We start from the raw sequence: 60,948 nt of genomic DNA on the forward strand, positions 1-60,948 counted from the left end.
CCACTGCCTATTCAGATCTTCCTCTTTTATTTATCAGCTCCTCTTAGACTTATTTTGGTTCTTCACTACCGTCTTTCTATTTTCTCCCTTCACTTTTGTACCCAGTATTAGCCCTTTACTTCAATCTCAGTTACAGGTCAGAGAAATGTTTTTAAAAAGAAGATATTGGATTAAATAAAATAATCATTATACAAATACTTAGAACAATGTCTGTGATATAGTAATGGCTCAAAACGTATTCACTTCCCTTAGAGATAATCTATTTTACTTTAAAAATTAGGCAACCAAGGCTTAGAAAGTTTGAGACCTATTTACTGTCACAGATTAAGTTAAAGGCAGAAGTAGTTCCAAACAACATTAACTTTCACTTTTCAAAAAAATTCTGGAGTAATTGATAAGTTTATAGAGAATAAGATTTTTCTATCGTTCTGCAAGTGCTTCTTTAATCTATTTTTTGACTGTCCTTGATATGCTGAAGTACAATTTTTTTTTCTATTTTAAGACATTCTCATCTGCTGTTCTGCCCTTGGATATTCCTTATAGGTTTGAAGTATACTCCAGAAGACAATTATGGATTTATCCATTGGCATTCCAACCTCATTACTGAGCCTACTTCATTTGAAATTTTCCCACACTGTATGCATGCCTAAGTATGCCCATAGTACCATGGATTCTCTATATAATTTACATCTTTCAGTCCAATGCAAAAGCTTTTGAAAATGGTTTGACTATTCTTTCCATTCACTGTAAAAATCCAAAAAACTAAGTATAGCAGCCCAAAATATAGCTATATAGTTTTCAGATAGTACTATAAGAACAAAAATACTATATTTTAAAATGTCTAGATCATTTTGTAAAAAATAACATCAGGTCTTCTAGTAGAACTCTAGCTAATTATAGAGTGGGAAATGCAGCAGGTTACTTAAAGGGTATCCCAACCAATAAGCTGGGACACTTTATACACTGTGATAACAGGCTTCCTCAGTAGGATTATTCATATTTTTATGAAGTTAAAGAGGATGTAATTGTGTGTGTGTGTATCTGTTTGACAGATCTCAAAGCAAGAGGACCTCGTACGAAATACTAAAAGGGCTTGAATTTCATCCTGAAGGGAATGGGGAGTCATTGAAAAAATTTAAACAGGGTAATGACATCATGAGGTTTTGTTGTAGGAAGAGCGCTTCAGTAGCCATAGAGGATATGGGTAGTGAGGTGTGAGGCAGCAGGTAGGAAGATGAACTGTGAAGAAAATTCAATAGCTCAGGTGACCTTAACTAAGGCAATGCCAATGATACTAAGAGAGAACAATAAAAAAAGGTAAAACTTCGTTATTATCTAGAGGTGAGAGTGAGGGACAGGAAAGAGAAAAGTTGAACATAACTCCCAGGTTTCTAACTTGGGAGGCCGGATGAATGGTGGTGTGTCTAAATAAAATGAGGGGGAGGACGCACTAGGAAAAATTGAGGACATTCACTCTGATGGCCACAATTTTTCTCAAGGAACTAAGAGGCAGGAGCATCTTCTGAGAGAAAAAAGCAGAGAGTTTATACAGAAGAGTTGTAGAGAATAGTGGAAGTTGGGAAAAGTCACTAATGAGAATGGAAAAGGAAGCTGGCCAAGTAGTCAAAGTTATTAACCAATGTAAAAGTCTTAGGAGAGGCAAGTGAGCATGCATTTGTAGTGAAATCAATCTGCACAGGTGTGTGAATTTATAACATCATTCTACACTCCTATATAATTTTCTTTTTTTCCAAACAATGATCAGCCATCTCCATACATTAGTAGAAGCATGGACTACTGGATTTATCTAGAGTTGCAGGTTTAAATATCAGATGTAGTAGAATGCAAAAGCATGAGGAGGTTAAACCACTGTGAGAACAAAGTTTTAAGTTTTCAACCATAGGGTCCAGGATGGGTAAGGAAAGGAGACCAGGAGAGAAAGGACAGAAAGGGTTTAGAAACTAGGGTGTCAAGGAAACTGGACTGCAGTTTTAATAAGAATGAGAGTATAAGAAAGCTGGAAGAACAGGAGGTACTGAGATTAAATTTTCCTAAATAGAAAATTTTTAGATCTGTGTTGTCCAATAAGGTAGTCACTAGCCACAGTGACTATTTACATTTACATTCATTAAAATTAAAAATTATGTTCCTCAGTCACACTAGCCACATTTCAAGTGCTCAATAGCTATGCATGGCCACCACATTGTCCATATTGGACAAGGCAGATAAGACATCTCCATCATATAGAAAGGTCCACTGGCGAGTGTGGCATTAGATAATGCCAGATTCTAGGAAATTTCCAGGAGTGTGAGTTGAAGACAAATAGAAACAAAAGCCATTGGAGGAGAGGTAGTAAAGGAATCAGGAAGGTGGGATATTTGATGGGTTTACCACAGAGGTGTTGAATTCAGCCTGTGGCAGGAGTTCCAATGGAGAAGATATGAGGTAGATGCTAAAGTCCTCACTGAATGTAGTGGGTGTGACCAGATAGATGAATGTGTAAACTTTGTTGGGAGCTGTAATGTGCTTCCTAGGAGTATATCCGAAACCCTTCAGGCCTATCACAGTGTCCTTTGCTTTTGAAACATGCTTGACTGACTCAATCTAGACCCAAGCCCAGAGTGACATTCCAGATCCCACCTAAACCTCTCCTGAACCATTCCCCTGGTTCAAAAATCACCTCCGTTGAAACTATATCAAGTTGCTTCAGCCGACTCAATACTATGGGATGAAAAAGGAACCTGCTGAGTTAACTCTATACAGTCAGGTTAACTAAACAGCTGAAAATAATGCATCTATGGGCATAGCTATAGCTTCAATGCAAGATTTAACAAACACTCTCTGTACGAGAATATACGACAAAAGTAATCATTTTGAAGAACATGGGTAGTTTGTGTATGTCTGTTGTGTTTATTAAATACATTTGTTATAATCTAGGACTTACACTTAAGATTTTTTATGATCAAGAGGGATGGCTATCAATGAAGCTAGTTATATTAGCTTTTCATGGCTAAAAATATCACACAAAACAATTTCCAGTGTCATCAGAGCTAGGTGCCACCAGCCTTCCCTTTTCTTAAGAGTTGACAGCTATGAGCTACAAACCCACAGTAATCCTGCCCTACTAACATCAATTCATGAGTCAGCACAAGTTCTCTGGTCCTCTCATTCCTCTGTCCCTCACCCCAGAGATTACTGTAATACCAGAATGGGGGTAAGGTCTACCATTTTTCGAAGGTCATTAACACCTTGTTTGGATGAGTAAATGAGCAATCCTCTCTATTACTTAGTAATTATAAGTAATTTTTATAAGCTAAAATAGGCCCAGTCCCTCTTTTCTCCTGTCACCATTGCTAATTCCTCTTAACTTTTCCCATTCTTATTAATATCTGCAATTTTACTCTCACTTGTTTTTAAGAACTAGGAAGAAACTGGGTGCTACTGTTCTGTTTCTTATTTTTCAATAGGCTATACATTTTTAGTCTGTTGATTCTGCTAGGTTATATAGTTATTTGTATGTAATGGGCTCTTCCACAGCAATATGCAGCAGCAAATTCCTTTTGATAAGCCATAGCAAGCTTAACTGAGTCATGACGTATGCCGTCAAATAGCTTCCAAATTAGGCAAACAGTACTTTTCCTAAGGTAGCATATGTTTCACCCAGTTTCAACAATGACTATAGGGCCTCACATGACCAAAGAAATTGCTTGCTTCATTTGTGAAAAGTTACAGGAGGGTATGGAGTTAATATTTGATTGAGCTAACTGAATTTTAAAGAGGTATATGTTCTAGCAGGCTTTCTTCCTCCTTAGATCTAGTGAAACGTGTTTTTTAAAAATCTTAGCATTGAATTAACAGGTCAATTTTTTAAGTTTGTTTTTTCATTCTATAGTTTAATTACTCCCTAATGAGAATCCCAAATCAATTCTTTTTAAATTTTCATTTTATTTTAAATGTCATATAATAAGTAATATTAATAGAAATGACTGTCAAGATAGTATTTCTGATTCTCTCCCATTGACTTAGCAGCCTGAAGCCATTCCAAACTCTGACATTACTTTTAATGTTTTCAGGACAGATGCTGTTAGGGCTTTCAGCACAAGTAGTAGATAATCAGCAGACATTTAGTTAACTTGTGAAGCTTCATCTGAATATCCTTCAGTTACCCAGGGGATCTGGGTGATATTATAACTCCAATGTCAGCCTGAAGAGTAACATCAGTAATGGGCATCATACCTACGTCCCTCCCCAATGCAGCAATAAGGCAAGGCAAAGAAGACTGTAAACCATTGATCTGAACTATATAAATGGGCTGAACATAAAATTGTGTTGTTATATTCATCCCCAAAGCAAAATTTACCTAACATATAATACAAGTAGTCCCATTCAATTGCATCAAAGGACTTCTTGGCATCTAATAAAATTGTTGCTATTGGTTCCAGTTTTCTCTTTGTACTCCAAATAAGTTGCATTAGCCTACGCAGATCATCTGATACTTATCTCCAGACATAAAGTCTTCTTGGATAAGGGCCTATTAGATTTGTGATTACTTTAGTCATGTAGCAAGTGTTCTGGTGTCTATTATTTTATGCCTAATATCCTTTTATCCTTGTATAAAAGAATATTTTTCATAATACTGTTAAGGGGGTAACATGCCATCTTCAGTATAAAGCCATATGGATATGCAATAGGATAAAGAACTGTAGGTTGCCTTGATTCTAAGCCACAGATAATGTTCGATGCTTTAAAAATTCAGTACAAACCATTTAAATGCATTACCTTTATTCATAGTCTATTTCTGAAACTAGGGGCTGTTCAGTGTGCTGATGGCAGAGAGAAGTTAATGTGTTGGTAAGCAACCTAAATTTTATAAAGCTATTTTGAAAGTAACTCAATGCCACAGAAAGTAGTATCAATTACTCCTTGCTTTTCAATTGACATCGCAAGGCTGCTCCAAATTCCTTTTCTTCAGTTCAGCATCTGCAAAGAAAAGGAAGGCACAGAATACCTCTATGGGAGATTTCTGGGTATTGCAATCACAAGAGGTACTTCTTTAAAACACAGCCTGAAATATTTCAAAATTGGATTTTTTCCCCAAGTATTAATTAACTCATTCATGCCCTGAGAATACAGAATTGCACACAAGGGGAAAGCTGAGCAGTGGAGAATAAGGGTAAAGTCAGTTGATAATCTTGAGGGTTCCTATAACCTATATCTTGTGAGATAGCATAGAGTAGTGAGAAGGACGTGGCCTTTGGAACCAGTTTTAATCTTGGTTCCATTCTTTACTTACCAGAGTAGCTTGGCAAGCTAGGAGCAACACTAAACTTGGGTTTTCTCAGTCACAAAATGTGGTCATGATGCTCAGCCCTGGAGTTGTTTTAAAGTTCAGAAAAGGTAACACATATATATAAAGAACTTAGTCAAATATTTAACACTCAATAAATGTCAGATGTTTCATTATAGTTATTGATAATAAAATAAGCTATATGTATATCTATGTTTGCATTTTTCAGTAATCATAGAAAGGTCTAATCCAACAGCACATTGAGTATTCAGATTAGGCTTCATGGCATTATGCTGGGAAAATAATGACATTCAACAAAGTGCACTGTGAAAATTTACTTTGTGATTAATCTACACAGAATAAATGCACTTTTTAAACCTATAGTATCTGAAGACAGGATTTCAAACTGAAAAAACAAACCAATAAGCACACACTAAAAATACACACACACATAATAAAAGTCCTTTCCATTATTATTAATCTTCTGTACTAACTCAGTATATTTGATTGAGTCCAAGAGATCCAGCTTTTCTTCAAATATATTGGTTAGATATAAAGGAAACAAAATGGTTAATACAATGAAGGTACAGAAATAACACTCTTCCTAGGACTTCCCAGTTAAAGGAGCCCAGTTTTATATGCTTGCAAAAAAAAAAAATAGTAAATGAGCCAAGAGTCTCTAGTTTAAATGTACAGAATGTAATAATTCAAAAGGATTCAGCTTCAGCAGAATTTTGTATTTCTATAGTCAGTTTTGTTTTTTTAAAAAAACTAATTTCTAAATAGATAGAATCTTTTGAAATATGCTACATAATTTTTCTTAATAGTTGGAAAAATATGTTTGGCGTCTGAGTAAAGCAATTTCTAGAGAAAACACATGATCAAAACCTGAGGCTAAAACCCTAAGTACATATACAGAAATGTACACAATATTCCCAGGATATGGATAAACAAGGAGAGCCACTTAGTAAATGGTACTGGGTTTTGGTAATAGTATAATCCACTCTCATTAGGCATCTCCCTTTTGTGCATTAATATGTGACATCATAGTCTCAGATAACATTTCATAACGCAATGAAATAAAAAGCCCCTCCAGATTGCAACTGTTAGATAATCAGATTCTGTAGTGTTCATTATGACTGCAATTATGTAGCAAAACTCTCCAAATATAGTTCAGTTATTGTGGTTATTAATCATTCTGGTTTTGTTTCAAGTACTTGCTTTATAGCCTGCTGGATAGACTCCATTATTCTACAAGCTGAATGCAGAAAGTCAAACATGTGCATGTGAATCTGCTGTCCTAATGGCCTTTCAACATAATTTACCCTTTCAATTTGTATTTGTGAATACAAAAAAAAATGGAGAAATAAAGCTGGTGTCAATAGAGTCACTGACCTTTGCAGTAAACAGAAGATAGTTCTTAACGAAAAACAACTTGGCAAATAAGAAATCTATTTTCCTAGAACTAGAAATAGTACTGCTTAAGAAGTTAAGTCTCAGAATAGCAATCAGTTCTTATAGAAAAGGGGGGAAAAAACTCAAAGAATCTATACATTTGATAAGGAAAAAAATTATAAGAGAGTCAGAAGGTGTGCATTTTTAGAGGTTCAAAGCACCAACATTACAGATAGAAGGTATTTCTAAACATTTTATGCACAAAACCATATATTCTGATTAATTTAACTACAAGATGCCAAGTAAAAGACAGATTTATTATAGAGAACAAACACCATCTGCACCATCTTAAATCATTACTGTAGATGTATTTCTAGGAAAAAAATATACCTGAAAAGTTCTGAGATGCTAAAGTATTAACTAAATAGGATTCCAACAGACCCAGGAAAAGTGGCTCCATTTTATTTAAATGTTAACACGTAGAGAGCCTACATGTTAAATAAATATAATAATACATTGATATGTTATCGATGTAATGGTTCACAAAATGCACATCACCAATTTCAAGTAGTCCATGATTTTTTCAATTTGGCTACATACATTGGGCCCCAGGCTTTGCCCTTGTCTGGAATCACCAATAGCCCACATTCCTGGCCAGTGGGAGCAAATGTGAAGTCTTGGGAGCAAGTCCTTGCCATTTCCTTAATGTCCACAGGCATGATGTTACTGTAGGAGTTTAAAACTTCACTGATCACATCTTGATTTTCTGCCTTGGAAAGTGTGCATGTAGAGTACACAAGTAGCCCTCCAGGACGTAAGGCCTTAATTGCAGACCTGCATGTAATCAGGAAAATGCAAAAGATTGGTTATGTACATTAAAAGGAACTATGGGGGCTGAGGGCAAGAAAGCTTACATACTTGAAATTAACCCTACTCTGACTCTGACTGTAATAACTTTGGGTGTTTTCTAGCCTTACAACAATTTCTTTCTAATGTATCCCTGGATAACTGGGAAAATGATAATGAGACCAATCAACATGGGAAAGACAGAGAGTATGTCTGACTGGTTCATTGTTTTGTTCTTCTAAGGACAGGAGGATGGAGGCAGAGCATGGAATAATGGGTTTGTCTTTGAATATACTGAGTGGTACTAATGGGTAGGTGGGAAGGAGAATCTGAACTTCAGGAAAGGGGTTAGGGCTCAGTGATAGATGAAGTCATGTGAATAAACAGGATTTCCCAGGAAAAGAACAAGGAAGAAAAGTGGACTAAAGACAGAGAATGCCTATATGTAAAGAGAGCAGAACTTAGAAAAAATTTAGAAGGCTTCTCCAGATAAAAGTACAGCTTTAGGGAAAAGATGGGAAGATTTTTTTCCCCCAAGGGGAAGACTTGAACATATTTGTAGATGCAGATCCAGGAGAACAGTCCCAGGACTTCAGGCTGCAAATGGAGGAGTTAGCTTCAGAAAAGATGGGATTCCAGCTCTTCATCTGAAACAAGAAGGGAGCATGAACAGGGAACCGAGACATGCTAAGGTAAATGAAAGGTCATGATAGACAGCCTTGATGATAAGTGTGGAGGGGGAAGCAAGGTCATCTACTGAGAGAGAAAACTAGAAAAGTTTTAGTCCTGCTGCTGTGGTGATAACCCCAGAGCAATTACTAATCAAGAACTTTTTTTTTTTTAAGAAATCATGTTCCAGAACCTCTACTGGATTTAAAAGTACAGTCAGCCCCGTCTCAACCTATATTTAAACAACTAGAGCACCTCCCAATAACTAAGGTTTATAATGAAGATCCATATCAACAAAGCAAGTTCAAATTCTGTCTTCTATGTTCGATCATTAAAGGATTGAAAAATTCTAACTCAAGACAAGCAAACTGATGACGATTTTTTTCTCCTCTTTCTGTAGACATCCTTAAATATAATGTGTAATAAAAAAAATGTACTAACTCAAAACAATAAAGTAAAAAGGATAGAGAGAACCATTAACTAACAGTGAATTTCAACACATTTCTGAAAGATGATATGCAGACAGACGAATAGTGAATGAAGAGAGTAGAGACAGCACTACAGCCACAGAGGGTATAATTTCACCTGCAGAACTACAGAGGGGTTTGGGACCTGGAAAAGCCAGACTAAATGTGACAGAAGTAAAAAGTGAAAACAAAGATATTAATTCAAAGCATAGATAAGAAACCACAGATTTCAGACTCCCATATATGGCAAGTCAGGCAGCCAGGTAAAAAGTTGGAAGGTTTTTTTAACTGAAGTATAGCTGATTTATAATGTTGTGTTAATTTCTGCTGTAGAGCAAAGCAATTCAGTTATACAGTCTTTTCCATATTCTTTACCATTATGGTTTATCACAGGATATTAAATGTTGTTCCTGTGCTATACAGTAGGACCTTGTTTATCCATTCTATGCGTAACAGTTTGCATCTGCTACTCCCAAACTCCCAATCCATCCCTCCCTCACCTCACCTCCCCCTTGGCAACCGCAAGTCCGTTCTCTATATCTGTGAGTCTGTTTCTGTTTCATAGATAAGTTCATTTGTGTTATATTTTATGTTCCACATATAAGTGATATCATATGGTATTTGTCTTTCTCTTTCTGACTTACTTCACTTAGTATGATAATCTCCAGGTCCATCCATGTTGCTGAAAATGGATTATTTCATTCCTTTTTATGGCTGAGTAGTATTCCATTATATATATGTACCACATCTTCTTTATCCATTCATCTATCGATGGACATTTAGGTTGTTTCCATGTCTTGGCTACTGTGAATAGTGCTACTATGAACATAGGGGTGCACGTATTTTTTTGAATTATAGTTTTCTCTGGATATATGCCCAGGAGTGGGATTGCTGAATCGTATGGCAACTCTACTTAATAGATTTTTGAAGAACCTCCATACTGTTTTCCATAATGGTTGCACCAACTTACATTCCCACCAACAGTGTAGGAGGGTTCCCTTTTCTCCACACCCTCTCCAACATTTCTTATTTGTAGACTTTTTAATGATGGCCATTCTGACTGATGCGAGGTGCTACCTCGTTGCAGTTTTGATTTGCATTTCTCTAATAATTAGTGACGTTGAGCAACTTATCATGTTCCTGTTGGCCATCTGTATGTCTTCTTTGAAGAAAAGTCTATTTAGATCTTCTGCCCAGTTTTTTGATTGTTTGTTTTTTTTGTTGTTGAGTTCTATGAACTGTTTGTATACTTTGGACATTAAGCCCTTGTCAGTCGCATTGTTTGCAAATGTTTTCTCCCATTCTGTAGGTTGTCTTTTAGTTTTGTTTATGGTTTCCTTTGCTCTGCAAAAGCTTGTAAGTTTGATTAGATCCCATTTGTTTATTTTTGCTTTTATGTCTATTGCCTTTGAAGACTGACCTAAGAAAACATCGGTACGATTTATGTCAAAGAACATTTTGCCTACGTTCTCTTCTAGGAGTTTTATGGTATCATTCTTACGTTTAAGTCTTTAAGCCATTTTGAGTTTATTTTTGTTTAGGTGTGAGGGAGTGTTCTAACTTCACTGATTTACATGCAGCTGTCCAACTTTCCCAACACCACTTGCTGAAGAGACTTTCTTCCAGTTGTATATTCTTGCCTCCTTTGTCGAAGATTAATTGACCATAGGTGTGTGGGTTTATTTCTGGGCTCTCTATTCTGTTCCCTTGATCTACATGTCTGTTTTGTGCCAGTACCATGCTGTTTTGATTACTATCACTTTATAGTATTATCTGAAGTCTTGGAGGGTTATGCCTCCTGCTTTGTTTTTGTTCCTCAGGATAGCTTTGGCAATTCTGGGTCTTTTATGGTTCCATATAAATTTTTGGATTACTTGTTCTACTTCTGCGAAAAATGTCATGGGTAATTTGATAGGGATTGGATTTAAACTATAGATTGCTATGGCCAATTTAACAATATTAATTCTTACAATCCAAGAGCATGGGATATCTTCCCATTTCTTTGAATCATCTTCAATTTCCTTTATAGTTTTATAGTTCTCAGCATATAAGTGTTTTACCTCCTTGGTCAGGTTTTATTCCTAAGTATTTTGGGAGGGGGGGTTGTGATATTAAAAGGTATTGTTTTTTTTACATTCCCTTTCTGATATTTCACTGTTACTATAAAGAAATGCAACCGATTTATGTATGTTAATCCTGTATCCTGCTACCTTGCTGATTTTGTTTATCAGTTCTAGGAGTTTCTATGCAGAATCTTTAGGATTTTCTATATATAGTATCATGTTATCTGATATAATGACAATTTTACCTCTTCCCTAAAATTTGGAAGCTTTTTAATCTAAGAAAGTTGAATAAACTATTTAGGGAGACCTAAGGCACCCCCTCCCCAAACTAAAGACCTCTGCATTCAGCAAATCATAAAGTGACATCACCAGGCAAAAATTATCACCCCTAAAATAAACCTCCTAGTACTTTACTGTCCCATTATTAAATAAAAATGTACAATGAAGGACTATTAAGGGTGAGAAATGCTTACGCAATATGTGAGATCAAAAGTAAAAGAAACAAACAAAAAATGGCCTACAAAGAAACAGAAACTTCAGGGAACAAAAGAGACATAACAAGACCTTATAAATGCAGAAAGATCAGCAAAAATACAGGACCCACAAAACAATAACAGAATGCCATGAAACAGGACCAAGAAGAGGGCTCTTTGAAATGAAACACATGTTTATCAAAATAATATTTTATAGAAGTGTTTGGAAGTTAAGGTTGAAAAATCTTCCAAAAAAGCAGAACAACAGATGGACTGAAAATGACACAGGGAAGATTAATCAAGCAGGTCCAAATTTCAGTTAACAGGAGTACTGGAAAGATAGTACAGAGAATTGGGGGAGGGGGACTTGAATTAGTGAAATAAGAATTTTCTAGAGATGAAAAGAAGTGTTCAGATTAAAATAGCTCATCATAAGGCTAGAATATCCATTATTATTTATTCAGCATCTATTATGGGCATTGTTCTAGATGTTGGGTATACACTGAAATAGAACAACAACAATAAAAAAAAACCCCTCAGTTTCATGAAGCTTACATTCTAGCTGGGGGAGAAAGACTACAAAAATAAGTAAGTCTGTCATGGACTGAACTGTGTCCCCTCAAAATTCGTATGTTGAAGCCATAACCCCCAATACCTCAGAATGTGACTGTATTTGGAGATAACATCTTTAAAGAGGTAATTAAGTTATTAAAATGATGTCATTAGGGTGGGCCCTAATCCAATATGTCTGGTGTCCTTATAAGAAGAGGAAATTTGGACACAATTACAGAGGGAAGATCAAGTGAAGACACAGGGCAAAGACAGCTATCCAAGCAGAGAGGCCTCAGAAGAAACCAACCCTGCGGACACCTTTATCTCAGACTTCTAGCTTTCAGCACTGTGAGAAATATCTGTTGTTTAAGCCATTCAGTCTGTGGTACTGTGTTATGGTAGTCCTAGCAAACTAATACAAAGTATTTACACATATATGCACATACATATATAAACACATACACACACATATATACGTATGCATGTATGTTTGCACGTGTGTTTTCCCCCACCAAGCAATCCTCCAATTCTCTGCAAACACTGACTGCATGTCCTACAATTTATTTCAATTCTGACACTATCCACCTGGTCCCACAGACTGTCCTTTGAATGCCAACTGCAAGTCCAAGTCTTTGGCACTTCTGACACACTGGTTATAAAACGGGGGTTCCCACAAACCCCTCCTTGGGTTAAATAATTTTCTAGAATGGCTCTGTTACTTACTATGTTACTGATTTATTATTACAAGATACAATGCAGTAACAGCCAGATGGAAGAGATGCACAGGGCAAAGTATGCCCTCTCCAGGCACACCACCCTCCCAACACCTCCTCTCCACCCTGAAAGTCCTGCGAATCTCTTCAGTGACGGTTTTTTAGAGGCTTCATTAAATAGGTGTAATTGATTAAATCATTGGCCACTGGTGATTAAACTCCATCTCCAGCCCCTCTCCCATCCCTAAAGAGGGGCAGGGGTGGAGCTGAAAGTTCCAACCCTCTAATTATACAGTCAGTTCCCCTGGCAACCAGTCCCCCATCCTTAGGGGCTGCCCCAAAGTCACATTAACATAAACTCAGGTATGGTTGAAAGGGCTTGTTATGAATAATAAAAGTTGCTCCTTTCACCCTTACCAAAGCCAGATATAACAAAAGACGTTCCTATCACTCTTATCACTTAGGAAATTACAAGGGTTTTAGGAGCTCTGGCCTGGAACCAGGAACAAAGATGAAATACATATTCACAATATCACAGTTTGCTTATTTTTTAATTTAGTGATAGATTCTATAAAGAAAATTAAATCAAGGTAAGAGGATTAGGAGTGCCTGGATGGTAACAGGGATTGCAGTTTTAAGTAGGATAATTAGAATAGGATGACACTTCAAGAAGTGACATCTGAACAAAGACCCGAGAAGAGAAGGTAAGGAAGTGGGCCATGTAGATATTTGAGGAAAGAGCATTCTGCACAAAAGGAGTAGCCAGTGCAAAGACCCTCAGACATGTCTGAGGAAGGAGGAGGCCAGTGTGGACTGTAGCACAGGGAAGAAAGTGGTGGTAGGGTAAGATGAGATCAGGGAGCTAAGAGGAGAGGGTGGCAGAGGGTCTGACACAATACTGTCAAAACTCCAACCTTATAGTGAATGAAAAACATCCACAGTTAGATGCATTATTGTTAAATTTTAGAACTTTGAGAACAAGGAAAAATGCTAAATGCCTCCAGAGAGAAGAACTGGTTGCCTCTAAGGGTCCAGGAATCAGACTGGCATCTGTGGAGTAGTGTACTCCAAATCCTGGGAAAAAGGCAATTTAAAGTGGATGCTATTTACTGCCACACTGTCAAATAAATATATAGGAGGGAGACAGAAACTTTCAGAATATCTGATGACTCAGAAACTTTACCTCTAGCAGAATGAGGAGGTAAATCAAGAGAGAAGAGAACTGTGACACAGAAAACAGTGAACGCCACATAGGAGAACAATGAAGGGAGTGAAGCCCCAGAATGATAACTGCATGGGAGCCCTTAGAGGGTAACTACTCCAGATGAGAAGGAGAGGGAGACTCCAGGGAGAAGTGAGAGAAGGGAGAAAAGAGATGAAATGACTGAAAACTGAGAAAAACTTTGAAGATTTGATACATGCACCTGGGTGGGTGTGTAAGGGGGAGAAGAAAAGAGAGAGAGAGAGTCTGTTCCATCTAATCTGATTATAAGAAAATATTCCTCTCAGTGTCATTCTGATCACAACACCGAACCAATAGAGAAGGAAATTTAATTCTAATGTATTAGTCCATTCTGCAGTGAATAAAACAACATATATTGATTATTGGTCCTCAATGTTCAGAATCATTCCATAAACTTATCTTAGTAATGTTTCAGAACAGATTATAAAATCTCAGAAAGAATACCGTCAACCTGACAACATAAACAGTAAAGGTGCAGGTATAAGACACTGGGAAGTAGAGGGGAGAAATGTAGATGGGGCGGGGATGTAAATATTGTTATTATTACAAAAAGAGAAAACCAAGAGCTATTGCTCTGATTATTCAAAAAAGAATAAAGCTCGAAGTGTGTTTAGAGAGACTTTCTACCGTTAACAGAACAAGAAATGTAGATCTAAGTGTGAAGTACTAAGTTTCCAAGCTGACTGAGGGAGAGACCAGGAAACTGTAACAGGGTGAGAACACAGGTTGTAGAGTGCTGTGAAGAGGTAAGGGAGGTATAAGTGAGATGAGCCCAAGCAAAAAGTCAGGGCAGGCACACCTCGGAGATATGGCAGGTTTGGTTCTAGATCACAATAAAGCAAATAAAGTGAATTGCAATAAAGTGAGTCACCAAACTTTTTGTTTCCCAGTGCATAAAAAGTTATGTTTACACTATACTGTAGTCTATTAAGTGTGCAAACATTATGTCTAAAAAATGTACATACCTTAATTAAAAACACTTTATTGCTGAGAAATGCTAACCATCATCTGAGCCTTCAGCAAGTTGTAAAATTTTTGCAAATAGTAACATCAAGGATCACTGATCAAAGATCACCATAACAAATACAATAATGAAAAGTTTGAAATATTGTTAGAATTACCTAAAAGTGACACAGAGACACAAAGTGAACAAAGGCTGTTGGAAAAATGGTGCCAACAGACTTGTTGGATGCGTGGTTGTCACAAACCTTCAATTTGTAAAAACACAGTATCTGAGAAACACAATAAAACAAGGTATGCCTGTAGTCAATGTCTAAAGTTGATAAATGAAGTAATAAAGGATAAACATATTATTTAGAGGTTTAGGAGGGACCTGAAGAATAACTAAAGTATAAATAATTGTAAGTGGTTGCTCTGAGGAGTAAAGCTAGGGGAAGATGGGGGAGTGGTAGGGGTAAATTACTTTTAACTAAAAACTCATTTATATTTTTAATTTTTTACCCATGTCATGTATTTCTACGATAATACAAATTAAAGGGTAGCTATGACAGTAGTATAAATATTAGAAAATTTCCCATAGAGGTCAGTTGTTTTTTTTGTTCTTTTAATTTGACTATTAAGGGATTAACTCTCTAGAAAACTCATTCCCTGAGGTCCAGATAACTAAAATTGTATGGTATCCAGTATTTCTGGTCTTCTCATATATCCACTTACTGATATAAAAAAAAACTGGGAGGTGACTACCAATTTACAGTAGCTTACCACTGTAAGCCTACTTAACCTTCAGTGTTTGCTGTTAATTTCTAAAAAAAGTTTTTTAACCTGTCTTCTTACTTCACTGTCTCCTAAATATTCTCCACAGAAACTTTTTTAAAAGGCTCAGATCTAGACACCAGAGATATGAACTGTTATGGGATAACAGCCTATGGGAGGAAGAATGATGGCCCACAAAGATGTCCATATCCTAATCCCCAGAACGTTTAAACATGTCACATTATATGGCAAAAGGGTATTTGCAGATGTGATGAAATTAAGGGTCTTAAAATGGGAAGATTACACTGGATTATCTGAGTGGGCCCAATGTAATTACAAAGATCCTTACAAATAGAAAAGGGAAGCAGGAGAGTCAGAGAAAGAGAGGTGATGATTGAAGCTAAGGCTGGAGTGACAGGAATGCTAGCCAAAGGTCACAAGCCAAGGAATGTGGGCTGTATCTAGAAGCTGGAAAAGGTAAGGAAATCATTCTCCCTGTCTTAGTCTGTTTGGGTCGCTATAACAAAAACACCATAGACTAGGTGGTTTAAACGATAAACATTTATTTCTCATAGTTGAGGAAGCTGGGAAGTCAAAGATTAAGGCACCAGCAGGTTCAGCATCTGCTGAGGATACCTGCCTCCTGGTTCATAGATGGCCACTGTGTCCTCCCATGGCAGTAGGAGCTTGGGAGCACTCTGAGGGCTCTGTTATAAGGGCACTAATCCCATCATGAGTGCTCCACCCTCATAACCTAATCATCTCCCAAAGGCCTAACACAATCATCTTTGGGATTAGGATTTCAGCATATGAATTTTCGGTCTATAGCACTCCCCTAGAGCCTCCATAAGAAATCGCAGCTCTGCAAACACCTTGATTTTGAAACTATGACCTCCAGAAGTGTAAGATACTAAATCTGTGTTATTTTAAGCCACTAAATTTATGGTAATTTGTTATTAATAGCAGCAATAGGAAACTAACACACACCTGGTGATGGCTTTTCAATTTCTTTTACAGTGACATACTGAGGCATCGGTAGATTTTGCTAAAATTGTGCAAGTTTCAACTACACTCATTTTGGATCATTTTCTACTGACTATAGCAATGAGTATAAGATTTTCTTTTAAAAAAGTTAGATTATTGTGCAAGGGATATATACAATTTGAATGAGGGTATCTTTAAATTCCCATTAAAAGGATTTATTTTGATCCTAGTTCCACAGTCAGCAAAACCAATGCCTAATCAAGTAAGTATGATTCTTTCTCATTACAGTTGTACAAAAGTACATAGAAGCCTCATCATTTACAAACAGTATGTTCCTGGCTTGATGCAAATTTCAATTAATTTCTATAATGTTGCCAACGTTGGCTGATTCTTCTGCTCTGTCTTCATCCCAACACTCATAATTTATCTTTCTAAAATTAGGTTGGTATAACTTAACTGGCCACATTAATTTCTTAACAAGGAAACTGTGTGTGGCAACACAAAGGCTTTTTTACAAATTGGGTTAATCTCAACGTCCTAGGGCAAAATGTGAAGAGATTCCTATCAAATGGTTGTTGCTGTTTTGCTGCTAATGATTGCTGTTTAAATACCATTTTTGCCCTTTTGCTTGTAGTAGTTACAGATTTCAAAAAATACCATAATTTTGTATTCAAAGATCAAGGAAAACAGGTAATACGGAAAAAAAAAAAAACTCACTCCCAGAGTTCATATAGCCAAGACTTTTCTATACTGAGAATTATTTTATTCTGTAGTGTCTAGGATAAATCATTTGCTTCCATAACCAGTTACATATATTTTGAAATAGCCCATAAGAACCACGTAATTATTATATTAATTAATTAATTTGGATAGGTTTCATCCAAGTCATGAAAAGAAGCATTTTTAAAAGGCTTTTTAAAAATGGTCCTTTTTTTAAGGACAGTAGACAGTAGGGTGTGAGAAAGGTTGTGTTGCTTCAGGAGAGAAATTATGACAATCAGAACAGAAGAAAGATACTGTTTACTAGGTCTTAACAAGCCAAGTAAGAAATTTTAAATTCTGGAGGGGTAAAAACATTTAAAAGTTAGACTTGGGGCTTCCCTGGTGGCGCAGTGGTTGAGAGTCCACCTGCCGATGCAGGGGGACACGGGTTCATGCCCCGGTCCGGGAGGATCCCACATGCCGCAAAGCAACTAGGCCCGTGAGCCATGGCCGCTGAGCCTGTGCGTCCGGAGCCTGTGCTCCGCAACGGGAGAAGCCACAACAGTGAGAGGCCCGCGTACCGCAGGAAAAAAAAAAAAAGTTAGACTTGAATAATACTAATAAACTGGCAAAGTTGTGGTAATGACCATATAAAAACATGTCAGGATTAGAGAAGGAAAACAAAAAGTGCTGGATCTGGGATCTGGTAGAAGGCAAAAGGTTGCTCTATGCTTGTGTAAATTTCTGTGTCATGTAGTTTGTTTGTTTTTTTTAATAAGAGGAGGTAAAACTAAACAACTAGCTAAGCAACATCCATTTTGGCATAATGGTATCCTCTGCTAACCTTTTCCAAATGAGCTGTGTACCTTGGCTTCTCAAGGACTACATGTTTCACAGCTTAACAAGATCCTGAATAATGGGATATTTTTCACTTGTGCTATAACACTAACTATATTGCATGAAATTACAAGTTGAATTAAGATGGGCATTCTTTACTACTGAATTATAACTGATGGCAGAGAGATGGTCAGCAGTGATTTCTAATCATACTTATCAGTATAAGGCAGAAAAAGATGTTATGATTAACTACAGTAGATGAAGAAAAGTATTGTTTTGATCAGATTAGGTGGAAGGCTAACCTAATACTTTAAACTGAAATGGGAACTAGTAGACATTATCTTGGGTTTTATATATTATTCAACACACCATGTCCAGCTATAATGCAGAGCTGGGGGAAGTACTTCTAAAGGAAGCAGAGTTGCCACATAATACACTCCCCCTAACACTTCCCTGAAACACATATATTCCCCTCAGAAGCCTCCCACCTAAGAGCTGATCAGGCTTAACCCTACTTGAAGTATGAAATAAGATTCTATCTCACAATAGCACTGCAGGAAGTAAAGCTGATCTTGATTAACAATATAGGATAAAATAAGAGTGGGAAATGCTTTTACCACAGCACCCCTAACAGGAAAAGAATGATGGCCTTCTTGCCACAGAATGTACACCAGATACCCTGTTGCTTTACGGCAGATACGAGCTGTACAAATTTTTCCAAATCTTTGTCTTTCAGTGTATTATGGAATAGGCTGAAATGCGTTCTGCACTTAAACCACCTAGCTAATGAAGCAGCTCAAAACAAAACATATTCTAAAAAAGAAAACATTAAACAGAATATAACGTTAAATTAAATTTTCCCCATTTACAAATAGAAAACCTTAATTGATTTTTGGCGATTCACAGAGTAGACCTGAATGGCACTTCAGATGTGCTATCTCTTACACGCCATCGTGAAATCCAAAAAGCTCTGCAAACTACAGCTTTTTTCTTAAGTTTGTGTCAGATTCATCTGGCCTCAACATTTGACCTAAATTGATGTAAGGCTATTTATGGTCAAGACTGAGCCCACGTGGTAAAACTACTCGAACGTTTTGCTGAAAACATATTAAAGTTTGATTACAGGGTGCTGCCCCAGATCCTACTGAGGGAAGTGGGTGATGTGATATAACAAATACATACTATATCACCTTAAAAAAAAGCAGAATTCTGAGCAGAATCTATCAGTATTTTCTTATTCTAATATAAAGTAAGAAAAACAGCTGGATTGTTTTGTGTTCTTTCAATACACTAAGGTTCTTCCCCATTACCCCCTCCCAAAAGTGTTTTGTATGTTTGTATTTTTTAAAGAACACTTTATACAATCAATAATGAAGGCTTTTTTTTTTCAGAAGTCCATTTTGTCATTTTTTTAAGTGCTTTTCATTGAATTTCTCTATCCTTTAAAGATCTTAGAGAAAAACAGAGAATCAATCCCCAAGAGCCATTTATAATACTGGCTTAGAAACAAGGTGAGAACATGCTGCTTTCCCAGGAAAAAAAGGGAAACCACCTTTACACTTCCAGACTAGTTCACACAGTCTTCCAACTACCAACAAATAACTATAATGACCAAGGAAAAAAAAGAAAAACAATTACCTGATTTTAACACCTTGAAGAAAAATAAGTATTGCCTTAATGAAAACAGAAGCTTCAATGACCTTTAAAAACTAAAAACAAACAAACAAAACAAAACAAAAAAACCCTCGAAAACATCTTGGAACCCTGACAGTCATCAAAGTTCCAAAGGGAGGGTATTTCAAACCTAACCAAAATTGAAAACATGATGCAGGGTGTCCTCTTTTCCTCCGGCAAATCTGAGTCTTAGAGAATGCTATTTTTACAAATAGCTACTAAAGCAACCCTAATACATTTTAAAAAGATAAATTCCATTTTCTGGTCTATTCTTCTGGTCTTCGATTAGAAATTTGGCATTCTGTTGGAAGGGTCATTGTTAATTAGATCACTAAATTTAAGTGTTTTTTGCATTAAAAAAAACAGCCCAAACTGCGTAAGAAAACAATCAGCACAGCAATACTGCCATCTTTTGACCAAAGCAAGAAAAGTGATTTTCTCCCCTTACATGAATTCCTACGACTTACCATTAAGGGACAAGCATCGTCTTTTTACGTCTTCCAGTGACATGTTCGAAGTTACAGGCACAGCCTCTACCACAACTTCTGGTGCAGAAGTAAAACAATCACAGATGTCCGTATTCTTGAAAAATTCAGATTACAGGTAAATCCTACTGTGAATAATATACTTATTTCTCATCTTTCTTCATGTCCCTTCTGTGTCACCATTAAAGCATCAAGGCAACATCAACCATTCTTTCAGATGTAAATATGGGGAAGTAATCAAGTGAAATAGACTGAAAAATCCCTTCATTGACACAATATTAGCAAGCTTGTACCCTTCATCTTAGAAACTCTAGCATTAAACATTTTTTTAAACCAAGTAAGAATAGAGTAATTTTTAAAACTTAAAACGAGCATAGGAGCATCAATCCTGCAATTGGTCCCTTGTAGCCATTTAATATTCAAGTAATGTTTCAGAAATTCTGTAAAAGGCTACTTTATAAGGTTATTTGCAACTTACATTAAAAAGTTATCTAATTAATAACATGAAAAATATATGAAAACTACTTGTGGTCTTTGTATCTTACTGCCCGAATGACAAAAACTAAATCCAAAGCTGAAAAAGGTGAAATGCTTCCAGAGGACATTGCACACACATATTTCTCCATGAGGAAATTCTTTTTCTTTAGGACAGAATATTCCTGAATTAATGGGAATGTGGATTTGGTCCAAAAATCAAATGAGATGCTGATTCCTATGTTAACCTAGTGAGGAACAGGTCACCAGCCTAATTAATAACACTGCCTTATGTTTATTTGGTGCTTAACTTAAAGAGCACTTCACAGATGGAGTCTTAATAAAACCTTATGAGGTATACAAGGTAAATAGTCTGACCCAATTTATCAAATGGAGGGTCACAAAGACTCAGTGACTTGCCTGAAGTTACACAGCTAATTAATGCACCTTAATCTAATACCAGGAAAAGGACTGCAAGCTTTACCACTGCTGTATATACCCTGAAGCAAATTATTACAATTGCTAAAATAAGTATGGAATCTAGGGCAATAAGAAAGAGGATGCTACATGCATACATTTTATCATCCCAACTGTCCCAAATACTCATTGAAGGTAAAGAATAACTACAGACCTTTAGGCACTTTTAATAAAAAGAAACTAAGAATTAGTAGGTCTGAAGCTATGACTTGAGAATCTTGGCTACCTGCTCATTTTATAGAGCATGCAACCTTTACCTATTAAAGTGCTATTGCACTGAATTTATGATGAGGTAAATGAAAGCAAATACCTCATGCTGAGACATAATTTGAAACTCTTCATCTCAGACTGACATCAAAATCATAGTTTTAAAGAATTTTAACAAATTAGACTCAATGGTTAGAAATTCAAAGGCAGTTACTCCATTAAAATTTCAAATAATTTGGAATAATTTGTAGATATTCCAAACAATCTGATAAATTCCTTTAACCAAATTTTGTTTCCACAACTCTAAATGATATATTAAAATATCTGTTTTCCTCAGAAGCTTACTGATAAAATGAGTACAAAGCTAGCCTAAGTTAAGAGGTTTATTTTTCCATTCATCTCACCATACTATTTGATTCTGTCATTCATCCTCAACTTCGAGAAACCTTCTCTTACTTTGTCTTCCTGGACACTATTCTTTCCTTGTTCATCTCCTACTTCTCTGAGGTTCCCTTTTAGCCTCCTTATCTACCTTTCCTCTTCTTCCTATCCCTTAAATATCAGTCTGCCCTATAATTTTATCCTTGGTTTATCTTTTTTCCTAAAGTTAGATGTTTTACATATGTTATCTCATTCAATCTTTCAATTAAGTTATTATTCTCACTTTGCAGATGAGGTAACTAAGGCAAGAGTGTTAAGCAACTTGTATGAGGCCACTCAGTAAGTGTCCAAACCAGGATTCAAATCCGTGCAGTAGAGTTCTACAGTTTTCCTTGACACCTTCCTTTTCTTCCCACTCCAGAACCAATCAACCACCAAATCCTATTAATTCTCCATTGAAAATATCTTGCAAATCTGACCACATATCTGTATTCCTATCCCATTCACTCAGTTAAGGCCTTTGTCATCTACTTCTTGATTACTGTGAAATCTTTCAAATTGGTTCTCTTGCTAAAGGATTTTCTTATTAATTTTCTTTGCATACTCCGGTGTTATCTGATCAAGGGATTTCCAGCTTGTGGCAGACACTTCTAATTGTTCAATATCTGTTCTCACTTCCTTCTATAGTAATGGAATTTTTAACTGGGTACAGCTAAGGCTAATTTCCTAAACTGCCTTTCACTAAAGGTAGTCATATGTCTAAGTCTGACCCATAAGAAGTGAGTGGAAGTAATGTGAGGTGTGCTCTTTTGCTCTTTCTTACTACTTGCAATGCAGATTAAACAGTAAGAGCTGGAATTGTCACTCTGGACCATAGGACCATAAGGTAGAAGATAGACAGGGCCTGGATCCCTGATGATTCTCTGTCCCATCTCTCTAGGTGCTTAGTAAGTTCTAATGCTTACAAAAATTATTTTTCAGTTTCTTTTTGACCAGGAGAACTTTTATTCATCTTTCCAGACCCACTTCAAAGCTCACTTAGTCTCTGAAACCTTCACTGATTCCCATGGAATTCCTCCCTCTTCTGTTTTTCCCAAGCAATAAATTTCCAGCTCCTTGAAAACAGGGTTCATGCTATATTCATTTTGTATTTTTTATTATAGCACAACTGGAAAGTATCTTCTCAAAATACATTTTTTTTAAAATAAGTGAATGAATAAATGTTACCTTAATCAAGAGGTGGTCAACAAGAGAACTTTTCAGTGTAAAACAAAGGAATATATTGAATTGCAACTAACACTCAAAAATTTCTGAGTAGGGAACAGCTCAAGCAACCTACAACTCTTACAATATAGAACAGATAGAAATAATAGAGCCGAGGCTTCATTTAGGAAAAGAATAATAATAAAGCTTTTGCCAACAAGTAATTTTATAAAAATGAGAAAAAAAGATTTTTCCTCTTGCCAACTAACTCCTACAGAAAGTAATCTGTTAATGAAGGTTCTGCTTGTGCTCTCATTTCTCACTGAGTGGAAAAGTTTGGTACCTTTTAGTAAGTTAACTTGACTCTATAGAAACCATGGTCACTATTTTAAAATTAAGATATGTGGTACCAAAAATGCAGTTAAGACATATTTAAAAACAAATATTATCCCTGACACTGCCTTTCTAGTAACAAAGGAAATTAACAAAGGAGGTGGTGGGGGTGCAGGGGGAGAGGACAGAAGTCTGATTTAAAGGAAGGAAAGGGAGACGCAAGAGGGAAGAGATATGGGAACATATGTATATGTACAACTGATTCACTTTGTTATAAAGCAGAAACTAACACACACTAACAGTAACGCAATTATACTCCAATAAAGATGTTAAATATATATATATATATATATATAAGCCTAATTTGATGTACCAATAGAAATATTTTGAATACTACAAAATTTAACAAATGGTAAAACGATAACTTTAACCAACTGTTATGAGCTCCATAAAGCTTTTATCTCTAAGTTGTTCCCTTTTTGTCTGCCCCCAACCCTAAAAGTTTAATTCCACAACATTTCATATCTTTTCTTCCTTTAACCATTTTGGGGAGTTCTGTTTCATTTACTTTTTCTTACCATTTCATATATTTTCTCCCATGTTTCATTGTTCGCTTCTAGCATTCCTTTCCAATTTTCTTTTTTTGTTCCTTTTCAGCAATTCCCATTTCTTTCATTTTCCCACTGCCTGTTTTTCATCATATCACTCTGTTTGTATCAGTTTACTACTTCTGCTGGCAAACAGCAGCCTGGGCAAGAAATCAAATAAAAAAATCCCTACCACTATTATGTTCTACAACCAAAGAAAACATTAAGGTGAAAAGTTGAAGTTCATGTACAATTTATCAAATAAATGGAGATGCAAAATTAAGTTTCAGGTACTTTAAGCATCTAAAACACAGATATTTCTAGGTGGATAGTTACCCAGTGCTATCATCAGTTTTAAAAGTATAATTTTGCAACCCTTGAGGGTAATCTTCACTATGCTCACAGTAAGTAATCAAATTTCTAGATATCAAACTGTTTATTATCAAAGAAGTTCTGTAAATTCAAGATAAAGAAACATGACCAAGCTTGCTATTTTCAGAAACACCATATCCAGTAGCTATTCCTTTGTCAGCCTAAGAAACAAAACTATGCTGATAATTACCTTCTCCCTACTGGCAGCAAGTTTTTACCTTGAAGAAGAGATATTTTTTATGTAATACCGGTAGAGCAGAGCAATGACACTAGACACTCCTGAAATAGATTATAAATGACAAGTTTTAACATATTTATTATCAGTTTCTACTTGTACAAGATGTACAAGTTTAGCACATCTTCCCAACAGTTAATTACCTCATTTAGATGCTATGGGAGGGTGGGTTAGGAATTAAAAGCTCTCTGCTAAGACTGAACGTGAGGAATCCAGTTTTGTGTTGCTTAAATTAGAGAAGAGTGACAATAGACGACTTTAGGCCTGCCAAACTTTAAGACAGGGTCTTTGATCTACTATCAGATATAGTCTCTTCACTCATACAAAGAAAAAGAATTAAAAAGCGTTCAACAAAACCACCAGAATTGACTTGATTTTGGCCCATGGCAGATGTGTTTATAAATGAATAGATTGTTTTATCACTGGTTTAAAATAGTTTTTCAGACTTTTTATTTTAATATTATTTTTTGTAACAAGAAAACAAAAATAAAACCTTCTAAATAAAATCCTATAGGTTTAACCAGATGGAAATATTATGGCTCTACTTGGATTTGCTGTGGTGAACTAAGAGGCTCTCCTGGTCATGGCTCCCTCTTCCCTCAGGATGGCTTCAAAAACAATGCTACAGAACCCCTGTATATTTACAAACTAGAGTTTGAAAACCACTGGCCCCCAAATTGTTCTTTGCAGGAAAACAACAGCTATCTCCTACTAAAGAATGATATCATTTGACTCCTGCAGTGGCCAGGTTATAAAAGAATTAAAAGCCCATAAAGTTTACTAAAGGCATTTTAGTGACTCCATTTAGGTCAATAGCATGGCAAGTTCAGATACCTGTAGCAACTGTCAGAATGAGGCCAAGTGACAGGAAAACCCTTCTCATGGGAGAAAAAAGAGTCACAGGGACTCCTGATGGATAGGCTGGTTTAATCTTGCTTCTTCAGCCTTGGGTCAAATCCTTTGGATTGTAAAAATTATTGTTCCCAGCAGAAAGAAGATTCAGAAGATTCAGGGGAGGTGAAAATAACATAGATCACCAAGTGACAATCAGGAATACTCAAATGACAAAGAAGCACTTCCTCCCGAGTCAAAAATAGCCAGGTCATCCTCTGCCATACTTCCCAGTCACTATTTAGAAATCTTGAAAAAAAAGTTCAACATTTTTAAAATAGAAAAATTTATGTGCTCCCATTTTTCAAATACTTATTATATATACTTATATATACTTATTATTAAACTTATCTGCTCAGTTTCATTTTGTTTGATATCCGTTAGAGGCTTTTCAAGTTATCAAGAAAAAATAATTTAAATTCTTGTTAACGATGATATTTCACAAACTGAATCAACTGTGATAAGTTAATGAAATGCTTAAGTATCACTTTACTTTGAACACCTTTGTGTCCTAACATTTACCCACTGATAATCATTACTCACCTTGAAAATTTCAACAACTTCCTAATTAGCTTTCCTTTCTCTGTTTGCACCCTTGTATCCATCCTCTATATGGAATTAACAAATCTTCCTAATATAAATTTAATCATGTCACTCCCTTATTAAAAATATTTAAACAGCTCCCCACTATATACTTAACAATTATGTTAAGTTAAAGAATAAGCTATTCAACTTAAACATTATTCAAAAGCACAGACAATTAAAACAAATAGAAGCAGTACTGTCTAGCTCAAGACTAAGTAGGGAGAATAGAGCCCCACTTTTTAATAGCCAAAATAGGGTGGCCCCTAAGAGTTCTAAAGTTAGTAGGAAAACCACTAACAAAACAAAATTTGTATGTTACTAATAACATGGCCTTCAAATATATAAAATGAAACTCGACAGAACTACAAGGAGAAAAGTACAAATCCAAATCATACACACCTCATTCAATAATTAACTGAAGAACCAGGTTTTTTTAAGTAATACCATAGAGGATCTGAATAACAAATGACCTGAATGAATATTTATAGAACACTGTACTAATAAGGAAATATAAAATTCACATTCTTCTCAAAGCAACATAAAATATTTACAAACACTGACCTAATATGTGGCTATAAAGCAAGTCAAAATAAATTTCAGAGGGTTGATATAGCATATGTTTCCTGATCATAATAAAAAATAAGAACATAATAAGAAAGATAATCAGAAAATCCCCATACATTCAGAAATAGAAGACAAACTTACAATAAAAAAGATGAACAATGTTTTGAATACTGTATCTTGATAAAAAGTTGACAAACCTCAGGAAAGATTGATTAACAAAAATAAAAAGAAGACATTATAAATCCTACAAATATTAAAAAGATAACAAGGATATACTGTGCACAACTCTATGGCAACAAGTTTGTAGACTTCGATGAAAGGGGAAAATTACTAAAAACACAAATAAACAAACAAAATCCCTCCAAACTCATGGAACTAATTCAAGGAGAAAGAGAAAACTTAAGAGTCTTGTAACCATTAAAGAAACCATATCAATGGTCAAAATTCATCCCACAAAGAAAACTCCAGGACTACATGGCTTCAACTGCAGTTCTATCAAACATATAAGGAAAAAAAAATAATTGCAATGTTACATAAACTATTCCAGAGTATATAAAGGAGAGCCCACTCCTCAATTCATTTTATGAGGCTAGTATAACCTTGATTCTAAACTCTAATAATATTTCAAGAATGAAAAATGATAGGCCAGTCTTACTTACGAACACAAATGGAAAAATCCTAAGCAAAATATTATCATACAGATTCTAGAAAAATTACATATATCTATTTCTATATATTACATAATTATGAAAGTTTTGTTGAAAATCCGAAAGAATCTAGAGACAAATTTTTAGACAATAAATTTACCAATATCATGAAATCATGGAAAATGTCTAAACTCCCCAAATTGATAGGCTTAATGTAATTCCAATCAAAATTTCAACAAGTTTTTCAGGGAACCTGACAAGCTGATTCTAAAATATATATGGAATCTATATGGAAATACAAAAGACCCCGAATAGCCAAAGCAATCTTGAGAAAGAAGAATGGAGCTGGAGGAATCAGGCTCCCGGACTTCTCAGACTATACTACAAAGCTACAGTAATCAAAACAGTATGGTACTGGCACAAAAACAGAAATATAGCTCAATGGAACAGGATAGAAAGCCCAGAGATAAACTCACACACCTATGGTCATGTAATCTATGACAAAGAAGGCAAGAATATACAATGGAGAAAAGACAGTCTCTTCAATAAGTCGTGCTGGGAAAACTAGACAGCTACATGTAAAAGAATGAAATTAGAACACTCCCTAACACAATACACAAAAATAAACTCAAAATGAATTAAAGACCTAAATGTAAGGCCAGACACTATAAAACTCTTAGAGGAAAACATAGGCAGAACACTCCTTGACATAAATCACAGCAAGATCTTTTTTTGATCCACCTCCCAGAGTAATGAAAATAAAAACAAAAATAAACAAATAGGATCTAATTAAACTTAAAAGATTTTGCATGGCAAATGAAACCATAAAACAAAAGGACAACCCTCAGAATGGGAGAAAATATTTGCAAATGAAGCAACCAAAAAGGGATTAATCTCCAAAATATACAAACAGCTCATGCACCTCAATGTCAAAAAAACAAATAACCCAATCAAAAAATGGGCAGATGATCTAAATAGACATTTCTCCAAAGAAGACATACAAATGGCCAAAAGCACATGAAAACATGCTCAACATCACTAATTATTAGAGAAATGCAAATCAAAACTATAATGAGGCATCACCTCACACCAGTCAGAATGGCCATATCATCAAAAAATCTACAAACAATAAATGCTGGAGAGGGTGTGGAGAAAAGGGAACCCTCCTACACTGTTGGTGGGAATGTAAATTGGCACAGACGCTATGGAGAACAGTATGGAGGTTCCTTAAAAAACTAAAAATAGAACTATCATATGACCCAGCAATCCCACTCCTGGGCATATACCCAGAGAAAACCATAATTCGAAAAGATACATGCACCCCAATGTTCACTGCAGCACCATTTATAATAGCCAGTACATGGAAGCAATGTAAATGTCCATCATCAGAGGAATGGATAAAGAAGATGTCATACATATATACAATGGAATATTACTCAGTCATAAAAAAGAATGAAATAATGCCATTTTCAGCAACATGTATGGACCTAGAAGTTGTCATACTGAACGAAGTAAGTCAGACACAGAAAGATAAATATATGATATCGCTTATATGTGGAATCTAAAAAAAAAAGGGTACAAATGAATTTATTTACAAAACAGAAATAGAGCCACCACGGATGTAGAAAACAAATTTATGGTTACTAGGGGATAAGGTGGGGAGGGATAAATTGGGAGACTGGGATTGACATATACACACACCTATATATAAAATGGATAACTAACAAGAACCTGCTGTATAGCACAGGGAAGTCTACTCAATACTCTGTAATGGCCTATACGGGAAAAGAATTTTAAAAAATGGATATATGTAAATAAATAAATAAAATATATATAGAAATGCAAAGGGGTCAAAAATAGGCAAGATACTCTTAACAAAACAGAATGAAACAAAAAAAACAAGGGAAAATTTGTACCTATTTATTATGATGCTAATATTGGGTTGGCCAAAAAGTTCCTTTGCTTTTCAAGTAAAAATAAAAGACACATCTTTCATTTTCACCAAGAACTTTATTGAACAATATATTCACCGTTTTGTTCCACTACCTTCTGCCATTTTTCAGGCAACTTCATAATTCCATCTTCCCAAACTTTTTATCTTTTTGGGCAAAGAACTGTTCCAGGTGCCTTTTACAGTCTTCCAGGGAATTGAAATTTTTTCCATTGAGAGAATTTTGTAAAGACCTAAATAAATGGAGATCCGAAGGTGCAATGTCTGGTGAATATGGCAGATGAGTCAGAGCTTCCCAGTCAAGCTGTAACAGTTTTTACCCAGTCATCAAAGAAACATGCAGTCTTGCGTTATCCTGACGGAAGATTATGCATTTTCTGTTGACTAATTCCAGATGCTTTTCATCAAGTGCTGCTTTCAGTTGGCCTAACTGGGAGCAGCACTTGTTGGAATTAACCGTCTGGTTTTCCGGAAGGAGCTCATAATAGAGGACTCTCTTCCAATCCCACCATATATACAACATCACCTTCTTCAGATGAAGACCAGCCTTTGGTGTGGTTGGTGGTGGTTCATTTTGCTTGCCCCACAGTCTCTTCCGTTCCACATCATTGTACAGTATCCACTTTTCATCGCCTGTCACAATTTGTTTTAAAAACAGAATGTTTTCATTATGTTTCAGTAGTAGGGAATCACGTGAGGAAATAGGGTCAAGGTTCTTTTCGCTTAACTTACATGGAACCCAAACCTCAAAGCAATTAACATAACCAAGCTGGTATAAATGATTTTCAACGCTTGATTTGGATATTTTGAGTATGTTGGTTGTCTCCCACGTGGTATAACGGTGATTGTCCTCAATTATGTCTCAATTTGATCGCTATCTACTTCAACTGGTCTACCAGACCATGGAGCATCATCCAACGAGAAATCTCCAGCACGAAACTTCACAAACCACTTTTGACACATTCGATCAGTCACAGCACCTTCTCCATACACTGCACAAATCTTTTTTTTTGCATTTCAGTTGCGTTTTTACCTTTCTTGAAATAATAAAGTATAATATGCTGAAAATGTTGCTTTTTTTCTTCTTCAATATTAAAATGGCTATACAAAAAATTCACCAATTTTTATAAGTTACTTTTAAATGCACTGTGATATGACAGCTGTCACAATACAATCTAACAAAATTGTTTCGAATGAACTTAAGGACAACTAAGCACTACTAGAGCTTTCTTACAGAAAAAAACCGAACTCTTTGCCCAACCCAATACTATGGTATTTAAGTTAATGTAGCACTGGCTCAAGGATCAATAAAGCAATCAAGTAGAATGAAGTCAGACCCATGCTAATGTGGACATTTGATTTATGACAGAGGTCACAGTCAGAGTACTAGAAAAAGAACAGACTTCTTAAATAGGACACAAAGACAGCATTAATCGTAAAGAAAAATATAGGTATAATAACTTACATAAAAAGTAATAACCTATCTTTGTGAAAAACAAACACAAACAAACAAAAACCACCAAAAAGAGTAAAAGGGCAAGCCACAATATGGGAGAAGGTATTTGTACTATAATGTCAGAAACTGTGAAGGGGCTGATATTTCATCTTGCTTGCAAGCTTTTTAGTTAGCCCACCAGTTTCATGGATGTTGACAGAAGACATGAGACTCCTGAATCAGAAATGATGGACAGTTAAGTACTCACAACAATAACTGTAGCCACGTCAAACAAGGTTTGAATTTGCCCTGTTTACCACTGGTGCCTGGTGGTACTCAATAAATACTCACAGAAAGAATAAATGGTTAAAGGAAAACAATCACCAACCTTGCCTCAAGTTTCTATAAAGGAGGAGATTCCTCCTACCCTACGCACAAGGTAGCAGGTAGGCAGTTTGCTGGAGTGAACAATTCAAGAGTCTCTCTACCTATGTACTTGAGCCTCTTCAAACAAGGAGAGAAGAAGTAGCTAATGCAGTCAATGAATGGCATTTACTATTATTATTTTTACTAGTGGATAGAGCCAAAATGGAAAAAACTCACTATTCATGAGCATCACAACCTCTCTTGTTCTCTTGGACCTGCCTGAGCTCTGTCACATTGGATCCTATCCCTTCACCTTCTTTTTTTTTAAGATTATAACCAAGAATTTTTATTCTATTTATACAGGACTTTCCCATATTAAGAAATTCTTAATATTTTCCCTTCATCCTCTTAATCATGTTTCCATGCAGAGTCTAAAAGGGGAAGAGCTATTACTTTCTAACAGTTGGCTGGATGAGTTGATTGAGTTCCAAGACTTAGATGTGGGACTGGAATAAGAGCCTTGCACTTGCTACTCAGGTCCAAATCATGTTCCTCAATTTAGTTTCATCAGAGACGGCTGGCTGGGGTATAGGGATGAGCCTACACAAAAGACTGGACTGTCAAATCAGATTCTCACGAATCAGAGATCTTACCTACTATCTAGCTTTACTAAAATAATTTCAAGTATATAAGCAATCAACTGGCACAAAAGAAGCAGGAACATCCAATGTGGCTTCCGAAGTGTTGCTTCTAGCTCAGAATATTTTCTAGCTCAGAATAACAGATGATTTCTCTAAGCAAAGTTGACAAGTCGCCTCACACAATGGGGAACATTTAGGTTATATCACATCTCTAATATACCTTAGGGAGCTGAGGTATATTGGAAGACATTCTCCATTCTCCAGGAAGACACGTCTCATAAATCTACAGATTCTAGGCTGTGTTTACCACAGGCGATCCTAACCAGTGACACTCTGCTGAAAGTATGCCACGAGTAAGAGTTCTCCTCTTAGCAAAATTCATTAGTCTATTTACCAATAGGAGGTCAGTTGTCAACATGTTTAACTGGGTCACCTGCCTTCTTTCTTTCTGTGGGAGGGTCTGCCTGGAAATCAAAAGAGAAATGGATCACAGGCCAGCTGCTAACTCCTTCCCCAAAGAGTTGTCAAGCTCTTGCCTGGATCATTAAAAAAGCTGATGTTTTAATCCCCATTAAGATATGTTTTTATAACTATTTCTTGCATTAATGAGATTCCATCATTAGAAAGAGCAGTCTTTGATACTCTTAACTACCTGAATAAATGAGTGAATGAATAAGTGACTTAAGATAATGTAGCCATTTGAAAAGTATGTTTTCAAAGACTATTTAAAAATTAAAATGTTCCTAATAAATTAAATGGAAAAATATATCAAATTATTTATCACTATGATTTCCATTATTGTAAATACTATATTCAGTCAAAGGAAATAAGTCCAAATAATAATAGCTTCTTTCAATGGATGGCTTATTTTCTTCTTTATATTTCTTTGTATATTCCAAATGCTTCATGAGACTAGATTACTTTCATGATTAGGAAAAATTATTAGAAAAATATCTTCAGTTTAAATATTTATCTATTGCTTATTTTGTAAAATATATCTTCTTATTCCCACATCCCATCTTTAACCTGAGCAAAGTTAGGTGTCCCTCCTTTTGCATCCTCTGCACCCTAACTATTCCTTCTATTACCAAATTCTTACCGTATTTTATGATAATTGCCCTGAGAATCTTGAGAATAAGAATCATTTCATATATATTTTAGTATCTTCAGTGCCTAGCAAAGTTTCTGACACAAAGTAGATATTTAACAAATGTTGATAAAAGCTTATTTTCAACACTGTATTTTACACTGTCAATCTACCCTTGAAACATATTTCTATGATTTAAAGTATAATGGCTATAAACTATAGTTATGGATGTCTTCTCAACCCTTTACAATTTCATTTAATGTGGAATGTTTTGATCTATCAACTCTTATAAAAAAGAAACATGTACTTTGCCCAAACAAATTACAGCTTTTTAATCTCAGCACCTCTAACTCCTGCCACCTAACTTAAAGAAAAAAGAAGAAGGAAGAGGAGGAGGAGGAGGAAAAGGTAGAGGAAGAGGGGAAGGTGAAAGAGAATTAGTAGTAGTGGCGATAGTAGTAGTAGTTAGTGGTTAGCTTTTGTTTTCTGGATTCCAAACATACGACTAAACATATGAGGGATAGTATTAACTGAATTAGTTAAACTTTAAAAAGAAAATATATACATTGCCCAAAGAGTGGTGGAAATCTTCCATTCTGATAGAACATTATGTCCGAAGATTACTTTTCCAATATGTACATATAAATTTTTTGGTCACTGTGTTGATGAATGATGAAGACCATGCTCCAAAGGCACGAAGTATCCCGTACCTCAGCTCAAGAGCATGACAGAAGAGATGTTGTTGATTTTTTAATGTTTCTTTTAAAACATAACTCTGCTGTAAGAGTAACACTTTTTAAGGACTCTTATCTGGAAGATTTTTACAAATTTTCAAAACATTATCAAATAATCTAAGCTTCCTTTTTCAATGAGTTCACAAATTGGATTTTACTTGTCAAGTAGTGAGAAAAAAAACCCAGAGGGGGTCAGTATTTTAAATGTGATTGATTTGGAAATGGGTGACATGATACACTACTGCAATAAGATACTTATATTTTTGTTATAAATCATACTCTTCAGTTCATGCTTTCTCACCTAAAAATCATGTAAACTTCTCTTGCACAAACTTGGCCACTTTCTAAAAAGACTATGTATATATCATTTTTAGCATATTATCCCACTTTGTTTTTCCTAATATATTTAAAGAAAAATGAGGCAAGAGAATCTGATTATGTAGTGTGCACATACATAGTATGTAACAGAAATGACTGGTCTCAGAAATTATTTTGAGAAAAGATAATAAAGGTATACTTTCAAATGGCACTTCATTAATAGAACTGACTTACACTCAGTTATTCCTTATATCCTTGTCCCACTTTCTCATCTTCTGAAGCATGTGAGAGTTGTATATAACTTATATGTTCATGTTGTATAAATTTAATAGAAGATTCTAATTTTTCCATCTTTGTATGGATAAACTGAAGAGTCCCCAATAAGTGTATAATAAACTCATATGGTTTGGGATTTCCTGTCATCCAATACGCTTTTCATGCCAAAATAAAATCAGATTACTATTTTCACGATTATATATAATTATATACATGCATTAACCTTTTTAAAGAATTTCTAAAAAACTATTACATATCTACATTACTCCTTTTTAAAAGTTTAACATCAAAAAACTTCTATTAAAGTGTTGATTTTCAATGATGTATCACATTCATAAAAACATGTGTAAGATTAATGTTTGGCTGTAGAATATTTGGTAATAGAATATTGGTTTTTCAGAAGCTAAAATTCTGAATACTATGCAGGTTGCCTATTTAATGTAAATATGAATGATTTCTGGTAAAGTGAGTGAATAATAACCATGGAAGCTATTTTATATCTTTGAGCACCATATCTGCCAGCAGACAAGCAGAAACATACAAACTGAGTCTTCGACAAAACAGTACAAACAAAAAGCTTTTCTTATTTGCCACTCAACTATCCTTTTCTCACTTCTTTTCTCCCTTCTGAGTGCCATCTTCTGTCTATAATATCAAGCTAGGCAATATTTGCTTGCTTGCTTTCTAATTGTTCTTTGCAAATGCAAATAAGGATCTGCTATCAATCCTTTATACTTCTGACTAAAACTCATACACATCAATGTATTTATTCTCTTGCATATGCTTGCATTTAAAACCTTCTATTTCTTACTGTGGAATAAAAGGACTGCCTTTTATTAAAGGATGACAAGGCAATAACTATATGAGGAAGATTTGGAAGAAAATAAGAGAAATTTCTTTGTATGTGATATAGTAAAAGAGCTATACCTGATCAGAAAATTACTATAGTCTCTATAGTCTTTTTTTTTTTTTTTTTTCATTTTTTGGAGTCAGGGGCAGGAGATAAAAGAGAGATTGTGGCTGGCATTATCACTTTTTCCTATATCTTTTTAACCCCCAAATTTGTAGACATTAGGGAATTAGAACCATTATCTGTGACTATAGCTTGTGTATCACGCTCTTTCCTCTTTATCATCATAATCACATAGCCAAGGGGCTCAGAGTTTCAGCTGCCTCAAGCGGCTCCTAAACCTCTCACACAGACCAGGCATCAGAGGCAGGGAATGCAGAGTAGTTGCTCAAGGAAAAGAATGGGAGGGGGCTGGTGTGATGGTCTTTCCCAATCACATATAATTACATGAAAACCTACACCCATTGTGATTGAGATGTCAATTTTGCACCTGTTAATATGCTACTAAAGTGATGTGATGCTAAAGCCATTTCTTTTGGGGAGTAAGATGATGGGAGAGAGGGGTAGACACTAAAGAAGAGCCTCACTTGTTAGGGCACAAGACGGTGTGGATGTGAGGTTTACTCAGATGCATGATTTTTGTGATGATGATCAAAATGCTATATGATGTTAAGGGATATATATTAAATGGGGGAAAAACTAAACTGAAACTAAAATCATGCTTTGGTTATGTAAATGCAATACTAATCAAAATAAATTATGTGAATTGCTTTACATTTATGCCTAATTACCACGCAGTAACAATAATGATTATGTCATTTTTGTCAGATTAACTTTGCTATAAATTTAATTACATGTGTAAATTCTAAATATTCAGCCCTTGTAATTTAGTATTTTTAAACAATTATTTACTGAACCCCCTTCTACACGCCAGACACCAAATTGCATATTGGGAATAAAAACAATAAGACAATCCCTTCTCCCATGGGGCTTACAGTCTTGTTGAAGAAAGAGACAAGTACTAGGTAGATGTCCAGCAGAGGAACTGAGAAACAATATATTTTTAAATGAAGGTAAGGACATGAGGGGAATACCAATCCCAGTCCTAGGGAGTTAGGTACAGGTTCAATAAGATCTCAGAGCTGATTCCCAAAGAAATAGTAGAGATCGCCAAGAGAACGGGGAGAATGAGTTAGAAGAACTCTTAAGCATAAGAAACAGGAAATGCACTGGCCTCAGAATAAGAAACCATATTCAAAGAAGATGTGAATATCATACTAAGGAAGCTGAAATCTTAACAGTAACGGGGAACCACTGCAGACTTCAAAACAGGAGAACGACATGATCAGATTTACATTCAGATCAGATTTGGCTTTACTGTGGAGAGTGAAGAGAACAAAGTAGGTTTACAAGGAAAAGACTTCAAGAAATATTAAGAAAAAGGAGCCAGTTTCAGAACAATGTTCACACAATAACAGCAGTTTTTGTTTTTTTTTTAACGTATTTCTCTCTATATATATAGTTTTCATGAGAGGAAGGAAAAATGATATCCTCAGGAAGCCTGGCTGCTTACGGCTTAAAAAAAAATTAGAGGTCACAATGCTAATAAGCCACCATAAGATTTAGTGTCTGTTGGTGTAAGGCATCACAATGGCAAAGCCCGAAGTAACAGGAATAATTAACTAAAGAGCCAGATCAAGAAAGTTTAGGTAAGAAAAAAAGACTTAGAGCTGGATCAATGCGACACCCCAAGAGGTAGAAGGGAAAGGTGGCATAGAACTCTCAAACTATCTCAGGGTTACAGTAAATGAAAGGCTGACCTTGGAAGAATACAAACAAAGTCTAATTGCCAGATGAAAAATGTTTAAGAACCCGCTGGTTGGTGCTACCTGGAATCAACAGAATGAGCTGAGACACAATCTGGTACAAAAACAAGACCATGTATTAGTACTGCTTGTAATACTTTGGTAATTAATGGCATATGTTCACTGTTGTGAGTCAATCAGAAGTTGGAAGTAAAGCATGTTGTCAGCAGTGCATATAAACTGTCACTCATTCTCATTCCACATGTAAGATCATTCCACATGTAATAAGTAATGAGTGATAAGTTATCACTTAACTATATTTTAAATAGTCCAAAGAATTTTTTGTCCCACATTAAACAGTAGGAATTACTTGGACTAGGGTATAAGTACAAATTTCTTTGAAACCAGGACAGGATGTCCCAAATGGCTCTGTTCTGAAGAAACTAAGTATCTCTCATGGTCATGCCCTTCTGGAAAATTCTTAGAGAAGAGATAAGTGCTAACAACAAATTACAACTTCCTACTCACCCAGAACAATGTGTTCATTACTAAAAAAAAAATGTGTCCTGGTCCAAAGCTACTCTTACGGGGCGGGGGGGCTGCTCATATTCTGGTGCAAGAATACGGTGATGAATCCTACGCTCAGGATGGTCCTGATAAGCAAACAGCTTTAAACCATAGTAAAATCATTTGTGTCCTTTAAAAGACAATGCACAGCAACACTAGATTTCATTGAGGGGCTGGGGGGGACAGAGGGGGCAGAGGTGACATTATAATACAAGAGCTGAAAGGGAAGAGGTTGAGAATATTCTGGGTGCAGACTTTGGAGGATTAATTATTAACACCTACACAGGAAACCCTCCATTTCGGAGCTGCCCTGTGTCATGTTTTGTCATGCCTACTTAAATTATATTAGAAACCGAAGTAAGCTTTTATATTAATAGCACTCACCTTAAGAGTTCTATCTGTAGAAGAGGCAAATTCCTCCTTTGGCTTATCCTACAGGCTGCATTCTGAGAATCAGAAGAGAACAACCAACTTCGATCATTTGAACACGGAGCATCAACTAACACCTACAGAAAAAAAAGGACACGTAATGCAAATATGAACTGAAAATATATCCTCAGACACAAAGTATATAGGGAATCTAAGTAAATCATGACAAAAAGTAGCAAATAAATAAATAAATTTATTTTAAAACCGAAAATACACCTTGGTAAGTGTTTCATGACATTTCTTCACTAATACTTGACAGAAAAATTTCCTGTGCACTTTCAGTGTTTGGGTTTTTTAGCGGGGAGGGGGAATAAGAGGACTAACAGTCTACTAATATCTACCAATATTTCATATTTTGATGACAGCAAAAACTTTTACAAGCTACTCATTTTAAACAGATGTTATTATACTTCTGAATTCTCAGCATTTATTTTTAAGAACTAATAATCCAACTTCAGTTTACTGAAATGCTTTCTTTGCCTTCAATTGTCATACTCTGATATGAAACGTTACTGAATTAAAGCAATACTGTGCACATGTTTGAGTACTGACCCAAATAATATCTGATCTCTTCCTGAGTATCTTTGAGGTACCTGGAAATAAAAAGCATTCTATAATCCCCAATCTCAATGTTTCCGCTTCCTTTGAACATGCTGACCATCAAATGAAAACTGCTTCCATGTTCACTTTATCAAAATTTCCCAGGGTACTGAGAAATTGTATGAGGCTATGTCTGGAAGCAGATGGAAAACAACAACAACAAAGCAACATAACAGTGGTATCACTGGGAATCTATCAGTCTGTCACAATGTAATAAAAGTACCTTGTCAAACGTTTCAGGCTGGGCATCTCCCATTTCTCTGCCATCCAATTCAGACACTTCAATTACATTTACCAAAGGCTGTGGGATGAACGATTCTAACGTCTGCCTCAGCCACCTCAACCTCAGACTATCGTATTCATTACAATGAAGATAACCTAAATGTAAAGGATTAAAAAGTTTTAAAACGAACACAACGGAACTGTTAAATTTCCACTTTTGATCAAATAAATTTCAGGAAAGAAATTGGTTCATCATAATTATGCAGAAATAGGGCTCAGAGGTAAACATTATGATTCTCTTATGTTTAAAAACAGAAATACACTCACAAACACTTTATAAAACATTTACCATAGTCATGCCTACGGAGCCTCTCAGAAGCTCTCACCATTTACTCATTCAAATTTCATTTTGAAGATGAAAACTTTTAGAGAATTATGGATTCCCCAAGATATGCTATACAACCAATACCTCAGACACAGTTCTCTCCTAAAGCTCTTAAGAGTAAATGATATATTCGTAAGAGTAAATGATATATAAAGTTCCTTCTAGGACAGAACACCTTCATTTTAAATAAATGAAATGTGGTATGTGGAAACAAGCATGTAAAGTGTAATTGGCTTTATGATAAGCAAGACATGGGCTCAAATTATGAGCTGTGAGACTTTGGGGAACTTAACTTAGTTCTCCTCAAGAGTCTCAGTTTCCTTATCTGGAAAATGGGGACTGTCCCTAGTGAAGGGGTTCAGAACACACCACTTCAAAATATGCTGCTTTGACATATTGATTATTTTGAGTTAAAGGCACTTGAATAACAGCTGATACACGAAGGGCATTTTGACCTTTCTTTTTCTTCCTCAAAGCAGGAGGTGTACTCCCATGTGAAAGATACCCTCCCTATACCAGGAGGAAAGAAACATTCTTATCACCAGAAACACAGAGTCAAGGCCAAGAGAAAAAAAATCTGTATGCTTGACTCCTGTTATTCTGTCTTACGTTGGTCACAGCCAGAAGCCCTAAGAGGACACAGGAGAAATTTTACCACCTCTACCTTACAAAGTGGTTGTTAAGATTAAATGCTACACCCTAAACTTATACAGTACTGTATGTCAATTACATCTCAATGAAACTGGAATTTAAAAAGTAATTGTGATATTTTAGTAACATGTCTAGCATAGGACTGCAAAAGTGGTAACAACAAATGTTTATAATAATTACTAACAATTCTTGAGTCCCTATTAAAGGCTAAGCACTGTTCTAAGACTTTACATGTAGTAACACATTTAATCCTCACAAACCTATGAGATAATTTTGTTATGGTTTCTGTTTTACTGATAAGGAAACTGAGGCCAAGAGAGGTTAAGTAATTTGCCCAGGTTCACAGAGCAGGAAACCAAGACACTTGGTTCCAGAGCCCTACTTACTTTTAAGCACCATGCCATGCTGCTTCTCAGTAATAGAAGGCATTTAGCAAATGGTTCTCTCCCTAATAAAATAGTTGTTTTGTTCTTCCTTTATTTAAATATATATTTATATTTTTATATATTTACTATGTAGTGACATAAATTTCATATAATATATATTTAAAGACAAGCATATTTTTAAATGCATAAAAATATGAAGAACATCAAAATTTACCTAAAACCCATTATCTTCAGATAAGCACCATCTAACATTTTGATAAATAATCATACCATATTTCTTTATGCCTATATGCACATATAAAACTTATATAAATGGAATTATATATTTTTGTAGTGTCTTTTTTTCACATTACTCTTCATCTACCCCCTCCACCAACTGCCCAACTACCCCATATACATATGCTTATATAACTGTCTACATACCCAGGATTATATTTACACACTTCTCTGTCCCATTACTCTCCATATATACCAATATTTCAAAGGCAATACCACCAAGTCAATCAGTAGATATATAAATCTTTTGCTTTTTTTTTTTTGCTGTACGCGGGTCTCTCACTGTTGTGGCCTCTCCCGTTGCGGAGCACAGGCTCCGGACGCGCAGGCTCAGCGGCCATGGCTCACGGGCCCAGCCGCTGCGCGGTATGTGGGATCTTCCCGGACCGGGGCACGAACCCGTGTCCCCTGCATCGGCAGGCAGACTCTCAACCACTGCGCCACCAGGGAAGCCCTATAAATCATTTTTAAAGGCTGCTAAATAGTACAAAGAAAAAAATGTGTCCTCCTTTATTCAACCATTGCTAATTGTTGGGCATTCACACTATTGTCACTAATAATAACATTCAATAAGCATCTTTATAAAAGTGTACTTTCATAATGTGCTTTTATTATTAACGGGATATTACCAGAGGAATAGATAGGTTTGGGTAGGGAAATTTTTAGTTTTAGTAAATACTACCCTGTCCCACCACCAAACTCTCACAGAAGTAAGTTTTATTATTAGTCTGATATGGCTTGTTATGCTGTAGTATAATCCTTGCTGTCTAACACAATTCTTTTCATTTGTCTATTCATCATTTGGTTTTGCTTTTCTGTCAACTGCCTATTCTTATCATTTGACCTTCTTTTTTTCCATTGCACTATTTATATTTTTCTTACTAACAGGTAAGATGTATTTTCATATTTTGAATATTAACCCTTTATCTGCCATCTGATTTGCAAATGTTTCCTAAATTGTCTTCTGAATTTACTTGTAGTATCTTTTTAAGTACATAAGTTTCACAATTTTTTAAATAATCATATCATTTTTATAATTTCTAGGTTTTTTAAATCTTATTTAAGGTGGTATTTTCAACCATTAGATTTTCAGGTCTAATTCAACTAAACATTCACACAGGCCACATTTGGCATCATCCTACACAGGACAGAAACTACGTCTTTTGCCAAGAGGGCAGGTGAGACATTGCTTTTTCTTGGAAGGCCTTGTGGCGGTCCAAACAGGTGGTAATTCAGGTGCAAGAAGATGAGCCTCATGTTGGGCAGGTGCAAGAGCTGTTCTGGTTTAAAAGCCTCACGTCCCACAGGAGCCTATACCTCTTCTAACAACTCCACAGGCACAGCTTCCAGGGTCCCCACAAGGGACATGCCCATTTACAAGAGTCACTGCACTCAGGCCCAAAGCATGGCATGCCCATCAGGTCTTTAGGGTTTATTTACTCTTTCTCGCAGTGCACATTCATTTTATCAGTCAGGGTCATTTTTATCAAAAGCCTAGAAACAAAGTGACAATTTCTGTCAGGTTACCAGGGAAACAAATCAAGAGAACTGAAGGTGAAATTCTAATGCAGAGTAGGAAAACTTTCTGTAAACTCTTTGCTCAAAAGTATCTGTGTATACGTGTGTGTGTATACACACACACACACACACACAACTTGTTGTTTTTCTGGTTGTCACTCCACTGTTAAAAACTTGTAATGGCTTCCCATCATCCACTAAATAAAGTTCAAACACCTAGCTTTAATTAAATGTCTGTAATAGTGAGACCTCAAGAGAATTATTCAATTTTAACCACTAACTCAATTATTTCACCAAAATATTCTGTGCTCCACCAAACTTGACTGACTCGTCTATTTGTCAAACATACTATGTACCTCTCCTATAGTACTTAACATATTTTATGTCATAGCAGAGTCCATGTGCATTGCTTACCTTTGCCACTACCAGGGCTCCAAATTTCTATATAGAAGGAGCTTAAGAGATGGCATCAATTTTGTTAGCGGGGAAAGGAGTAGAAAATCACCTTAAAGCTGCATTTGTACAGGTAGTACATTCTTTTTTATTTAGTTTACACTGTTTTTTTGGGTGATTTTTTGGAGGATTCACTAATGCAGCTTATGGATAGGTGTCTGAAAGCTCTGTCTTAGCCTGAAATCGCTAGAAAACAGTCTAAGACAAAAGTTTACATTATAGAAGGGGTACAGTCCCAGGGACACAAGAGTGAGAGAAAAAAAGGAAGTAAATCATGCAAGGAGGGAGCACAAATATAAGAGGGTTTGTAATAAAGCTAGCTACAGCTTCGCTCAGTCTCTCAGGATATGTCCATAGTCTGAAATTACAGACCCTGTCAGAAACTGGCGTTTAGTGAAGTAGAGACGAAGAACAAATAATCTACTGGCTTCTTCCTGTATCCAGCCTCTCATTGGTTAAAGTCCATTCCAAGAGTTGATAACTCCCACACACTTCAGGTTTGTGTTATCTGGCCCCTCCCAGCAAGTACTAAGGAAGCCAGAGAGTCCCCAGCCCAGGTGCAGCAAGCACTCAGGTGTGGCGACCTCTACTTGTCAGTTGGCACCCATCCAAAGGCACCCCCAATCTGTGGCAGTAGTAGCAACAGCAGCAGAAAACTGCAGGATGGCCTGAGCCTTTGCTAGGGTTTCTCCAGTGTGGAAACAATTCAAGTGGCTCAAGCCTTAAGGTGAAGGGTAGCAGGAAACGTGAAGCTAAACATATCTGTGATGGTGTGTAAACCAGGGCCATGACAACCCCCAAAGTCATACCCTGTCTCCACCCTGTCTGACAATACTAAGGAGCCTCAAAGGAAAGAATCACATCTTAATTTCATTCCATTTCTCTCTTTTCCTGATTTAGATATTTTACATTCTACTTCTATTCTTTTAGTGGTAACCCTAAAGATTTTAACATGCATATGTAGAAGAAAAATCTAAATTAAGGCAAGCGCCACCATTTTTCCTAAAAGATATAAGAATCTTATAACACTTCCTCCTAAATAAGATGCTACTGACATTGTGTATTTGGGACTTATTAGGGCCTCCTTTTTTTTTTTTTTTTTTTCGGTACGTGGGCCTCTCACTGTTGTGGCCTCTCCTGTTGCGGAGCACAGGCTCCGGACGCGCAGGCTCAGCGGCCATGGCTCACGGGGCCCAGCTGCTCCGCGGCATGTGGGATCCTCCCGGACCGGGGCATGAACCCGTGTCCCCTGCATCGGCAGGCAGACTCTCAACCACTGCGCCACCAGGGAAGTCCTGGGCTTACATTTTTTAAGTGCATAAAATGTTATTATCGTTGTCTTCCATAGTCAACGACTGTTAGATTTTCCCCATATATTTCCCACCTTCTTTGTTCTCCATTTCTTTTTGTATCTTCTATCTTCCATCTAGTATGGCTTTCCCTCTTCCTCTAGAATTGTTGGTGACAACCTTATACTCTTGCTCTCTCTTGATCTAACAGAATGTCCATTTCACTTTTGCTCTTCAAGGATATTTTGGTGAACATATTTCTGAACTGACAGTCATCTTTTCTTAGCACACTGAAAACATCATTCCTCCGAAAGCTGGCTTCCATTATTACACTCAGAGGTCAATCCTCAGTCTAACTGTTGTCCTTTGAAGGTAAATAGTTTGTCCTCTCTGGCTGCTATTAAGATGGTTTTTTATTTCCAACGTTCTGCAACTTCACTGTAATGGTCTATACTGGCTTAGCTGTGGTTACAAAATTTCAGAGGGTATGTCCATTCCTCCCCCACCACCAAAGTTGAAGACAGGCTTTCCTTTCAGTCCCTTGGAAAGGACAATTTCTTCCTAGTTTACCTTATTGGAGGGAATAGCATTTTGGAGTCTCAGCTTTACGTAAGTTAGTCTCCTAATAGATGCTCTATTTGAGCAGGCTCTGGCTTCTTTTTTATTCCCACATGTTCATGAAGCACTAGAAATCAACGTGCAAGTTTTTGGGGGAAGCAAATGCTCTCAAGTGAAAAGCCAGCTTCAATGCTCGATTTACCTCCTAGGTTCCCAATCTTTTAATTTTTGGCCACTGAGTATTTGCAGATCATTGACACATTTAAAAAGATTTTGTTTTTCTTTAATATTATATCCCATATTTTTAAGTTATTTTCAGCAGAAGAGTTGGCTAAAATACATAGTTTGTCATACCACAGGAAACAGAAGTCTTAGGTATCTCTATATCCTTCAGAGCTCTACACCTACCATCCAATGCCTCGCACATTGTATGTGCTCACTAAATGTGGCTGACTTGATGTGAAACATGACATTATAATAAAGAATACTCAAATTGCTAAACATGAAAATCAGGGAAGCTTTTCATTAAATTGTAGCTTTAGTCAAGATTCTCAATTCAGCATTTAAAAATAACTCTCAGATGAAATATAACTTTATACTATATTATTGTTTGGTCTAGACATAGATTTTATTTGAAATAGGCTTAGGTTGGTTAAACTTTTTAAAATATATAATGTAAGGCATCACAATCCAAGATTCATATATATACTAAGACTCACTAAATGGAGACAGAATTTCATGCTTAAATTGTCAAAAATAAACCAAATCTTTTTTTTTTTCAGCTAAGTAGAAAAGAGGGTGAATTTAAAAAATTCTTGAAGAAGTCATTGTGGTTTTTCAGGAATAGCATTTTGGAGTCTTGGCTTTATGTTTTATTTTTTTACTACATGTTCCAAAATGGTCATTGCTAGTATGATTTCCAAAAAGAAGGTGCACCTAATGCAGGGAGTTCTAGGAGATGAGGGATCAGGAAGGAGGGCAAAAGCAATTTCAGTAAAGAAAGAAGTCTTTCTAATCTTCTCAACCACCAAAGGCTAACTAAATGTAAAAAGAGTATTACTGACAGAAAAGAGAATTTCATGCCAGCCCTCAGCAAGAAAGTTGATGAAGCCACTCCATTAAGCTGGGTCATTCTTAATATGTTAATGCTTTCCTAATTAGAATTGTTTTCTCTTTTTCTATCAACACCAGGACATTATGAAGGCTATGCTGACAAAAGCAGAACAAAAAACAGTGGACAATCCCTCACTGTGCTAACAGGTGGGAGCAGCTGGACCAGAAGAGAAGTAGACTAATTTTTTTAATCATCCTAAAATACGAGCTTTTTAATCATTCAAAGCTGTGAGCCTCCTGGCCCAGAATAAAGGCCAGTACTGATCTAAAGAAATTCAGTGGATAAATGCACACTTAGTGCAGCCATCATTTTAAGCTTTGCTTATAAAAGCTTTTTTTAGATGGCTTCTGCATTCCAAATTCAAGCACTGTAGCTAACCTAATTTGGGCTTTGAGCATCAGCATGAAGACATCTGTACTTCTTAGTCAACCATCATCATTAGCCCTTCAGAGATGAAAAGCTACTTTACTTGGAACACTGCCTGTAATTCATTGCCCTTGATGTAAGAACAGGACGATTTTTCTGCACTTCAAATTCCTAGAATATATCTGTTTGCCTTTGGATTCCTAATCTGGAATTTCCTTACCATAAACATGTAAAACATTTATAGCCTACTAATGAGAATAATCTAGGATTAAAATGTCTTTTCAAAATGGTACCCAAATTTGGCATTTCTCTTCCATCTTTCACAATACTAAAAATTCTATATTCAAAATTGATGCAACAAAGAAAATAAGAGTACTGTCAAAGAACACACAGTGAAAGTAATAATACTCCTTATAACATGATTCCATAAAATTTCACTTTCAGCTCAAATTGTAAAATAAAATAACCTTACAAAATAAATAATCTCTTTCGTTGTGATTTCTCACAAAACACTACAGCAAGCTTCAATAATAGAGTTTTAACCACAATTTGAAAACACACAGTATGGTTTCACCTAAATATACAGTTAACTGATAAATTTGTACCAATGCCTGGTACAACTGGATTCACAGTTCTCATAAAAATGTTTGTAATCTATTTCAATAGGAATGCTATCAAAGGAAGATATAAAGTGGCAGTCCTCAAACTAGCATATGCATGCCCTGGGGATACATAACAACTTTTTAAGGGATAAGCAGGCTTAGATAGTTTCAAAAGAATTAATTTTCAGATCATCAACTTCTTAAAAAAGGAGAACACCTCTGGTCAGGGCTTCTCCTAGGATAATGGCCCTTCACCAACTTTACAAATGAGGAGCAAGCTTCCCATCCATCCAGTATCTTATTACAAGTTGTTCCAGGGCATAGAAATCTCCATAGCCCTCCAAACAAAGGCAGTTCAACACACTGGTGCTTTGGCTGAGAAAGTGAATGCGTCTTCTAATTAGGCAACACAGCCTTTTTAAATTGAGATGGTTTCTAATCCTTTGCCTTCTTCAAAATCAAAAACAGACCTAAAGAGCGTTCACATAGTAAATGATTAAAATAATGCTTGGTGAAAGATATCTATGTGATTTAGGGTTATAATTCAGGAGTTTAAAGAACTAGTGAGATTACTATAACACAATTCCCACCATCTTTTTATCTATGTGAACAGCATTTGCACTTATAAAAACAAAACCATCAAACAAACAAAAACCAGACAGAATTGATGCTGAGCCCTGTCTTATCTAATCATAAGTAATTTTCATTCAGGTAAACCTAAAGTAATAGCTTAAACGTCCCATCGTCTCATTAAGAAAATATAACGAATGCATTACTTTTAACAAATATATATATAAATGCATATTACATACAGTTCATCATTTTTGTACTACTAATAATAGTAATGATAAGTCATTTCAGAAGAACTTTTAAAATCTTTAGAATTGCACTGTCCAACACTACATCCACTTGCCACATGAGGCTAGGAGCACTTGAAACGTGGCTAGTCCAAACTGAAATGTGCTATAAGTGTAAAATGCACACCAATTTCAAAAACTTTGTAAGAAAATGAGAATACAAAATATCTCATTAATAATTTTTATTTTGATTACATGTTCAAATAATATTGTGGACTTATTGGGTTACAATGTATTATTAAAATTAATTTCACTTGTTTCTATTTTTAATGAGATTGCTCAAAAATGTTCAATTATATATGTACTTCATGTTATATTTCTATTGGACAGAACTCTCTTAGAACCTTATGGTCCAATGATACAAAAATTGATTTTAAATGTATATGTTTTTAAATGTATATTGTTTTAAATGTATATGTTTTTATTGCACAGAAGTATGACAAGGATATCAATACAAGACTCTCAAATGTAAAAGTAACAATAAAATTTTAAAAATCTTTGTCATTAGCTTATCAGCTAATGACATTATCTGATAGATTTGTGTTCACAAAATGTTGTAGTTTTGTTCCCAATTACCTGCCAATTAAGTAGCTGGAAAAAAAATGTTATTTACACTATTTCCTCAGCTAATATTTCCATTCTTTTCCACACTATCCTGGATTTTAGGCTTTCAAAGTCTGCAAACTCAGTCTTACATTTCTCCCCACATACTTTAAAAGTATTTTGTAACATGTGGATATTTAAAAGTTGTCAGTTATGAAAAGAAAAGTACATTACCTGGATAAGCACACTGTAGCAGAGCTATCGATTTGCCTCCAGGGCCAGCACACAGATCCAGAACCTTTTCCCCATCCCTCAATTCCAGAGCCAGTACTGGGAGAAGAGAGGCAGCATTCAGGAGATAGTATTTTTTTAGGTTTCCAATTTGGTGTCTTTCTGAAGGCATTCTGTGTGGAGTTCTGCTAAGGTAACATTTCATTGATTTAGGATAGTAGGGTAAAGATCCTTGAAAGAGTGAGTGATAGCCCTTCAAATGTAAATCCTTTTCCAGTTCAAAAGGATAATTGAATCGGTTAAGAAGCACAGCATATTGCCAACATGATGGAGATGTTAGTATATCCCTAGAGAGAAAAAGAAAAACAGAGGGATATTAATATTATACACAGCAATACAATCTTATATTACTAAGTGAGGGAATGTGGTCCTAGTTTTACACTTTACTTACCTGTGATTTTCAGAGCCAGGAGTAGTATTACAGACTTTTTCTTTTGCCTCAGGCTCCCATATTGCTCAACCCAGTACTGTTATGTTCCTGTCTATATTTAAAACTTTGATATTTTGTTCATCGTGGGTTTTTTTCTTTTGTATCAGTTTTGGTCATTAAAACAGTATTTACCTTGGTTACAAAGTTTTAGGGGCTCTGCACCAAAGAGTAATGCCTCACTTGCCTCAGTCTAGTCCCTCCCTGCAGATTATCTTGCCAAAAAAACATGGCCTGTCTTTAACATACCTCGAAATCCATCAAAATAGATTTTAGTCTATCACTCTTTGCGCAAGGAAGAGTTTTTCTTGGAGACAAATTTTAAAACCTGAGTCTATTAATATTAAAGGGAAAAGAACTATCATTAAAGGGTGTTTAAAGGAATGAGTGTTCAAGTTTTCCTCTGATGAAGATAAAACTATGGAAAGCTAACTACAGTGAACACTACAGTAACAGAGTTAATGAGGCAATCAGTGAATCAGATGATACAAAACCAAGGATGGTTTAAAAATCACTCATGGATTGATGGTGCAGGCTTTCCCTGCCCCCACCTCTCCAACAGACTTACCGTCCTCATTTTTTACTTGGTCCAACAGTTAGATCTGTTGACAATCACAAGCTCACATCAACTGACAAATGATACAGCAGGAAATATTTATTTACAAGCTGACCTTTCTAGCTATTTGGGAGCCTCACTAACCACAGTCAATTAAGTAAATTCCAGCTGCTACTCACCCTGGTGTGGCCTATGCGAAGAATGGCTGAATTGAAATGTAACACCTGCAACGCTGGATGTGTGCCATGTGAATTTCAGATGAGGCTAACATGTGAAATTGCTCTTTTCACTGCCTCTTACTATGATGGTGCATCACAGAAGCCCAGTGTTTCAGCTATACCGGAGGATGACAATCTCTTTAAAAACATGCTTCACAAACTTTAGCGTGCAATCAAGTGCCTGTAAGAGACTGCTGGGCCCCACCCAGGGCTTTCTGTAGGTCTGAGGTAGAGCCTAAGAATTTGCATTTCTAGCAAGTTCTCGGGTGATACTGATGCGCTGATCCCCAGGACCACACTTTGGGAACCAATGCATTACACTGGACCCTAAAAGGAAATCTATGAATGCCACGGTTGTAAACCTTATGTCAGTCCATCCTAATCTTACTCTCCAAACTGGATGAATATCTATCCAGAGTTTTGAGTCATGTAGTAACAGGGAAATAATGCTCAGAAACATAATTTTATTAATACAGACTAAAGTGGCTTGGCTTTAAATCATGTGTCCATCCCTTAGCTAACAAGGGCTAGACACTTTCAACTGGCTTTATATACTTTCAATTGGTTAATATCTGGCAGGGCAAATCTCCATCCTTTTTTCTTTTTTTCTTCACAACTTCCAAAGCTATCTTAGAATGTTTATTGTTTCAGATGAACAAGAGAATCAATTGGTCAATTAAAAATATTTTATAAAATATTTGTATAGATAAATAGATAACTTTGACTAGGATTATATTAAATGCACTAAATTTGGGGAGAATTAACATTTTATTGTAGTCACTCTTTCCAACTTTCACCACAATATGTTTCTCCATTTATTCACATTTCCTTTCAGACCCCTTAGTAAAGATTATTAATCTTGCATATTTCACTTAACCTTACTATATAAAAGGATTGTTAGTTTAGGAATACTACTGATTCTTGTACATTATCCAATATGTTAAATCTTGAAGGACAAGGAGGAATTAGCCACAGGATGAAATGAAAATACAAATTCCAGGGCAAAGGCCATAGCAGCCATAGCACGTGTACAGGCACAAAGGTATGACGGACAGTGCATTTGGGGAATTAAAAGTAGTCTAATGTGGCAGAAGGCTATATGGGTCAAGTATAAGATGATAAAGTTTTAAAATATTACCTTATAAATTTAAAATTCTTATAAATGAGAAGTCATTGAAAGACTCTGGGGGGGAGCCTTGTTAGATTTAAAAACATTTATTTATGACAGAGTGAGGCAGGAATCTTCAGAAATTATTCTATCTCATTCTTCAGCAACTAGATAAAATAAGCCCTTGCTCAGAACAAATAAATTTTCTGATCCCTCTTCACCTACACCCAGCCTACTGAACTACCTGAATTTCCTGGAGCAAGTTTTCTTTAGCTTTTAACAGTCTCAGCATAGACTGTTCCCTCTGCCTAGAATGACGTTTCCACTCTCACCCCCTTCAGCCAGACTTAACTCTCCTACTTGCTATTCATGGGGCAGTTTAGGCTTTATCTCCCCAGGGAAGCCTCTCTATCTACCACCCAATCCACCCACTCCATCTCACCCTGATAATATTAATAATAATAAAAATTACTGATCAGATGCTTACTATGTGCTTTTTGCATGCTTACCTCATTTCACCATCACAACAACCGTGAGGGGTAGCTGTTATGCTCATTTTAGAGGTCAAGCTAACTGAGGCTTTCAGAGATTTGGCAACTTACCCAAGGTCACATCACTGTTTAAAGAGAAGTCCCTGATTCAAAATCCACTGGCTTTAAAGCCTAATAGGAGTGTGAGGCCCTGGTACTGTAGCACAAGTGGTATATGGCAGGAAGGAGAAGAGAATTTCTACTCCAACCCTCACCTAGTGCCAGTGGCCCCATTCTTCCTGAAGCTTGACATACGCAGCCCTTGGGAACCAGCTGCAACAGGATCAATTCAATGAAGTGACTGCTAAGGCTGCTCGGGCTGGTACTTCCCAGCCCGGCGAAAGCAAAGCTGTGTATTAACGTGGGTCTCAGCACCCACCTGCCAGTAACCACGTCTTCCCCCAACACACACACACACACCCTCCAGCGCTTGCATTGGTGGGATGCCCTGATGCTGGTGGCTACTCACTTCAAAAGCTCTGATGGATGGGCAAGTAGCCCAGCAGACAGTGGAGGGAGCACATATTAGAAGACTCAAGAAGACACTGGCCAGGCGCCACACTCCAGGTCTCCTCTCAAGATTCAAGAGGAGGAGTCTGAAGCTGCGTCACTTAATAAACTTCAAGGCCAGAAGTGCAAGCACACCATCAGTCAGCAGAACGGGGACCTAGAAGATCAGTGACCTGCAAATATTTTGCTAGTACTTCCACTGATACCATTTTGAAAAAAACTATGTACCCTCTGGAACATTTTAAGTTGACATCAAAATCTTCACCATATGTTTAAGGATGTAATTTCCAGCATACTGTAAAAATTGACATTTTAAAAGACAAATTATACTACTTTTTAAAATCTATCTAGTGGAACCTAAATACCAGAGTGATTTTGAAACCCAGCACTGTCCATTTAAAAATTCATGGACTGACTCTTCTTGAACAGGTGGAAATTTTACACTGTTCCTTTCCCTTTTATTTACATTTTATTTCCCCATATAACTTTATCCGAATACATTTTTGTGCTTTTAATCTTTATTACCCTATCATATTTCTCTCTCTCTCTCTCACACACACACACACACACACACACACACACACACACACGTGTATATACTAAATTTATTTTCACTGTAGCCTTAAAGCTCTGTGTTTTATGGTAACTTCTGCATTAGTCACCAATAAAATTACTAGTACAAAATTGATCAAAATAACTTATAGATTTGATAATCTATAAATAATTTGATAATTAAACATAAAAATTCATAGGATTTTTTTTTTTTTTTTTTTTTGCGGTACGCGGGCCTCTCACTGTTGTGGCCTCTCCCGTTGCGGAGCAACAGGCTCCAGACGCGCAGGCTCAGCGGCCATGGCTCACGGGCACAGCCGCTCCACGGTATGTGGGATCTTCCCGGACCGGGGCACGAACCTGTGTCCCCTGCATCAGCAGGTGGACTCTCAACCAATGCACCACCAGGGAAACCCCATAGGAAATGAATCTCTTAATGAAATGAGCTTTTTCTCCCTCATATATCCAGCAATGAATATTACCTAGCGCTATAATGATCAGGGTTCAACATCAATTCCTATTTTGAGTTTTTAGAAGGGGTGAGAAAAACCTTCACTTAAATAAGTAGGTAAGAATTAAATATATTTTGTTAAAACAATGTCTCCGTTTTGTTATAATTCTTTCTGAGTTATGATCTCAAATCACTAAATGACATATCTTCAAAAATATTTTAAATAATCTGTTGGCTGACAACTCAATTGGAGGTCCTTTACTTATGCTGAAAGCAAAACTTGGAGACCATCTGACCTGTCAAAGAATTTGGTAGTCCTTAGTCATTTACAATTATAGTCCAATAGTCTCTGGCAGGGGGAGTTCTGACACCCTGGAGGAATGCAGTGTGGAAGAGTCAGGATGGTGAAAGTGTGACCCTTCTTGTAAAGTGGGACAAAGACAGTAGAAGGGCAGGTTAGTAAAGGGGAGTAAGTACCCCCTCAAGCAACAGGGGAGCGGAGTAATCTCCTGAAAAAGCATACATGAAAGCCAAGGATCTGGAAGTTGATTGCTATAACATGCCTGTGATCACATATCCCTTGAAAATTGCACAACATATTATTTGGACAATGTTTGTTATATGATAACATGATTTTCAACTTTGCTGTGATTTTCTTTTCTCTTACTATTCTATACTCCATTCTACCTTCCTAACTAATGATGAGGATAAAATATTATCTTATCTACACATCACTAAGCACAACTGCTTAGTTCTGTATAAATGCACAGATTACAGAACCCACTAAACATTCATGGTTAAAATACAGAAATCCCTCTTGTGTTATTGCTATCATTACCCACTAGAGGGCGCTCATTCAATCATTTTAAAAGTCTGGTTTAGAAATCAAGAATAAATCAACTCATGGAAGTGCATCAAGGTATGTTTTCATGCCATTTTATTTCTATTCTTCAGAGTGTCTAATAATGAGTTGATTGCCTCCTACTCTTTCTTGATATTGTTTCCTCCTTGTTTCTCATGGAAGGGCAATCTATGTCCATATTTGTTAGCCACAGTACCTCAGATTGGAAGTCCTGAGTGGAGGTTTGTGTTTGGTGGAGACAACAAAAGCCTGAAAAGACTGCACACAAGGAGTCCCTTATGTCCCTATATCAGGAGACATGTGCATACACTCCCAAGACTGGGACTCCAGACCCTTCACAGCAGCACACTTGGTAGAGGAAAAGGCACAGACTTTCAAGGCACAGGCTTGGACTGGCCATAAACTGAGACACCCGGAAATTTTTCTAATCTCTGACTCTAAAAGGGTCTAAAAGTTACTGCTACACAGGGTGTGCACAGATTAAGGTTGAAAATGTGTGTAAAGCCAAATAAGGGTCAAAATAGAAATCTAGATACTAGTTCATTTCTGTTTTCCTCAACCAGCCCACTCCACCCCCACCCCACCCTTCATTCTGGTAATGCAATCTGGTTATATAATATTTTTTACTGCTATATGTGAACTATGTGACCTCTGGGTTAATGAGGAGAATGTTAAAAAATATATATATATATATTTACAGACAGGCCAGACTTAACTATGGCTTTTTTTTTTTTTGCCTTCCACAAAGTACACACAAAATTTCCAAAGTTCATAAAGATTTACAATTAATCCTCCCCTCATATATATTTGAGGAAAGACTATATATAATCCATCTTTGTATTCCCAATGCTTAGCACAATGCCTGGTATATAAACACTGCCTAAGTTGTGAATACATACGTAGACCACTTGCACAAGCCTTAAGATACTGGTTCTTTAAGACCCTCCCTTGTCAGGGAAGAGACAAGTCAGTAAGTTATGACAATACAACCTTGAACAAATTACAACAGCTGTATCATCAAAATGCAATGGAAACACAAAGGGCAGAACTAATTTTGCCAAGCACATATGGGACAGCTTGATGAAGAATAACAGCAATAGTAATAAAAATAATTCTCACATGTACTGAGGGCTTACTATACGTCAAACAATATTCTAAACACTTCATTTTTATATGTAAATTCACTTTCTCTTTCCAAATAATTATATGAAACAGATACTATTTTTCCCACTTTACAGACAAGGGTAGTGAGGCACAGAGATGTTAAAGAATTCTCCTAGGTCACAAGCTACAAGATACACAGGTGGGATCTGAACCCCCACTTTAACCACTGTACAGAGGGAAAAAGGAGAGCGTCATTCCTGGCCCGAAAAGATGGCGGAGCCTGTCTAGTCATGATAAGACATTTAGTCCAAATGTAATACTGCAGACAGTGGGGGAGCAGAGGAGGTGAGTATCCCAGGAGTGACACATTGCAATACAGCAGCATTGAGAAGCAGCATGACAGAGTGGCTAAGAGAAACTACCAGGGCTTTTCCAAATGTGAGCTGCGTGTCACTGGGCAAGTTACTTAACCTCTGCATGCCTCAGCTTTCCTATCTATAAAATGGAAATAATAATAACTACCTCGAAGCGTTGTACAGGATTATGTTATCATCTGTAAAGTGATTAGAACACTGTCTGGCATATAGTGTCATAAAAGTGGATGCTAAACTAAGCAAACAAACAAATACTAAAGGGGAGAGACTATGGAAAAGGGCTGTTGCAATGTCAGGTAAGAAACAATGAATGCCTAACTAAATAGTAACAGTGATGATAAAAAGGAGATCCAAATTAAGAAACTTCTCAGGTAAAAGCAAAAGCACGTGGTGGGCATTTAGATTTTGACGGGGGCAGGGTAGTGTTGTGTGGTGGTAGTACAGAGTTAGGGAGACCCCAAGACCACCCTTACTTCTGACACCAACTATTAAGTTCGGGTTCCCCAAGACCACTCTCACGTTGATTATTAGCTAAAAGCAATTTTATTAGCTATATTATAAGCTATAACTCACTGTTACACTGATGGTTATGGTTACAGCTTATTACAGTTAAAATCACGCAAGGTAAGAGATGCAGGATCCAGAGTGTAGGACAGTTCAAAGTATGAAGCTTCTAGTTGTCCTCTTCAGTGGAATCATGGACAAGGATAACCTTTCCCCGTAACGATGTGTGACAATATGCACAGGTGTACTGCCAACCAGGGAGTCCTGGTGTCTAGATTTTACTGGGGCTCAGTCACACAAACATGACTGACTACCCACTCAGCTGACCTTCAGTATCCAGCCCCTCCGGAGGTTGGAGGCAGGAGCCCTAGCTGATACGGTGGCCCAGAGCCCCCACCTCACATCACGTTGTTACACTCCCCCATGTTGCCCAAGCCCCCAGACTTTTAGGCAGAGCATTCCAAGGGCTTAGAGATCACCTCCAAGGAGCTGAGGGCAAATGTCAGACCTATCTCTGAATAAGGTTCATTCTTCACTAAAAGGTAGTAAAAGTGTGGAGGAGGAAAAAGGAAACTGAATTGAGTGATGCCTTCAACTGAGATAGAATATGCAAGCAGCAAATGGCAACATAGGTTTGGTAAGGGAAAATAATCTGCTTTTGAGTTTGCCTGGTACGAAACTAAGTAAAGTTATCAGAAAACACTGAAGCTTGGCAAGGGCTGAATCACTTGAGATGACAGCACACTGAGGGAAGTTTAGAGTCATGCCACGAATGGGCTCACCTTAAGGAGAACACGTAGGTAACAAGTAGGGCAAAAATTGAATCCGGGTAAACTCCCAACTTCAAAGGGCTGCTAAGAGTGTGATGGCAAGAAGTTTTTACAAAACGATAAAATTAAAATAAACACTAAACCTACCCCACTACTACAGAAAACTAAAACTACTGAGTAAATTATTAGCTTTCTAGATAGCACAAAAATGCACTCACCTTTCCCTGGAAGTACATAGACTCTGCAAGCACAAGACTACGTCTTGCAAATAAATAGTTAAAAAACAAAAGTATTTCTGTTCTTATTTCTCCATGCCATCCTCCATGCTCAGACTACTTTCTAAGCTGAGAAAGCCTTTATTCTGCCTATGGCAAATTTAGCACATGTTTATGCAAAACTTAAATTACCATGAAAACCCAATAAAAAGGTAGATGAAGCAGAAGGCATGGCTAATTAAATGGACTGCTCATTTTGGTTAGGGTCAAATAATAATTTATAAATCTGTCTGAGCACAGTAAACAGAAAAATAACTCATTACAGGGTCTGAGCAGCCAGATAAAGTCTGAAGACAATAGACCTCTTGAAGTTTTTTTTTTTTAAATCATCCATTTATGCCTAATTACATCCCAGGTATGAGAGGCATATAGAATAGGGGTTAGCCATGGGAGTTCATGAACGAGAGAGCCTGGGCACAAATCCCAGTTTTGCCACTTACTAGCTGAGTGAACTTCAGCAAATTACTTAAAGTCTGTGCAGTTCCCTCAGGTGAAAAGTGGGAAACAAACTTCAGAGGTTTGTTCTAAGGGTCAAAAAAAGTCAGTATTGCCTGGCACATAATAAGCATTCCATAGATGTTTGGCTATTTGGCTATTCTATTTGAGTAACTCTGCATATTGAAAACCTCATGAATTAATTACACACTTCACTATTCATTCCTTTCTTCTCTGTGATAGAAGACACCCATTTAAAAATCTAGTTTTGAAATAAAACTACAACTATAAACTACATTTTCACGTTACAGTATTTACAAGTTTCTAAAACAGTTTGTCTAAAATTATTTCGGAACCACTTCATACTTTATTAAATCACCAAGACCTGGCTTCTCCTCAGGTCTCTGCTGGCACCATCAGGCTTTGATAGATAAGACTAGGTACTCCCTGGGCTTCCCTGGTGGCACAGTGGTTGAGAATCTGCCTGCCAATGCAGGGGACACAGGTTTGAGCCCTGGTCTGGGAAGGTCCCACATGCCGTGGAGCAACTAGGCCTGTGAGCCACACTACTGAGCCTGCGTGTCTGGAGCTTGTGCTCCGCAACAAGAGAGGCCACGACAGTAAGAGGCCTGCGCACCGCGATGAAGAGTGGGCCCCGCTCACCACAACTAGAGAAAGCCCTAGCACAGAAACGAAGACCCAACACAGCCAAAAATAAATAAAAAAAATTAAAAAAAAAAAAAAAGACTAGGTACTCCTGCCTATTTCTATTGGGATATTTATGGAATTAGCAGTTTATATAGTTTTAATCATGCGCCTCCTCCTCCATGAACAGACTGTCTGAAAACTGGTCCTGGGGACTGTCTTGCTCTTTGTATTTCACAGTGTATGGTATACTGTATCAGGCACTCAGTGTAAAGAACCCATAGAGCAACATACTGACCAAACACAAAACTCACTAAACATACAAATCGAACTTCTCTCACATCTAGGCATTAAATATTTCTCATTTCTGTTTTCTATAATACATTTAAATCATTTGTGTGTGTGTGTGTGCGTGCACAGGCATGTGTGTTCAAAACACAGCCAGCTATAGATATGGGGAAGAAATGTGATTACCAAATAAAGTGACTTCAGCTGAGATAAAGCAGTGTTGGCTTTAAAGACTTGTTGCATTATCTCCTGAATTCCAGAAACTAGTTAAATATCCTCAAAATTTTTCTTTCAGATTTTTCTGTTACAGTATAATTAATTTTGTCAAACTGGTGGGCAGTCCTGTTTCAAAGATCAAAGCAATTTCTTAAGGCAAGGGCATACCAACTTTTGCTTATAACAAAATTATCACTACAAAGTTTTCTTTCTACCCTTTCCATTTTCCCATGAGCCAATCTATTTCTTCCTCCTTCTCCCTTCTGAAGCCTCAGGAGGAAATGGAAACCAGGTTTAGATTCGTTTATCTTTTATCTTCACAGCACCCCTCCCCCAGATGGGTTTATTTCTTGTTCTATCATAAAGCATCAAGAGATGAATTATACTAACCTTACTGTATGCCAGGCATCTCCAAGTTCTCTGGAATATTCCTTTTCAAAATGATCCAATACAACTTTGCAAATCTGTTTTGCAACCTTCCTCTCTGATTTTGCTTTCAGCTATGATGATAAGAAAAGGTTGCTGACACACTCTGATGTTACCAATTTACTGAACTTCAACATTATCAGTACAGTCTTTTTTCTTAAGATAACACTTTTTTCCCCCTGATAATTACTAGTTCTTACAACAGGAGTTGTACCTCACACATAACAAAACTGTATTATCTACTCATGAAAAAAAGGTTTCTCCAAATGATTATTGCTCAAATGTAAAGCAAAGGGTAAAGAGAATTGCGGTTGTTAACACAGGAATGTGTGTCAAAGGAATGAAATTAATTTAAATATGCCACTCTATATGTTAACATTAGGAGAACTGGGTGAAATGGGCACAGGAAGTCTTTATTATCTTTGCAATTTTTTTGGAAATGTAAAATTATTCCAAAATAAAATGTATTTAGAAGAAAAGTCACTCTAGTTTCCTGTGGAAACGTCCTTGCAGTTCTATTTCATTTACTAATCCAAGAAAAGTTTACCTATGTAACAGATAACCTGTAAGCTCCCAGGACAGTACAGTCTCAGCCCTCCAAGAGCGTGCATTGTGCTCAAAGCTGAAAGGAGTGGATATTAAAGTCTGCAGGAGGGACTGCAGACAGGTTATTTGAGGCGGATGTGAGTCTTGGGAGAAAACGACAGAGAACGCTCACGAACAAGCGTCAAAACACTCGGCATTATTCTAGAGCTTTGGAATGAAGCCAGAGAAACCCAGCGATCACCAAGTTCCCACATCCCAGCCCCCTCCCTCGCCACGCCGTCGGTCGATGAAGTTTCTGGTTCAGTCACAGGCACCCGGCTGGATCCCAGCCCTCACCCGGGTCAACATCATTCCGTCAGTAGAGGTCAAACAAGAAGTCAAGACCACCGGGCACCTTAAGGTTGCAGGGAACCAAAAGCTCTTCCTGCTTCCCGAGTTTCGCCGGAATTCTCTCCCGTCCCTTACTTTTCCGGTTCAGCTTCTCGCGAGATTCTGCTTTGCCTGAGTTATCGAAATCTCGCCAAAAACCCTAGGTCCCGCGAGAGGCAAGCGCAAAGTTACTTCTGCCGGTGGCTGAAGGAGGCGGTGCCTACCTGCTCCGGGGGCGTGGCTGGAGCCCGTGGGCGGAGCCTTGGGCAGTCTGTCTTCAGAAAGTCGCGCCTCACGCTGAACAGTCTCTCAGTGCTGTGTGCTTGAGGCTCAGTAAAAGGATGGAAGTGTTTGTCACTATTAGGTACGTTGTATGATCGTTGTTCTAAGATGTTCCCAGAGGCGAAGCTAGTTACTGTTAATCTACCAAATCCGAAGACCCCCGTTATCCCAGATATTCAGGACTCAAGATAAAAGCACGGATATGATGAAAAAGATATTGTCACGCATTTCCTAGAGATGGCCCATTGGGATAATATCTCTCTTTTAATGGGGAGGGTTAAAGGATTAAATTGATTGAAATACACAGGTAAAGCGTCTAGCATAGAGACTAGGGAATAGTAAATGCCCAAATGTTAGCTGCTACTGTGTATTATTTTCACTATCTTGATCTTCGTGATTGTCAAGTTCTGATACCAAATGCCTGACGACCAAAATGACCTTACATCCTACACCCTAAAAAATGACCCTCCTCACCCACCTTTACTAGGGGAAGTGTTACTGGTTCTCAGGAAAGTAGTCCGTAATATTTAATGCCCATCATAATTTTGAGACCCTTGATGCTCCAAATATCAGTATAGTGTATAATATAGGTGCAAATCTTAGGACCATGTAAAAAGATAAATTTCATTACCCCAAATGTGATTTGAAGCTTAATATATTTATTTATTTAAACAGGTTACCCAATAATCTAAAAATGAATTTAGATTTGGTGCAAAAGAAAATATAGTACTAAGGAGTGAGATGATTAAATGCACTACTTTGTTGAAAGTTTAAGGAAAAGTCATTAGTCTACCTTTTAGCCTCAGAGATTTTATATACTTTATTTTTTTCTGTACTCATTAGATTGCTGCATTTAGTGAATCAATGTGGTAGTATATTTGCAATGTAGACATATAAAAATCTTTAAAGGAGGTAGTAGAAATCATATTTACTATCTTTCTATTAGGGAAAGGGGATATGTTATGCTTGGAAAGCTGTCATATTTGTTCTATTATATTGTTTTGTGATTTCTTTAGCACATTTCTGTTTTCTGAATTTTAAATAAACTAATGCTCATTGAAGAAAAAAAAATTTTAAGCCTATGAGAATGAAAATCATGCATAATGCCACTAGAGATAATCACTATTAACATTTTGGTGTGTTTCTCTAATTTTATGCATTTTCACATTTGATAAGACTATGTATAATGTATCCTCTTTGTTTTTATAAACATTTTATTTTATTAAAAATTCTTCATATACAGTACATAATTTCTAGAAGTTACATAGTAGTTGAAGGTATGGAGGTTAACATACTTACTAGCTATCCTATTATTGATAGACATTTTTGCTCATGAATCTTTGCATGTCTGATAATCTTATAATTTTTAATTATGTCCTTAGTCTGGGTAGGTTTTCAAATCTTATTAGTTATTTTATTTCTGTCTTAAATTACCTGCTCATATCCACTTATCTAGAGCTGTCAGTGCTATTTATATTTATATTTGAGATGTTAACCGTATCACATTTTCAACTACTTTGCCAATTTTTCTTACAATCATTTGATTTTAAATGTGAAAATAGGGCTTCCCTGGTGGTGCACTGGTTAAGAATCCGCCTGCCAATGCAGGGGACATGGGTTCGAGCCTTGGTCCGGGAAGATCCCACATGCTGCAGAGCAACTAAGCCCATACACCACAACTACTGAGCCTGCACTCTAGAGCCCGCGAGCCACAACTACTGAAGGCTGAGTGCCACAATTACTGAAGCACGCACGCCTAGAGCCTGTGCTCCGCAATGAGAAGCCATCGTAATGAGAAGCCTGCGCACCTCAATGAAGAGTAGCCGCCGCTCGCTGCAACTAGAGAAAGCCCACGCACAGCAACAAAGACC

General features: G+C 36.6%; 1 protein-coding gene across 3 annotated transcripts; it reads right to left on the reverse strand.

Moving 5' to 3' along the window:
• Nucleotides 1-5,751: 5,751 nt before the first annotated feature.
• NSUN3 (NOP2/Sun RNA methyltransferase 3) lies at nt 5,752-58,894 on the reverse strand. Of its 3 annotated transcripts, XM_032631611.1 has the most exons (7): nt 58,763-58,891; nt 57,845-57,954; nt 47,573-47,916; nt 38,342-38,496; nt 37,474-37,595; nt 20,086-20,160; nt 7,398-7,516 (listed from the first exon to the last, which is right to left on the reverse strand). In XM_032631611.1, the coding sequence occupies exons 1-6, from the start codon at nt 58,775-58,777 to the stop codon at nt 20,088-20,090; spliced, it is 819 nt and encodes a 272-aa protein (XP_032487502.1). In that variant the 5' UTR covers nt 58,778-58,891; the 3' UTR covers nt 7,398-7,516; nt 20,086-20,087. The 3 variants fall into 3 exon arrangements, with proteins under 3 accessions (XP_032487500.1, XP_032487502.1, XP_032487501.1); XM_032631609.1 differs by lacking the exon at nt 20,086-20,160 and having other exon boundaries at nt 5,752-7,516; nt 58,763-58,894; XM_032631610.1 differs by lacking the exons at nt 7,398-7,516; nt 20,086-20,160 and adding an exon at nt 31,553-31,916.
• Nucleotides 58,895-60,948: the final 2,054 nt, after the last annotated feature.

Source organism: Phocoena sinus, chromosome 4 (assembly GCF_008692025.1).
Source record: "Phocoena sinus isolate mPhoSin1 chromosome 4, mPhoSin1.pri, whole genome shotgun sequence".
Lineage (NCBI taxonomy): Eukaryota > Metazoa > Chordata > Mammalia > Artiodactyla > Phocoenidae > Phocoena > Phocoena sinus.

Bases quoted from the DNA above. Each gene is read 5' to 3' on its own strand.
- NSUN3 (XM_032631609.1), bottom strand. The intron at 47,917-57,844 runs GTTAGTATAATT...TTTTCTCTCTAG, and splicing joins GATGCCTGGCATACAGTAAG to GGATATACTAACATCTCCAT. The intron at 38,497-47,572 runs GTAATGTACTTT...CTTTACATTTAG, and splicing joins GCTACAGTGTGCTTATCCAG to GTTATCTTCATTGTAATGAA.